The 72,089-nt window shown below is 43.9% G+C and overlaps 1 protein-coding gene across 1 annotated transcript; it reads right to left on the bottom strand.

Moving 5' to 3' along the window:
• Positions 1–19,434: 19,434 nt before the first annotated feature.
• On the bottom strand, positions 19,435–49,360 carry LOC135551674 (melanocortin receptor 5-like). Its single transcript, XM_064982852.1, has 2 exons — positions 49,115–49,360; positions 19,435–21,570 (listed from the first exon to the last, which is right to left on the bottom strand). Exon 2 carries the CDS (start codon positions 21,494–21,496, stop codon positions 20,471–20,473), a length of 1,026 nt encoding a protein of 341 aa, XP_064838924.1. The 5' UTR covers positions 21,497–21,570; positions 49,115–49,360; the 3' UTR covers positions 19,435–20,470.
• Between the last annotated feature and the right edge of the window lie 22,729 nt (positions 49,361–72,089).

Raw genomic sequence — 72,089 nt, 5'->3', positions numbered from 1 at the left:
ATAGTACCAACTCCCCATAGTAACACAGTACCACTACCGCTCCACATAGGAACACTGTACCTAAACCCCTCCACTTAGTAACACAGTACCACCACCCCTCCACTTAGTAACACACTACCACCACCCCTCCACATAGTAACACAGTACCACCACCCCTCTACATAGTAACACAGTACCACCACCCTTCCACATAGTGACACAGTACCACCACCCCTCCACTTAGTAACACAGTACCACCACCCCTCCACATAGTAACACAGTACCACCACCCCTCCACTTAGTAAAACAGTACCACCACCCCTCCACATAGTAACACAGTACCATCACCCCTCTACATTGTAACACAGTACCACCACCCCTCTACATAGTAACACAGTACCACCACCCCTCCACTTAGTAACACAGTACCACCTCCCCTCCACATAGTAACACAGTACCACCACCCCTCCACATGGTAACATAGTACCAACTCCCCATACTAACACAGTACCACTACCGCTGCACATAGGAACACTGTACCTAAACCCCTCCACTTAGTAACACATTACCATCACCCCTCCACATAGTAACACATTACCACTACCCCTCCATATAGTAACACAGTACCACTACTACCCCTCCACTTAGTAACACAGTACCACCAACCCTCCACATAGTAACACAGTACCATCACCCCTCTACATTGTAACACAGTACCACCACCCCTCCACTTAGTAACACAGTACCACCACCCCTCCACATAGTAACACAGTACCACCACCCCTCCACATGGTAACATAGTACCAACTCCCCATAGTAACACAGTACCACTACCGCTCCACATAGGAACACTGTACCTAAACCCCTCCACTTAGTAACACAGTACCATCACCCCTCCACATAGTAACACAGTACCACTACCCCTCCACATAGTTACACAGTACCACTACCCCTCCACTTAGTAACACAGTACCACTACCCCTCCACGTAGTAACACAGTACCACCACCCCTCCACTTAGTAACACAGTACCACCACCCCTCCACATAGTAACACAGTACCACCACCCCTCCACTTAGTAACACAGTACCAAGATCCTTCCACTTCCACTAAAGCTTCCTCGTGGAAATATTAGCTTGTCCTAACCTGGGAATCTTCAACCTACCCTAACCCTAATACTAACACTAACCATAGTCTCCCCACAGGATAATCTGGAGAAGAGAAAATGCTGATAATGTGTTACTCAAACTATGCATAATAGACTCAAATAGACCTACAAAGGACAATTGAACATGTCAAATAGAGTCTATTTCACCAGATTTGAAGAGTTACCTGTAAAACCTTCCCCTCTGGACCTCAAATTGAAGTTGCTGCTGGTAGAGGGGATCCAACGTTGTTTTAGCCAGTCTGGTTTTCTTTTTTGGCATTTCCCGTTGGCCATCAGATATACTTTCACATAGGGGGCTTGAGAAACAAACAGAGAGGGCAATAAGTGCAATTCAACCACAATTTTTGCAGAATGAAAGTGACAATGTGCTTTCTAGACCTAATTGCCCTTTCCTGGGAACGTTGTGCTATATTGATAATATGATAATAACATATCATATAATACTATTAATAAAGCATGCTCACCTGGCAGCTGCTTGTTGCCTTGTTTACCCACAAGTCCTCTGGCCCTGATGACCTCCACGTCCAGACGTTCTTTCCTGTACACCTACCCTATCTGGATGTCACCTGCTGTCACGCCCTGACCTGAGTATTCTTTGTTTTCTTTATATATTTTGTTTAGGTCAGGGTGTGACATGGGTGATGTATGTGTTTTTGTAATGTCTAAGGGTTTTTGTAGGTTTATGGGGTTGTTTACCATCTAGGTGTTTATATATGTCTATGGTTGCCTACAATGGTTCTCAATTAGAGGCAGCTGTTTATCGTTGTCTCTGATTGGGAGCCATATTTAGGCAGCCATCTTCTTTGGGTATTTCATGGGTTATTGTCTATGTGATGTTGCATGTTTGCACTCAGTATTTATAGCGGTCACGTTCGTTTTGATATTTTGTTTGTTTGTTTAGTGTACTTCGTGTTTGTTTTTCGTCTTTCATTAAAAGATGTATTCACATCACGCTGCGCTTTGGTCTCCTCAATACGAAGATTGTGACACCTGCAGAGGACATATTGTCGTGTCTTTGGCTATGCTATTGTATAAAATCCTTTCTCTGTAATTATTATTACCTGATTGAGCTAATCATGTAAATGTAATTAACTAGAAAGTCGAGGCACCACAAAATAATATTTATATAGCTGTTATATTCCGAATAAACTCTTAAAGACCTAGTAATATTTGACATCAATAGCAGTCAATATTAATCGTCACCTTATTTCAGTCTCATCTGAAAGTTGTAATTTTTTGGATATCTGCACGAACCCAGTCTTCACTATGAGTCCTCCATACATCAATTGTCTTAAATCATTTATTTACTAACTAAGTAATTCACAGAAATGCATAAACAAGTGGGAAAAACCGGCATCACGGCTTGGTGTACAAAAGGGAAGTGGGGGTCGACTGAGAAGACAACACACAGTTGATAATTATAACAATTTAAAAGCTAATCTTTGCACATGAACCCTCACTCATTCGGTAACAATTGCAATCAATATATATATTTACGCTCAGTGTGTCGTCGGGATCTCTATTGAAAAGTTTGTTTCTGTTGGAGAGTCTATCCGCCCTATCTCTCTCTGTCGTGGTTAGAATGGATAGTTCAGAGTGACATTCATTCATGTCGTTATAGAATAGATGTTTCGGCGGTTGTCGGTCTTCGCGTTCAATGATACCGAATTCCTAGCTGCAGACTAGTAATTCATATCAAAGACTTGTTCTTATTCTGTCGATATTGATAGTCTAAGAGTTTAACCACGTGGGATGGTTAATCGTCTCAAAACTTGGCCCTCTTGTTATCGAGGTAAGTTGGTCTGCATCTTTGTCCTCTTGTAATTGAGGGAAATAGAAATGGTGATAGAAAACCCAAGTGGGGGTTTTATTCGGAACATCAAAAAAGGCTGTCTCATGATGCCCGGTCCTGTCTGTGCTCCTGGGGGCATGCCAAGAACATTTTAGGGAATTGGAGTTTCCTTCATTAAACAGTCCAAAATCACATTACACAATTTCACAAACAGTTCCATCCTCACTCATTCATTTTATACAACAATTAAGATGTAGGGTTAGATTGTATAAACAGCGTTATGGTAATGTGGCTGTATTGTCTCTCATGAGTTTCACAAAATTGTACCAAACGGACCAGTTCATAGCTGGATTCTTTACCGATCTTTTATACCCTCTCCAGAACATAAATGTCGTTCAGTTCTCCAGTTCTGTGAGGTGGAAGAAATTCCTTTGTTCTCTCTATGAAACTAACACTCTCTATACTGTGGCCATGAGGAGATAATAATCTCCTCCAGGAATTTACGACCTGAGGTCGCAGCAGCCTGAGTATAGAAGACAGCGAGAGGGCGTTGGGGCTCGCTGTACCCAAAGAGGGCAACGTCATGAGAATACATATTAATATTCTAACAAGAACACTAACCTGGCCATGGACCCAAAATACAGATGTTTTGTTCCCCGAGCCACTTTGTTATCACTTTTGCCTTATGGCAAGGTGCTCCATCATGCGGAAGAAGGCATTGTTCATTACCAAACTGTTCCTGGATGGTTGGGAGAAGTTGCTCTCGGAGGATGTGTTGGTACCATTCTTTATTCATGGCTGTGTTCTTAGGCAAAATTCTGAGTGAGCCCTTGGCTCAGCCCTTAAGCCCTTGGCTCAGCCCTTGGCTGAGAAGCAAACCCACACATGAATGGTCTCAGGATGCTTTACAGTTGGCATGACACAGGATTGATGGTAGCGCTCACCTTGTCTTCAAGCTTTTTTTTCCGGATGCCCCAAACAATCGGAAAGGGGATTCATCAGAGAAAATGACTTTACCCCAGTACTCAGCAGTCTAATTTTGCAGAATATTAGTCTGTCCCTGATGTTTTTCCTGGAGAGCTTCTTTCCTGCCCTTTTTGACACCAGGCCATCCTCCAGAATTCTTTGCCTCACTGTGCGTGCAGATGCACTCACACCTGCATGCTACCATTCTTGAGCAAGCTCTATACTGGTGGTGCCCCGATCCCGCAGCTGAATCAACTTTAGTAGATTGTCTTGGCGCTTACTGGACTTTCTTGGGTGCCCTGAAGCCTTCTTCACAACAATTGAACCGCTCTCCTTGAAGTTCTTGATGATCCGATAAAAGGTTGATTTAGGTGCAATCTTACTGGCTTACTGGTTGAGATCGGGGGATTGTGGAGGCCAGGTCATCTGATGCAGCACTCCATCACTCTCCTTCTTGGTAAAATATCCCTTACACAACCTAGAGGTGTGTTGGGTCATTGTCCTGTTGCAGATTGCTGTGGTAGCCATGCTGGTTAGGTATGCCTTGAACTCTAAATAAATCACATACAGTGTCATCAGCAAAGCACCCCCACACCATAACACCTCCTCCTCCGTGCTTTACGGTGGGAAATACTCATGTGGAGATCAACCGTTCAGCCACACCGCGTCTTACAAAGACATGGTGGTTGGAACCTGAAATCTCAAATTTGAACTCCAAAACAGAGGAGAAATTTCCACTACACTTGCATTAACATCTGGTAATCATGTGTATGTGCCAAATACATTTGATTTGATTTGACATTGGAGTACTGTCAGAAATGTTTGAATATGTAAATGTAAGGTGAATCTAACTTTCACTTTTTGCAGTTATGTAGCCTCGTCAGCTAGTCCCATAGGTTCTTGACATGTACACTGCCAGGCTGGGCTTATCAGTGGAGGCTGGTGGGAGGAGCATTAGGAGGAGAGGCTCATTGTAAGTACTGGAATGGAATAAATATCTTTGATTCCGGTCCATTAATACCATTCCAACCATTACAATGAGCCCGTCATCCCATTGCTCCTCCCTTCAGCCTCCTCTGACATTGACCCATTTATTATTTCATGAACATGAAGATAACTAACTAAGCTTTCCAGGTGCCAATATCCTTCATAATTAATTACTTCCATTTCAATCATCACTTAATGTCCGTCTCTAAAACACTCCTATGTCTGTCTCTAAAACGCTCCTGTGTCTGAGTTAAATGTACATGTTTCCTTGCAGGATTTGTTGAAACAAGAGGAACAGACTTCCTCCTACTCCATCTGGCAGGATGCTATGTTCAGCCATTCTCGGGTTCCACTTACGGATTGGGAAACATTTGTTCATCGGTTGGTTAATGAATTTGAACATTTTGGATAATGACATTTTTAGAAAGAGTTTCAGTCAGTCCAGAAATACAAATAGTTGGGTTCATGGTAGACCTGCGAAGGTCGGAAAATATATAATTTTGACCACTTTGTTTGTTAATAGCTGTCACCCGCAGAAAGTACATTTACATTTACATTTAAGGCATTTGGCAGACACTCTTATCCAGAGCGACTTACAAATTGGTGAATTCACCTATGACATCCAGTGGAACAGCCACTTTACAATAGTGCATCTAAATCATTTAAGCTCTTCCATGCTCTTCCAGCTACAGAAGGCTGCTGAGGGGAGAACGGCTCATAATAATGGCTGAAATGGAGCCTAGAACCATGTGTTTGATGTATTTGATACCATTCCACTGATCCCGCTCCAGTCACTAATATGAGCCCTTTCTCCCCAAATAAAGTGTCAACAACCTCCTGTGCTTTCAGACCCAAATAAAATTTAGTATTACAACCATACACACGGTACTGGGGATCTCTGCTAAGTAATTACAGTTAGGTAGTCTTCTGTGACAAAGGTTAGTGTAGAAGTGTACAGAATTATATATTTCTTAATTCCATTCTTTTAGTTTTAACCCTTGTGTGTATTGTTGTGAATTGTTAGATACTAGTGCACTGTTGGAGTTAGGAACACAAGCATTTCACTACACCTGCAATAACATCTGCTAAAAATGTGTATGTGACCAATAACATCTACTAAAAATATGTATGTGACCAATACAATTTCATTTGAAGTGGAGCAAAGTATGGCGAGCAGGTCTCGCCAGGCTGATGTGAATGTGGTTTAAGGGCGAGTTAAGGTTGTGTTACCAAAAGCTGGGTCTCAATGAGTTGAGTCTTGGGGCCTCGCGTTAGGGTTAGTGTTAAGGTTTCATTTATGAAAAAAATACTTGGGTTTCTATTGTCATATGCTATTGATCTGATTTGTTAATTAATTTGTTGCAACATTGCAGATTTGAACAGGGACTACACTTGGGGCAAGTTGATATGAAAGAAGATGGCATTGCACGGAGCTCAAGGACTCGACAAGAATGACAAAAAGCCTGAGAAAGTTGAGAGGTGCATTGTGATTGTTACAGTTGTCGATCAACACTAAATTATGAGCAATTTTGAATCTGAAAAAGCTTCAGTTTTGTTTACCTACATTCACTCTGAGACTTTTTTTGCCATCTTTCAAACAGTATGTAAATGGGTGTTTTAATGATCAGGTTTTTGGAATATTTCATTCATTATTTACTTATAGGGGCTACCCAAGGTTTTCAACATTTAGCTTGCTTTGCCACCCATCCAGACCAGTGTTTCCCATAGGTATTTAGGTTACTTGTCTTGGTGACCGGCCGGGAAGGGCAGCATGGTGCGACTCGGGAGACTTGCGTCACTGCTGCTGCCCTAATTTATTATTCTTGTGAGCCAACACTGTTCAGGCAAATTAAGTAAAAACAGTTACAAATGTGTTTTGAATACTGCTTTTAGAGCTGCATCTAACAACAAATTTTATAATCAATCTGTCAGTTATTACTCAATTTGTTTGAATTTTAAGAAGCCTGTGTTGCTGACTGTATATAGGATGTGTTTTATCAAATATTAAAATGTTGACAGTGCATTACAGTGCAAATAGCAACAGCAGACAAACTCAAACTCAGTTATTTTGTGACTTCCATTAAAGTGTATTTCCACATGAGACAGATTAAGACGATTTGGGAATATAAGTGAGATTTAATTTCGGTACTCCTCCTAGAGATGTTGATGGTCATGCTTCCCTGGGACACCCAAGTCTTCTCACATCACTAACATTTGTCTTACCTCTAATTATTGAAGGTTTCCAACAAAACCCTGAGGAGGTTCGAAAGGTTCTCTGGATAGAGAAAGGAATAACATTAGTAGTTTTGATGTAGTAACAGTCATTGTCTGGGCTTCAAAATTAAGAGATAATTTGGTAATATTACTTATGTAATCAGTTGCCTTTTTAGAGAACAGTGGTTCTTCCTCTAAAAGTCATGTCATACTGCAGCACACCTTGCGGGCTGCCGCAGAATTCTATGGCACGTTATTTAATTGTCAGCAATTGTTACCATTTTCTAGTTAGTGCTAGTTTGACCACCAGAGGGCAAATTTGAGAAGCATTTGATAGCCTTAAATATTGGCTGTGCGAGATCATTTAAAACCTTTTTTTTGTAAGAACATAGTATATGGGATTGATTTTAAGAAATGTTGCTTAATTCATTTGATTAATATTATGGTGTTTCTATTCCCAAAAAAATGAAACCCTCAGGATTTCCGTTAGGGTGGAATGGAAAATATGGCGCTGTACAACATGACAGTCGGGAGTAGGCTACAGTACTAAGAGCATAACATTTCCACACCCTAATTGTAGTCTAACCAATACCCAAATGGAGATTCAGTGAAAATAAAAATCTCATTGAATCATCAAGACTAGTCCCCATGCTTGTCTCAGAGCAGTGCTGTCTTGACCTCTGACCTCTGCTGTCTTCCAGTTAGCAACCATTTGTTTACCTTCATTAGTTCCAATTTTTCTGTCATTCTGTGATATTTATTCCCATATTCCCATCATGGATCCATAAGGAAATAAACATTTGCATTTTGAAAGAGTATTTTCATCATTATTTTGTTAGCTAAAGCATAAAGATGCTGAAGAAGAATTACAGTACTGTACAGTGTATGCTTTATCCAACATTTTGTGGTTGCATGAGGTCGTCCACACGCACTTTAAACATTTGGATAATAAAGCATTTAATGCATTTTGAAGATAGAAGCCGCCTACATTTGTTTATTATGCTACTGTGCAGTCTGACAAGTATACATACAACACAGTACATACTGTAGTAAACATGATATAGTGCCTAATTGCTTACATAAGGGAGAGCAGGCCATGTCTAGATTTTCCCGGTGACCTCAAGTACTCATTAACTCTGTCTTTAATGCTTTTTCGGGTTGAATCAGTCATGGACAAAAACTTCTGAGACAGTATTAATGATGAACACCCGTAGGTTCACTGGTAAGCCACATTTGTCTCAGGATCCATCCCAGTTGGTGCCCACTCGTGGTATCTCTCTTCGGTTACAGAACCTTGGAATAGCAGAACAGCATAACGATCCGGACGCCCTTGCTGTGCCTGGTGAGCAGTTGGTCAAGTTCTGTTGTCAGAAGAGGAATGGAAATGTCAGGGTGAACTGACGACCTAACGAACCCGCCAGGTATGTTGACTCTGCCTGTCGGAGGTGGAGTTCCAGAGCTCACAGGTGTGCCTGGCATGGATTGTGACATCATCTCGTTCCTTGCCCTCTTCAATGAGTCATTCTCCGCCTGACTCTCCACCAATGCCATCTGACAGGGCATGTTCACTAACAAGCGGTAAATTGCTGCATGCCTTTTAGGCCGCCCATTGTGACTTGTTTGTGTAAGGGAATACCCCCCCTGAAATGGACAAAAATGAATGGGAAAACATTGGCATAGTACAAACCATGTACACGATGGACAATACCACCCAAATCGGCGTTGATTCATGCAAAATATTTTGCAAATGCCATATGGCAATTGCCAGTTGTAACACTTCAAAAATCCAACAGGTGGCGTGTGCACTCCACCGTGGTTTTTCATATAGGAAATGGAACCCAAGTCAACATCCAAAAGCCAAATTTTGAAAAAATGAATTTTTTGTCAAAAACATATCACCTTAAAACTTATCAAGAGGTTAAAAAAGTGCTTTCTGGACCGTTTTTCGAAATTCTTTCGCTTTTTTGTCAATTACACATGTGTAAGAACTGTATGAATATACTTTTGTCCAATTTTATTATCATAATTTTTTTTTTATTACTTGCGCATAAGGCACATGTTTTCTCCATTTGGAATATGATTTCATAGGAAGTCAAAAGTCAAAAATTGCAAAATTTCATAAAAAACTTCACACACCCCTAAAAAAGTGCTTTCTGGACCATTTTTCGAAATGATTTCGAATTTTGTGTCAATTACACACGTATATGAACTGTATCAACATACTTTAGTCATATTTTATTATCATATTTTTTTTTTTACTTGTGCATTAGGCATATGTTTTCTCCATTTGGAATATGATTTCATAGGAAGTCAAAAGTCAAAAATAGCTAAATTTTATAAAAAACTTCACACACCCTTAAAAAGTGCTTTCTGGACCGTTTATCGAAATTCTTTCGAATTTTATGTCAATTACACACATATAAGAACTGTATCAACATACTTTAGTCATATTTTATTATCATAATTATTTGTTATTTTTTTTACTTGTGCATAAGGCATATGTTTTGTGGGGGCCAAATGTCATGTCAATGCTCAAAAATCCTGCAGAAATGCAAAATTGACTGGCCTGGTGAACTCGGGATGGCCGGGCAGTGATTGTTGTTCCTTTCCATCACTCGTGGTGTTGATTTCATCATGTCCATTTGTTTATGTTTTCTCACTTTTGCAAAGTCACTGTGCATTTGCAATATGGTTCAATGGGCATTCACCATCACGAATTTGTCATGCTAAAAAAATCGTGCAGGAATGCAAAATTGACTGGACCGATGAACTCGGGATGGCTGGGCAGTGATTCTGGTACCTCTCCATTGCTCGTTAGGGTTGATTTCAAGTGCAAGTGTTTTCTCACTTTTGCAAAGTCACTGTGCATTTGCAATATGGTTCAATGGGCATTCACCATCACAAATTTGTCATGCTATAAAAATCATGCAGGAATGCAAAATTGACTGGCCCGATGAACTCGGGATGGCTGGGCAGTGATTCTGGTACCTCTCCATCGCTCTTTAGGGTTGATTTCAGAATGTCCATTTGTTTATGTTTTCTCACTCTTGCAAAGTCACTGTGCATTTGCAATATGGTTAACTGGGCATTCACCATCACGAATTTGTCATGCTATAAAAATCGTTCAGCAATGCCAAATTGACTGGCCCGATGAACTCGGGATGGCTGGGCAGTGATTCTGGTACCTCTCCATCGCTCGTTAGGGTTGATTTCAGAATGTCACTTTTGGTGATGGTACCTCACCGTTTAAACATATTGCAAATGGACAAGAGTCACCAGTACGTCACCGTCCATCAGTCAATTTGATATCATTCTGACACCAAACTGATACAAACTGACAAAAAAAACAATTTTTCCCAACTCTTTTAGGAGCCAAGTATCACATACTTCAGAGTTGGCCCAAAATTCACAAAGCCTTCGGTTCAAACCATAAAAAAAACATAAAACACGTAGTTACGTTCTAGCTGCGGGTCCATTTCTTGTGTTATGTGTAGGCCTAGCTGAGGCGACCCCGAATCCCAAGTTTCGGCTCGATAGGTCATTTGGTGTCCGAGTAAAACCCTAATTGGTGCTGAAAATCCACTTTTTTCAATTACTTGCTACGGGATCCTTGAATGAGCTATCGGACAGAAACGTTGGGTTCTGTCTCTATGGGCCGAGACGGTCACAATGCACCTAGTCTTGTGACTCTGGGACATTTCTAAATGTCGCCATTTTCGTAATGGTCAAAATGAATTGAAGTCATTGCAAATGTACGAGGCTGTTTCTCGGTCCGAGAACCTTCTAGAGCGACGTAACTCACCACGCACTATCGACCTGATGTCTAGAACAGGATTCTAAAGTTTCGGAACTCTAGGTCTGACGGTTCTTTAAAAGTTCCAACAAGGTCAACTAATGCAGGGAGTGTATGTCTCTACGCACCCCAATGTGTCCCTACTTCCAAGCTGTGTGTGTGTGTGATTTAGTTTTCCTTTAAAATTTTATGGGAAAAATGTCTGATTTACAGTTCATGGGGGTTGCCTAATCACATATATGAGGTTTTGGAAAGATCTGATTTTTTTAACCCCTCGAAACAGCCCATGAGACCCCAATTATGGCACTTCCGGTTGGCACAGGAAGCTGTAACTCAACACACATCCTCATTGGGGTATTCTATTACAGAATCCTGAGTTTTAAGTCTTTACCATAAAAACTGACTGATTTACACAGGGTTGAATGCACTATGTCTATCAAACTGCAGGCAGGGTATGGGTATACACTAACCACTTCCGGTTGGTCCAGGAAGCTTAGAATCGACACAGGTAGACCTTATAGTGGCCTGATGGACTGGTACCGAAGACAGCTTCATACATCATTCATAACCCATATAGACTCCAGGTTGAATTTATGGGAGCAGGCAATGTATTCCTATGGGGAGAGATATCATTGTATTCTATGAGATCAAAAAACCCTGTTTTACTGTTAAGGGTTAATGCCACACGGTCAAACTTAGGCTTGCACGGATCGGAAGGACCTTAGGAACATTCCTGTGGTTGAATTGTCTTTCTAAACCTAACGGTTCCGCCACTGTCACCCAAAATCAAATGACGTTGTGGTGCAGGCTTCATTTTGGGCCTACTTTTCTAATGCTCGCTGCTCTCAGACTGAGCGAGCTACGGTCAAGCGGGATATCTCGTTGAACTCGGCACGGCCTTGGGATTATGTTTATGCCATTGTCTGCTCTCTGTGTCTTTAAGCACCGCGCTTTGTCACTCCATCCTTGCTGTGTGTGAGTGTGAGAGCTTTTCTTTGACATCTGTTGGGAGAAATGACTGATTTTACAGTTCAGGAGGGTTGCCTAATCACACATATGAAGTTTTGAAAAGATCTGACCTTTTTAACCCTTGGAAACAGCCACTATTACACCATTTAAGTCACTTCCTGTTTGCACAGGAAGCTATAAATAAACTCATATCCTCATTGGGGTATGCCTTTACAGAATCCTGAGTTTTAAGTCTTTACGTTAAGAACTGAGTTATTTACGGAGGGTTTAGTGAGTGTGTGTTATTTCAGAAAATCATAGAAAATCACAGAAATCTCGCAGAGCTCCGCAGCACACTTTAAAAATATTCGTATGAACACCCTGCAACTGGATCTGTAACTGTTGAAAAAAATACCTATATTTGAACATCACCAATCTGTCATTGTACGATTTCTCTTAATTGACGATAGATAAATGGTTGTTTGTTTTTTTATTGACACCGGAGGCTCCTTGACTTTGACGTGAAGTGAAAAAATAATTTCTCTGTTTTCATTTTGGACCTCTAATCCCAGAAAAATGGCCATAACTCAAAAACCGTTGAGGCCTAGACGCCATCTTGTTCGGGGCCAACTGCCCATTATGCCAAACCTATGCTCACCAAATTTGGCTTTGAAATATTTTCAGTTTTTGAGATAAGGCCCCGTCGTGATTCGTGATGTTTTGTCAAATTGCAGTATGATTGCTTATGCCCTCTTGTGGGATTTTCCGGGATAGCAGAAAAATGAACAAAATTGGATTATTTTATAAAACGAAAACCGAATGTCCGAAAAAGTTCATTTGATGACTTCCCGGTAGGTCTGGCCCTGCCACTCGGCCCAACGCCTTCCCTGAATTATACAAATTTTTTCGGACGTCTAGTAAGGGACGGTACATTTGCAATATGGACTTTTTCACTAACCATACAGAAAATGTCGAAATGTTCCCTTAAGGTATGGGCGTGCTGGCAGCATATGGCAGCATATAGCAGCAAGTTTGATTGTGCGTGAAGAACTCAGCATAGCAAGTTTATATGAAGGTCTGGTTATTAAATGGTAAACAGTTAAATTGTAATATGCTCTAAAACGCTCTGGTGACAAACACACTTTGCTTCCCTGTTTCTAATTGTCCACATAGCTGGAGAACCTATTCAAGTAAGTAAAAACTATGAATTATTTGATAACTAGCTACAGTGCAGGCTAACTCATATGAGCTGCTAAATGAGCTAACTAGTTGACTAGCTAGCTATCTAGCGACCTTTACATTCTGTATAGATAGCTAGCTAAGTGATTAAATATCACCAGCTGGCTAACTTCATATTAGCTAGCTACCTGGATGTATTTATCACTGTAAAAAACAACTCCAAATGTATTTGTAGGTAGCTATGGTAGCTAACAACCATGGACGAGAGTGAAAGGATAGCAGCCCCAATTGTCAAAGTGAGAGACTAGGCTATTCTTGATAGGGCAGGTACTTGTGTATTTCCAGTCCCTAGAAGTGAAGACGGAGACTATAGTAACATAATATTCAATGCGATGTAATTTGAGTATAATGAAGTCTGTTTCTTGTGAGGTTTTCTGTCCTCAGATAAAGATAGCTATGAAAGCCTGTCTACAGATGAAGAGGTCCCAATGAAGAGCAGTGGTTCTCAGTCCTGGGGACTCAAAGGGGCACATTGTTGTTTTTGCCTTAGCACTGAACAGCTGATTCAAATGATCAACTCATCATCAAGCCTCAAGTGGTATTTATATATATTAATTGTTACGGATACAGTTATCCTGTGTGTGTGTGTGTGTATCCTGTGTGTTTTTTTTTCTCTCCTTCTCCCCTCACAGGTGAAAATCATCACTCCCCAATCAGTCAACAATCAACAGAAGACACACCTCCTATTTCCTGACCTATCACAGTTCCTTCCCCATGGTTTAAAAACCCCATTTGTTTGTTCTAGAGCTCAGCTCAGCTCAATCTCTCTGTAAATGCCATGTCTGTAGGTCTCTGTGTTTCACTCTCGCTTTGTGTCGTAACCTCTCTTTTGTTTAAGCACCTCATAGCACTTTGTCATCACCTGTGAGTATTGTTTTTGGTTATGGTGTTTGTGTTTGATTGCTGGTGGAAAAGGGGGAAACCAAGACAAGTCGCCCATGGGCATACACTACCCGTAGGTGAACTTTGTTAAATACACTAGTTAGAACTGGGCGGACCACCCACTGTATTTTTGGTTAGTTAGTTAGCTGTTATTAAAGTAGGCTAGTCTAGCTTAGGGGTGTTTTTGAATACTTATTGTTTCTTTCCTTGGGTCCAGCTCAGCCCCTTTTCCTGCTCCCCCCATTACCGTGTGTTTATAAATAAACCTAGAGTTTGACGGTAGATTTCAGTTGTCGTGCTTATTTCGTTCACACTTTTCCTTTGTCACAATAATAATTTGCATGAGTTATGTTACGAGTCTCATTACCATCCCCCCTAGACTGTCGGGCCAAAAGGGATTCGTAACATTAATTTATAAATTAATTATATATTAATTTGTGAAGCTATCCTTGATATGATCCTGTTACTGTCACATGATTTGATTTGTTATCAGGGATATTATACTTTAGTAATCCACAATAACCTGGTGATGTAAAAGTCTAATAATGACATTGTCTTCCATATTCCTGCAGTTTCCTTGTCACTGGAGATTCTTTCAAAACGATTGCCTAAAGTTACCGTGTAACACTGCAAGGTCCGGTGACCAGGGCCATCTGGGATTGCCTCCTGGAGGAATTCAGAAGTGTGAAGGCTACCTGTGTCCTGCAAAACTTCATGAGGATGGACATAAGGACCAGTGCCAGAGGAGAAGGGCGGTGCTCTGCAGGATGTTTCAAGGATGGGGTCCAACAACGCAGCAAGAGAGGCAATCTGTGTGCGGGAGATCTTCACCTCCTACTTTTTCAAAGAATGTGCTGTTCCCTGGTAACAGCGTAGACAACACTATGCACAACCGAAGGCTTTTTTAAGAGCCATTCACATTGCAATAAGAGCATCCTTCCAATAACTTAGCTATGTCAACTGCAGTTATTAAATTCTCAGTTTCTCTCCCTTTGTTTTCTACTTCTCAGGTGAGGGGGCTGTTATTCGAACATCACATATAAGATGCAGCGGTTTTTGGAGAATATTTGTTGTGCATTTTGTTGTAAAGAATTCCCGCCAGTACTAGCTAGCAACTTACTGTGTCTGGTGGGGGGGGTTCATATATTTTGTATAGTGCGTGAGTGCAGAGTTGGATGGTGAGCCGTGCATTGCATGACGTGCAATTTTGTGCCGTTCCTAACAGGTACATTGTTAAAGATATTATATTGTAATTGTATTATTTTGGTAACTGTCCCAGTGAACAAGCACCAAACCAGCGTGCGTGAGTGCAGAGTTGGATGGTGAGACGTGCATTGCATGACTTGCAATTTTGTGCCGTTCCTAACAGAATAAAGCTACATGACTGGTGCTACATATTGGAGTTCCGTGTAGATGACTGATTGTACACAACGCAAGAAGAGTACTGTTACACCTACACACTTATGTTTCAATCTGATTGATGGGATTGTGTTGTGCAGTAAGCAGGCTCAGGTGTATAGCTGTGGCTCCTTCCACCATCAAAGAATAGGTAAGAGGGCCAACCATGGAGAATAGTAAGACTCTTCATTATTTCTATAACTACGCTATATTGTTTGTCCTCGTGTGTCCGTTCATGTTTTTCAGCATGAAGTACTCTGCAGCCACTTAGTGTGGACACCAGGTTAGGCCAGACACACAGATTCCTGTTGAACACTCACTTTAACTACATGATTTTCTCAATAACAGTCTCTCTCCTTCACATTATCCCTCTCCCCTTCTCCCTAAATCCTCTAGGTTATATCAGCTTTGTCGGGGAAGCCCTCCCACATCTGAACTGGCTAGGTAGAGGGCACAGCATGGTGAGAGGTAACTGTGCCCTCCAGGTTCCCTCGGAGAGTTCATCAACGAGCTTGATGCCTTGATAAGCTCCTTTCCTGAGGACGGCTCACCTCTCACAGTCCTGGGCGACTTTAACCTCCCCACGTCTACCTTTGACTCATTCCTCTCTGCCTCCTTCTTTCCACTCCTCTCCTCTTTTGACCTCACCCTCTCACCTTACCCCCCTACTCACAAGGCAGGCAATACGCTCGACCTCATCTTTACTAGATGCTGTTCTTCCACTAACCTCATTGCAACTCCCCTCCAAGTCTCCGACCACTACCTTGTATCCTTTTCCCTCTCGCTCTCATCCAACACTTCCCACACTGCCCCTACTCGGATGGTATCGCGCCGTCCCAACCTTCGCTCTCTCTCCCCCGCTACTCTCTCCTCTTCCATCCTATCATCTCTTCCCTCTGCTCATACCTTCTCCAACCTATCTCCTGATTCTGCCTCCTCAACCCTCCTCTCTTCCCTTTCTGCATCCTTTGACTCTCTATGTCCCCTATCCTCCAGGCCGGCTCGGTCCTCCCTCCCGCTCCGTGGCTCGACGACTCATTGCGAGCTCACAGAACAGAGCTCCGGGCAGCCGAGCGGAAATGGAGGAAAACTCGCCTCCCTGCGGACCTGGCATCCTTTCACTCCCTCCTCTCTACATTTTCCTCCTCTGTCTCTGCTGCTAAAGCCACTTTCTACCACTCTAAATTCCAAGCATCTGCCTCTAACCCTAGGAACCTCTTTGCCACCTTCTCCTCCCTCCTGAATCCTCCTCCCCCCCTCCCCCCTCCTCCCTCTCTGCAGATGACTTCGTCAACCATTTTGAAAAGAAGGTCGACGACATCCGATCCTCGTTTGCTAAGTCAAACGACACCGCTGGTTCTGCTCACACTGCCCTACCCTGTGCTCTGACCTCTTTCTCCCCTCTCTCTCCAGATGAAATCTCGCTTCTTGTGACGGCCGGCCGCCCAACAACCTGCCCGCTTGACCCTATCCCCTCTCTTCTCCAGACCATTTCCGGAGACCTTCTCCCTTACCTCACCTCGCTCATCAACTCATCCCTGACCGCTGGCTACGTCCCTTCCGTCTTCAAGAGAGCGAGAGTTGCACCCCTTCTGAAAAAACCTACACTCGATCCCTCCGATGTCAACAACTACAGACCAGTATCCCTTTCTTTTCTCTCAAACTCTTGAACGTGCCGTCCTTGGCCAGCTCTCCCGCTATCTCTCTCAGAATGACCTTCTTGATCCAAATCAGTCAGGTTTCAAGACTAGTCATTCAACTGACTGCTCTTCTCTGTATCACGGAGGCGCTCTGCACTGCTAAAGCTAACTCTCTCTCCTCTGCTCTCATCCTTCTAGACCTATCGGCTGCCTTCGATACTGTGAACCATCAGATCCTCCTCTCCACCCTCTCCGAGTTGGGTATCTCCGGCGCGGCCCACGCTTGGATTGCGTCCTACCTGACAGGTCGCTCCTACCAGGTGGCGTGGCGAGAATCTGTCTCCTCGCCACGCGCTCTCACCACTGGTGTCCCCCAGGGCTCTGTTCTAGGCCCTCTCCTATTCTCGCTATACACCAAGTCACTTGGCTCTGTCATAACCTCACATGGTCTCTCCTATCATTGCTATGCAGACGACACACAATTAATCTTCTCCTTTCCCCCTTCTGATGACCAGGTGGCGAATCGCATCTCTGCATGTCTGGCAGACATATCAGTGTGGATGACGGATCACCACCTCAAGCTGAACCTCGGCAAGACGGAGCTGCTCTTCCTCCCGGTGAAGGACTGCCCGTTCCATGATCTCGCCATCACGGTTGACAACTCCATTGTGTCCTCCTCCCAGAGCGCTAAGAACCTTGGCGTGATCCTGGACAACACCCTGTCGTTCTCAACTAACATCAAGGCGGTGGCCCGTTCCTGTAGGTTCATGCTCTACAACATCCGCAGAGTACGACCCTGCCTCACACAGGAAGCGGCGCAGGTCCTAATCCAGGCACTTGTCATCTCCCGTCTGGATTACTGCAACTCGCTGTTGGCTGGGCTCCCTGCCTGTGCCATTAAACCCCTACAACTCATCCAGAACGCCGCAGCCCGTCTGGTGTTCAACCTTCCCAAGTTCTCTCACGTCACCCCGCTCCTCCGCTCTCTCCACTGGCTTCCAGTTGAAGCTCGCATCCGCTACAAGACCATGGTGCTTGCCTACGGAGCTGTGAGGGGAACGGCACCGCAGTACCTCCAGGCTCTGATCAGGCCCTACACCCAAACAAGGGCACTGCGTTCATCCACCTCTGGCCTGCTCGCCTCCCTACCACTGAGGAAGTACAGTTCCCGCTCAGCCCAGTCAAAACTGTTCGCTGCTCTGGCCCCCCAATGGTGGAACAAACTCCCTCACGACGCCAGGACAGCGGAGTCAATCACCACCTTCCGGAGACACCTGAAACCCCACCTCTTTAAGGAATACCTAGGATAGGATAAAGTAATCCTTCTCACCCCCTTAAATGATTTAGATGCACTATTGTAAAGTGGCTGTTCCACTGGATGTCATAAGGTGAATTCACCAATTTGTAGTCGCTCTGGATAAGAGCGTCTGCCAAATGACTTAAATGTAATGTTAAATATGTGAGGTCACTTGGTCAGGTCGATAGGAAGTATTAAAGAGATGCTTTACACTGAAATACAGGTAGAGATGCAGTAGTTCCAGAGTTAATGATCCAAGGTCAGTTTTGCATTTCACCTCCTGATGGTTGTGATGACTGACAGTGTTAGAATAAAACCAAAACAATGCTTAAACATGCTCTCTCTCTCTATCTGCCTCTCGTCTGCAGGTATGTTTTGATGTGAGAGAGGATGCCAACCCCAGTCCCGTCATCACCACCTCACCCGCTCTTAACATAACCTTCGGGCTGACTGGGAGCCCAAGGCTGGTTAGGAAACACAACTGGAGACACTATGTAACTGTGATGAACTGAGAGAATATTAGGATAGCACTGTGATTCATTAATCAAATGCTGCCTTCCCTGCTTCTCTGTTCTTACCACTTCCCCTTTGTCTTTTACAACTCTCTCCCCACCTCTTTCTTCCTCTATTTTTATAATGCACAACAGACGTGCATTGAAGTAAAGATTGAACTTTACAATTATAATATGTATAATGTATGTATTTATTTATAACACCTAATAATGATAATGAGCATCTTTCAATTAAGCGTTTCACATTCTCTACTGGTTGAAATTAAGTCTCTCATTTGATGAAATACTACACCTATCCTGTGTTTATCAAATCAATACAGATTAAGGCAATTAGACAAAGAGATGAACCGGTTTTAGAGTATTTACATGAAGCATAGGAAGTGTAGTGTACTGTTTTTTTAAATTCTATTTCTGTATACAGTTGAAGTCAGAAGTTTACATACGCTTATGTTGGAGTTATTAATGTACACTACTCTGTTATAAACACACGTATTACTATTTAGTTACATATTAGTGAATGGACACTACTCTGTTAAACACACATGTTACTTTTTAGTTACATGGTAATGAATGGACACTTAAGGTATTACCCTATTTTTATTTTATTTCAAAAAACAAGAGCATTTTCATAATTTTATTTAGTGGAGGAGATAAGACAATGTTTAAATAAATAGTGTTCAATCAATTTTATTAGTGGAGTGCCTTTGTTACAACTATGAAACAGAAAGCATATGTGTTGGAACATGGTAACAGCTTATTTTTTATAACTACCCCAAAATACCAAGATGCATGGTCAAGTGGTTAAAAGATAAAAACATCAGCAGCCTCAACATCATAAGTGCCACGTGGCCTTGATAAATAGTGAAACTCAGCACAAAAGCAATAAAGGCATTCTAATGAATATAAGTGTAGATATGACAGCAGATTAAAATAGTAAATGATTGTCAGCTCGTGCTTGTGTGTATCTTCACTCAATGGCATCAGTTGGATTTCATTTAGCTGTTATCCCTTGTCCTAACAGTTGACACAATTTTTGTAACTTTCACTTGCTTGACACACTTTGACATACCTTTGCTTGGTTATAGTGAGTAATAGACTTCTTTTTATTGTGTTCCTGTCATCTTGTCATTCTTCAGCACCTTTGTGGAGTATAATGGCTGTTCAGGTGCTTTATTTTGCACAGAGGGAGGAGGCACACGTCTAACTTTGTTCATTGTGCCGGCCACAAGGAACTTGTTCTCCAATGACAGTGAAGAAGATGTCCATGGTGACATTACTCCCCTTGCCTCATCCCCACATTCTTTAACACTCGCTCACCTGCTGCCTGATGTGTATTGAAAGCCGTTCAGCATGTACAATTACTCACGCTCTCACTGTGTAGCCTACTCCAAGTAGGCCAGAGTAGGCTGATGAGACTGCTTTGATTCGGTGGATGGGTATACACTGTAGGGTCAAAATGACTGCTTTAGCAGTTCTAGTGTTAAGGAGCAAAGGGTTCTACAAGTTGAGCTTAATCAGACTGCATTGGGACAAGGCAGTCTAAGACACATTTTAATAAGACAGTCTTCTACTCCAATGCACTCTGTTCATGCCCAAATCCTGCTGACTAAACCACACGTAGGACCCATGGCCAAAGAGTCTATAAGGGTAAGAGTTCTATGGCACTCCAGGTTTATAGCACACAGGGAGACACTCAAACACGTTCCTCAGGCTGTAGCAACCGATAATCTCCTTAAAGGTTTTCCTCATCTCCTGACTCCTGAAGGCGTAGATCAGAGGGTCGATCACAGAGTTACACATGATGAGGATGAGGTACATGTTGAAGTGAGACATGAAGCATACACAGTACAGGTTCCTGGGGCAGGAGATCATCAGGATAAGGTGGAGGAAGAAGGGTGCCCAGCAGACGATGAAGATGCCCAGGAGGATTGTGAGAGTGATGGCTCCCTTCATGCTGGCCCTCTGGTGGATGGAGTTGTACCCTGGCAGAGCCGCGATGCGCTTGACGTGGGAGCGAGCCAGCATGAACATGTGGCTGTACAGTGAGGCCATGAGCACTAGCATGGTGAAGAACATGGACACCAAGCAAATGATAACAGGGGTGGTGTCGGAGTACATGATAAAGACGATGCCGCAGCCCGTGCAGAAGGTCCAGATGGCTCCGATGATGAGAGCGGCCCGTCTATGGGTCATGATGCTGTGGTAACGCAGAGCGTAGAAGATGGTCACATACCGGTCCACAGCGATGGCCAGGAGAGAACACATAGACGCCACCACTGATATACAGATCATGGAGTCAAAGACGTTGTCCATCTGACGAATAAAATGGTCGTCCACAATGAGCTGCCGGTTGGTCAGCAGGTAGATGATGATGGTCTCCCAGGCGTTGGAAACGCTGACCAGCATGTCGGCCACAGCCAGGGAACACACAAAGAAGTACATGGGGGAGTGGAGGTTCTTGTTCTTGATGATGGCGCAGATGACCAGGATGTTCTCCAACAAACTGATAATACCCAGGATGAGGAAGACCTCTGTGGCGATGTTGAGCTGCTCACAGGCCTTGGGTTTGGTGAGGAAATTAGGGGCCACAGTGGTGTTGGGGTTGTAGTACAGCTCGCTGGAGTTGGCGAACAGAGCCCACATCGGCAGAGACATGGTCGTCATTTCCTCCGTAGGGTTCATCTTTATAACTTTGAGTTTACCTTCAGCTCTCTCTCTTTTCAACTCACTGGCACGTTGTCAGGAGCATCCTGTTCCTATGGGGAATTAAGAGGAAGAGGATTTAGTATGAGGGACAGGAATTAACTTTAATAGATACTATACAGTGAGCTCAAAGTTTTTGGACAGTGACACATTAGTTGTTGTTTTGGCTTTGAACCCCATATTGGATGAACCATTTAGAAATTACAGGACTTTTTGAACATAGTTCCCCCCCATTTTAGGGGCCAAAAGAATTGGGACAAATTAACTTATATGTGTATTAAAGTAGTAAAAAGTTAAAGATGCACTACGTAGAAATCGCTCCGCCATTTCCTGTTTGCTAAAATTCTAATAGTTCACCTAATTTCCGTTGATGTGAAGAAATAAACAAGTTTAGTGTAGAGAATCATTGTACCATCTAAACCGCTGTGAAATATGTTTTCCATGACCACAAATATTGTATTTTCTGCTGAAAGTAAAAGAAGCAAAAACCAAACTTAAAAACGGGAAGCATAGAAATAGTGCACATAGAAGGGATATACCCCTTCTTAGACTGGCTTTCAGTGACACACATACAATATGTAGGCACATCTCCACTAATGAATGTAACTGTGTTCTCACATAGCTCTTCTCTGTGCTTCTCTGTACACTAGTTGGTGTAAATGAAAATCCATGTATGTATTTGTGGTGATCAAACCTTCACAGTAGTCACATGTACAGGGTTGCAGTTGTGATTGTCCATGTGATACGGCAACTGCACCACCCGCAACCGCAGTGCTCTCCAGAGGGGGGTGTGGTCTTCCCAACGCATCACCGGGGGCACACTGCCTGCCCTCCAGGACAAATGCAGCACCCGATGTCACAGGAAGGCCAAAAAGATCAAGGACATAAACCACCCGAGCCACGGCCTGTTCACCACGCTATCATCCAGAAGGCAATGGTATCCTGGAGGGCAGGCAGTGAGCACCCAGTGGTGTGTTTGGTAGGGCGTACCACCCTCTTTAGCGCCATGTGGTCCATCGGCGGTGGAGTGGTTGTACCAGGCTGTGATGCTTCCTGACAGTATGCTCTAGAGATGGTGCTCCGGTAGAACACTGAGGGCCCTCAGGGACAGGCCAAATTTATTCAGCCTCCTGAGGTTACTGAGAGTTGCTGTTGTGCCTTCTTCACCACGGGGTCTGTGCGGTTTGACCGTTTCAGCTTCTCTGAGATGTGTACGCCGAGGAATGTGAAGTTATTGACCTTCTCCGTGACGGCCTCGTTAACGAGGATACAGGAGTGTCCAGCCATGTTCCTTCTGAAGTCCACAATCAGCTTCTTTGTTTTGCTAAGGTTGAGGGAGAGGTTGTTCAGGCAACTTTGTCAGGCTATTGATGGGACTTTTGACAGATCCTGAAAAGGCACTTGGAGTTTTCCAAATGGCACTGAAAGGATTCTCAGACCATGAGAAACAAGATTCTCTGGTCTGATGAAACCAAGATTGAACTCTTTGGCCTGAATGCCAAGCGTCACGTCTGGAGGAAACCTGGCACCATCCCTACGGTAAAGCATGGGAGTAGCAGCATCATAATGTGGAAAAGTTTTTCAGCGGCAGGGACTGGGAGACTAGTCAGGATCGAGGGAAAGATGAATGGATCAAAGTGCAGGGACATCCTTGATGAAAACCTGCTCCAGAGCGCTCAGGACCTCAGACTTGGGTGAAGGTTCACCTTCCAATAGCTCAACAACCCTAAGCACACAGCCAAGACAAAGCAATAGTGACTTTGTGACAAGTGTCTAAAAGTCCTTGAGTGTCCCAGCCAGAGCCAGGACTTGAACCCAATCGAACATCTCTGGAGAGACGTGAAAATATCTGCGCAGTGATGCTCTCTATCCAACCTGACAGAGCTTGAGGGAAACTCACCAAATACAGGTGTTTATTTTAAATGTTAAATGTTTTATTTGTCACATGAGCCAAATACAAGAGGTCTAGACCTTACTTGAAATGCTTACGTACAAGCCATTAACCAACAATGTTGTTCAAGAAATAGAGTTAAGAAAATATTTACATAATAAACTAAAGTTAAAAAAATATACTGTACATAATAGTAACAATGCTATATTTCAGGGGACACCGGTACTGAGTCAAAGTGCGGGGGTACACGTTAGTCAAGGTAATTTGTAAAGTGACTATGCATTTTCTTTGTATCTATTTCAAATATATGTTTTTATATATTTTTTATTTCAATTTCCATCTACAGACTGAACATACTCTCCTGCAACCAGCCTTACCAATGTGGTACGGATCTGCTATTTTTTACACTTTAGAACCGGAACCCCCATCAGCAGCTAGCCAGCTAACTAGCTGCTAGCTAGTAGTCAGTTAGCCACAGCTAAGGGTCATCACCGTTAACTCGGACATCAGCCAGCCTCAGCCCGGTCAATTCCTGCCAGCCTGCACAGCGCAATATCAACCCAGAGCTTATCGAACTGCTTTTCCTCTACCTCACCTCCGGATTCCTACCGCAAGCTCTGAACCTTTACACCGGATCATCGCAGCTAGCTAGTTGCTATCCGAGTGGCTACTCCTGGCTAATGTCTCTGTCCCAAAGAAAGCACCAGTTAGCCTGGAGCTAGGCTTCAAGCTTGGCCCATCTCCCGGCTAGCTGAAGAGGTCCATCAGCCAATTCTTGGGCTACAATATCTATTTTGCCAATTGACCTGGACCCTTTTACTGCCGACACGGAGCCCCACCGATCCATCACGATCTGCCGACGTAACCGTCCGAGGGGGTTTCAACAGGCTCTTCCGTTGCGACGTCCCCCAAAGGCCCATCTACTAGCCTGCTCTCCCTGGCCTGCTAGCCATCTGAATCACCATGTCACCAGCTCACCGGACCCTATGATCACTCGGCTACACATGCTTCTCCATAAAGTCAATATGCCTCGTCTATTGCTGTTTTGGGTAGTGACTATTGTCTTATTTCACTGTAGAGCCTCCAGCCCTGCTCAATGTGTCTTAGGGTTAGGGTTAGCCCTTTTGTTCCACCCCCCACACATGGGGTGAACTCACCTGTCTTAAATGATGCCTCTAGAGACAAAACATGTCATTGTCACTCAATGCCTATGTTTACCTCCACTGTATTCACATCCTACAATACCCTTGTCTGTACATTATGCCTTGAAACTATTCTTCCGTGCCCAGAAATCTGCTCCTTTTACTCTCTGTTCCGAACTCACTAGACAACCAGTTCTTATAGCCTTTAGCCACACCCTTATCCTACTCCTCCTCTGTTCCTCTAGTGATGTAGAGGTTAACCCAGGCCCTGCAGCCCCTAGCTCCACTCCCATTCCCCAGGAACTCTCATTTGTTGACTTCTGGAACCGTAAAAGCCTTGGTTTCATGCTTGTTAACATCAGAATCCTCCTCCCTAAGTTTGTTTTATTTACTTCTTTAACACACTCCACCATCTCGGATGTCCTAGCCGTGTCTGAATCCTGGCTTAGGAAGGCCACCAAAAATCATGAAATTTCCATCCCTAACTATAACATTTTCCGACAAGATAGAACTGCCAAAGGGGGAGGAGTTGCAATCTACTTCAGAGATAGCCAGCAGAGTTCTGTCATACTATCCAGGTCTGTGCCCAAACAATTTGAGCTTCTACTAAGTCTCTCATCATTGCCACTTGTTATAGACGCCTTCAGCCCCCAGCTGTGCCCAAGACACCACATGTGAATTAATTGCCCTACATTTATCTTCAGAGTTCGCACTATTAGGTGACCAAAACTGGGACAAGCTTAACACCCCAGCCGTCCTACAATCTAAACTTGATGCCCTCAATCTCATACAAATTATCAAGGAGCCTACCAGGTACAACCCTAAATCCATAATCATGGCCACCCTCTTAGATATCATCCTTACCAACATGTCCTCTAAATACACCTGTCTTCAACCAGGATCTCAGCGATCATTGCCTCATTGCCTGTGTGCGTAATGGGTCCGCGGTCAAACCATCCCTCATCACTGTCAAATGCTCCCTAAAACACTTCAGTGAGCAGGCCTTTCTATTCGACCTGGCCCAGGTATCCTGGAAGGATATTGACCTCATCCTGTCAGTAGAGGATGCCTGGTTGCTCTTTAAAAGTGCTTAACTCACCTTCTTAAATAAGCATGCCCCATTCACAAAATGTAGAACTAAGAACAGATATAGCCCTTACTTCAACCCAGACTCGATTGCCCTTGCAAGCAAAAAAGCATCCCGTGGCGTTCTGCATTAGCATCGAATAGCCCCCATGATATGCAACTTTTCAGGGAGGTCAGGAACCAATAGTCAGTTAAAAAAGCAAAGGCTAGATTTTCAAACAGAAGTTTGCATCCTGTAGCACTAATTCCAAAAGGTTTTGGGACACTGTAAAGTCCATGGAGAGTGAGAGAATCTCCTCCCAGCTGCCCACTGCACTGAGGATAGGAAACATTGTCACCACCGATAAATCTACAGTAATCGATCATTTCCATAAGAATTATTCTATGGCTGGCCATGCTTTACACCTGGCTACCCCTACCCCAGTCAACATGTCAGCAACCCCTGCAGCAACTTGCCCAAGCCCTCCCACTTCTCCTTCATCCAAATCCAGACAGCTGATGTTCTGAAAGAGCTGCAAAATCTGGATCCCTACAAATCAGCAGGACTAGACAATCTGGACGCTCTCTTTCTAAAATTATGAGATCCCCAAACATTGGAAAGCTGCCGCAGTCATCCCCCTCTTCAAAGGGAGAGACACTCTAGACTCAAACTTTTACAGACTTATATATGTAGCTATCCTACCCTGCCTTTCTAAGTCTTCGAAAGCCAAGTTAACAAACAGATCACCAACCATTTCAAATCCCACCATACCTTCTCCACTATGCAATCCGGTATCTGAGCTGATCATGGGTGCATTTCAGCCACACTCAAGGTCCTAAACGTCTGCATCAACCTGGCCAAGGCTTTCGACTCCGTCAATCACCGCATTCTTATTGGCAGACTCAATAGCCTTAGCTTCACAAATGACTACCTCGCCTGGTTCACCAACTACTTGTGTCAAATTGAAGGGTCTATTGTCCAGACCTCTGGCAGTCTCTATGGTGGTGCCACAGGGTCCAATTTTCAGGCCGACTCTCTTCTCTGTATATATCAATGATGTCGCTCTTGCTGCTGGTGATTCTCTGATCCACCTCTACACAGATGACACCATTCTGTATACATCTGGCCATTCTTTGGACACTGTGATAACAAACCTCCAAATGAGATTTTATGTCATACAACACTCCTTTCGAGGCGATGCCACAGGGTTCAATTCTCGGGCCAACTCTTTTCTCTGTATATATCAATGTTGTTGCTCTTGCTGCTAGTGATTCACTGATCCACTTCTACGCAGACGACACCATTCTGTAAACATCTGGCCATTCTTTGGACACTGTGATAACAAACCTTCAAACGAGATTTTATGCCATACAACACTCCTTTTGAGGCCTGCAACTGCTTTTCAATGCAAGTAAAACTAAGTGCATGCTCTTCAACCGATTGCTGCCCCCACCCTCCCGCCTGACTAGCATCACTACTCTGGACGGTTCTGACTTAGAATATGTGGACAACTATAAATACCTACAGTGGGGAGAACAAGTATTGGATACACTGGTGGTTTTGCAGGTTTTCCTACTTACAAAGCATGTAGAGGTCTGTAATTTTTATCATAGGTACATTTCAACTGTGAAAACAAAAATCCAGAAAATCACATTGTATGATTTTTAAGTAATTAATTTTCATTTTAATGCATGCCATTGGTATTTGATCACCTACCAACCAGTAAGAATTCCAGCTCTCACTGACCTGTTAGTTTTTCTTTAAGTGACAGGTGAAATATTGAATTTTATAAGCGAGACAAACTATAAAATGCTGTGCAGAGAGAGAGTTGTAATTTCTGTCCCAAGAATGTCTATCAATCTATCGATAAGACAAAACACTCTGGTGCTGGTGCTGGATGAATCAGACCACATAATTAAGCCAATTGGTGGAAATGACTAGAGGGAAATAGCAGCAAATTGTCTGAGGTAGAAACAGACTTCCTACAGAAAAATCCTTTCTAGTGAGTTTTTCCTAGCCACCGTGCTTCTACACCTGCATTGCTTGCTGTTTGGGGTTTTAGGCTGGGTTTCTGTACAGCACTTTGAGATATCAGCTGATGTACGAAGGGCTATATAAATACATTTGATTTGATTTGATTCAATTTGATTCACCTTTAGGTTCGTGGTTGGCTTTAAAATTCACCTCACATGGCATTTGATGGAGAGAAAAAAAACGACACCACACCGGACAGATTCATTGGTAATGTCCCTGCATCCGCCTCAGAGTAAGATAACAGTTTAAGGCATGATTTTAGGACTGGTAGGGAGAGAGAGACTACGTGGATGAACAAACCAGGAGAGAGAGAGAATGCATGGATGAACAAATAAGGAGGGGGAGAGAGAGAGAGAGAGAGAGAGAGAATACATTGATGAACAAACCAGGAAGAGAGAGGTGTTTGCAGGGTTTACTAGAGAAAGGAATAAACCGGCATGTTCCTCTTGGACACCTGGAGATAAATACAACATGCTGGGACAGGGACTGGACATGTGCTCGTTTTCCCCCAACCAGCAAAGCCAGGACATCACATGAGAGCTAGAAGCTTCATTAATCGTCAAAGGATGTCTTCTTTTAAAGAGATCCCTGCTGCTCAGCCCTACCCAGTCCTCTCTTGGTCCATAATCAGTAATATTTATGAGTATGATTTAGGTTCATTTTAGCTGTTTAGTTATAAGATAAGACTAGTGTACATGACCCTAGATCAGCACTCCTATTCTGAGATCATTTCTAAATACTGTGTGGCGTACAGCAGGTCAGCCACCAGGGGGAGACCCGTTGAGGCCTGGTGACAGACGGAGTATACATTACAAAGGGATGGCTCCATCTGCTGGACGTGCCAGGTCTTGACGGGCTCTCCTGGCCAGGACTAATTGGGGCTGATTGGGGATTAGTGAGTAATCAAGGGCTGATTGCTCACCAGCTGTACAACTCCCATCATGCTGCCAGTAGGGCAGCACATAAGGGAGAGACTGAGGGAGGAAAGGACTCCCATATAGTTGGGGACGGTACCAGAGGTAATAGGAGAGAGTTCAGGTTTTGATCCCCACAGGATACAGTAAGACATGGAGCCCAGTAGACGGTATCTCGGAGAGGGTCTCCTGGGTGTGACGACCCTCCCACTCCGTCTGCTGTATTCTGTTTGTTCTTGTTTCATTATTAGGATGCCGGTGGGCGGAGTTGGGGAGGGTCGTCAGCTACATGGGAAACACCTGGGCCAGGTGTGTCCCAGGATAAATAGACCTCTTCCACATTCATGGAGGAGACTCTCTCCATGCAGACACCATTGTAGATTCTAGGTTCTTGGTGGCCTTTTGTTTGTTTGCATTGGCACCTTTCAATACCCTGCATTATCACATTCATGCATGCAAAACACTCACTTACACTACTGATTACTGATTACACACACCATTGTATATTTTCCTTAGCTGCTTTAGTTAATAAATATATATTTTGTTACTCCTTATCTCCACGTTGTCTCCCTTTGTTACGGGCTTTGAGCCGGTTCGTGACAAGTGGGGGCTCGTCCGGGATCTTTTGAACTATTGGTTTGGGAGGCCGTGGAGGTACGTGTTTGGTTTGCATATTTTGTTTGCGTGTGATAGGCCCAGTATTGGTTGCCTTTGTTGTTTTGTTTGTGTGCTGTGTTGGAGAGAGTATAATGGTTAGTTTCCAGGCCCTGCCTAGCCTGAACTCTTGTTCTACTTTCTGTTGGGACGTCAGTCTGAGGTGAGTAATCGGCTGTGTACCTCAGTGGGAGATTTGGGTAGGGTAGTGGAACTTGCTACCCGGAGCTATAGCCTTTTTCCCCTGATAGGTTTAGCGACGTGTTTCATTTTTTGGAATATGTTGGGCATGGTTAATATTTGTTATTTTTGTGTGGTGTCTGTGGACTGAGCAGTTGTCTCAGGGGCACATCCGTGGCTTGGTGGAATTTGCCAGCATGCTGGGGAGTTTTTCCTTGCCAGCGGGCTACAGTACGTAAATTCCCACCGCAAATCTGCACGAAGACTAGGGTTGAGTTATTGTAGGTTTTGGGGAAGCTCCATATCTCATCTCTCTTCTGTGGTGCTCAGGGTGATTGTCAATTCTCGGGTTGTGGTCTGGTGTGCTCAGCAGAAGGGAAGAGCGTCATGGCGTCTTATGTAGATGAGTTCATTCGCTCTCCATCGGAGGGATTGTTAGATTTAGGTACTAAAGAACAGCTGTTGAAGGTCGCGGAACACTACAAGGTTGAGATTATTGATAAACGTCTAAAAAATTCTATTAGGTTGATATTGAAGGCCAATCTGATGGAGAGTGGTATTCTTGAAGTTACCACTGGGCCAGCCTCTGCTGAGGATTTGTCGTCTCCCAGTAATGTTACAATGGCCATTCCATCGGTTAGTCCTAGTAGCCTTCTTTTTGAACAGCAGAAAGAACTGCTTCTGTTACAGCTGGAGCATGGTCGCGAGAAGAGAGAGCATGATCGGCAGCATGATCGTGAGAAGCTAGAGCATGATCGTATAAAATATGAAAAGGAATTGGCATTTAAACAAGATATGGAGCGTGCAAAAATCAAGTTGCAACAAGAACGTATAGAGTTGGTTAGGGAAGGAAAGATCTCAGGGGAGAGTTTGTTTTGGGAAGGTGACCCAGATTTACCTAGGGGTAGTTCCGTTCTTGGTCGTGCCCCAGAGACATTTGATATTGTTGGGAACTTACGGTTATTGCCTCTGTCTCTGGGTCCCTTTCATTAAACTTTCTTTTCGTTGTTTGAGCGGGTTGCTGACGCTAGGAGTTGGCCTGATTCTGACCGCACTTTAATGTTGCAGTGTGTGCTGACTGGTAAAGCGCAGGAAGCATATTCAGCTCTTAGTGTACATGACAGTGCCAGTTATGATAAAGTTAAAACGGCTGTGTTACAGATTTATGAATTGGTCCCTGAGGCTTACCGCCAACGATTTAGGACTTTAAAAAGGGATGATAAGCAGACTCATGTTGAGTTTGTGCGACTATTATCTTTACAGTTTAAATCGCTGGTGTTCGGCCTCTGCAGTTGTGACTTTCCAAGGGTTGTGTGATCTGATTATGTTAGAGCAATTTAAGGACACAATTCCTGATCGTATTGCCACGTATATTAACGAACAGAAAGTTAAGAATGTTGCTGAAGCTGCGGTTTTGGCGGACGAGTATGTGTTGACTCACAAAAGTGTCTTTGCAGAGCCCCGTATTCGGAAAGAGTGGGGGCGTTCGGATAGATTTGGGCTTCGCTCACCGAGATACTTTGGTTCACGGGCAGAGTTCTATTCAACTCGGGTTGAGCCTGACTCCCATGGTAAAGCTGACTTTGGGCAGGAGTGTCACTACTGTCAAGGTTCAGGTCATTGGAAAAACAAATGTCCACTTCTCAGGTCAAAGGGTGCTTATGCTAAATCTAAGCCTACCGCATTAGCTGCACCTGTTCCACATCAGTTCACCCATGACTCATTTCCTCAGGCCCAGGAGAATGTGAAAGTCCATATTGATCCAGACTATTTACCTTTCATTACGGAAGGTTTTGTGTCTGTTAGGAAGTAAAGACCTAGTGTCAGTGAAGATCCTGAGAGACACAGGAGCCTCTGAATCATTTGTGTTGGAGTCTGTGTTACCCTTTTCTGCTGAGACTGATTCAGGGAATAGTGTTCTAATTAGGGGAATAGGTTTGAACACTGTCAGTTCCATTGCATAAACTGATATTGGATTGTGGGCTGGTGAAGGGTGAAGTTGTTATGGGGGTGCGTCCTTCGTTGCCTATTGAGGGTATCGACGTTATCCTTGGGAATAACTTGGCTGGTGAGCGTGTATGGCCTGTCGTGTTTCCATCTCTAGTGGTTTCCACTAAGCCGTCATTTGTTGGGATTCCTGATGCGAGTGTACAGAGTTTCCCAGAGGTGTTCTCTGCGTGTGCAGTGACACGTTCTATGGGTCGTGGCGAACTGGTCACTGCTCCGACTAATGATAATACAAAGTATGTCACTGTTTTCCCTGTTATCCCGTTATCTGTAACCCGCTCAGATCTAATCAATGCACAACGGAATGACCCCACATTAGAAGAGTTGCATGACCAAATTGTGCCTGTGGAACAGTTGGGAGATGTCGCCCATGGCTATTTTCTCCAAGAGGATGTCCTGATGCGAAAGTGGGTGTCTCATGATAGTTGTTTTCTAGGGGAGGCAATTAGTCAGGTTGTTGTACCAGTTAAGCTTTGTGAGTTGGTGTTGGAAACTTCCCACAGCGACGTTGCTGGACATATGGGGGTGAGGAAAACCTACAATTGCATATTAATTAAGACATTTCTTTTGGCCTAGATTAAAGAGGGATGTTTCTGATTTTATCAAAACTTGTCACACCTGTCAATTAACTGGTAAGCCTAATCAAGCTATTAAACCAGTTCCATTGTTTCCTATTCCTGTACTTAGCCAACCTTTTGAGTATCTGATTATTGACTGTGTGGGTCCTCTGCCTCGTTCTAAAAAGGGTAGCAGTTACCTGTTCACTGTGATGTGTCAGACCACTAGGTTTCCTGCTGCCTATCCTCTTCGATCTATCACGACTAAATCTGTGTTAAAAGCTTTAACTCAGTTTCTCTCATTGTTTGGAATCCCTAAGGTCATTCAGAGTGATCAAGGCTCTAATTTCACCTCTAATCTGTTTAGTCAGGTTCTTCAACAGCTCCATATTAAACACAATTTGTCTAGCGCCTATCACGCGCAAAGTCAAGGAGCACTGGAACGTTTCCATCAAACACTTAAGTCTTTGTTGAGAGCTTATTGTACTGAGATGGATAAGGATTGGGAGGAGGGGTTGCCTTGGTTACTGTTAGCTGCTAGGGAAGTTTCACAGGAGAGCACAGGTTTCAGTCCAAATGACCTTGTGTTTGGACATAGGGTGCATGGACTTTTATCTGTTCTCCAGGATGACTGGAAGTCTCCTGAGCCTCCTCAGTCCCTATTATCGTATGTGTGTGATATCCGGCGACGGCTGTACGCCGCTGGTGAAATGGCTAAAGAGAAGTTATCATCTTCACAGGAGAGGATGAAGGGCATATTTGATCGCCGAACTGAGCCTCGTCACTTTAGTCCAGGTGACCAGGTTCTTGCTCTGCTGCCAATTGTTGGTTCTCCTTTGCAAGCCAAGTTTCAAGGTCCATATACAGTGGTGCGCCAGTACACTGAGCAAAATTATCTAGTTGCCACTCCAGAACGGAGGAAAGCACACCAGCTGTGCCATGTAAATCTGTTAAAACCCTATTATGCACGTTCCTCTGAGACTGAACAGTGGGATTCTACAGAGGACGGTAAACCTGTTCTTTTGGCTGATACCGTTGTTTCCTTGGGTTCTTGTCGTGCTAGATCTGGGCATGAGGAGGAAGATGTTCCTGGTCCTGACGATTGTATATTGCAGGGTAGATTAAAAAATTCAGAAACACTGGATATTTTAGACAGTCTTCTCACTCACCTACCTGATGATGGGCGTGAAGAGATGGTTGGTCTGATTCAGAGATTTCCAGGTTTTATTTTCTGATACACCTACACGTACAAACTTAATAGAACATGATATTGACATTGGAGGTGCTGACCCCATTCGTCAGCGGTTCTATAGAGTTTCTTCAGAGAAACTACGTTGTCTGGATGCTGAGGTCAAGTACATGCTGGAGAGTAAGATAGCAGAGCCTTCTTTCTCCAGTTGGGCTTCTCCCTGTATCTTGGTCAGTAAACCGGATGGAACAAACCGATTTTGTACGGACTACCGTAAGGTAAATAGTGTCACAAAGCCAGATTCATTTCCTCTTCCTCGAATGGAGGACTCTGTTGATCAAGTCGGTGCAGCTAAGTTTGTGAGCAAATTTGACCTGTTAAAAGGCTATTGGCAGGTGCCACTGACGAGTAGGGCACGTGAAATCTCTGCCTTTATTACACCCTTTGGTCTGTACTCGTATTCGGTTATGAGTTTCAGTTTGCGCAATGCACCTGCCACTTTTCAGCGACATATGAACAGGGTTGTCGCCGGTCTGACCGGGTGCGCTGTGTATTTGGATGATGTAGTGATATATGCAGATACTTGGGAAGAACATCTGTCCCGTATTCAAGCCTTGTTCGAACGTCTGGCTGCGGGTCGCCTCACAATCAATCTGGCTAAATGTGAGTTTGCTCAGGCGACCGTTACATACCTTGGAAAAGTGGTTGGGCAGGGTGAAGTGCGTCCTGTTCGGGCTAAAGTGGTGGCTATTGATGCTTTTCCACCAACAACTACTAAAAAGGAACTAATGCGTTTCTTGGTCATGATTGGTTATTACCGTAGTTTTTGTAGTAACTTCTCCACTGTGGTCGCTCCCTTGACAGATCTGCTGAAAGCTAAGGATGTTTATGTGTGGTCTACTCGTTGTCAACACGCTTTTGAAGATGTAAAGAGGTTGCTTACCTCAACTCCGGTGCTGGCTGCTCCTCGCATGGATTTGTCATTTACCTTGCAGGTGGATGCTAGTCATGTGGGGGCAGGTGCAGTTTTGCTGCAAGCAGATGTGTCTGGGATTGAGAGGCCTGTTAGTTTCTTTTCTAAAAAGTTTAACGATTATCAGTTGAACTATTCGGTTATTGAAAAGGAAGCGCTAGCACTCATTTGGGCGCTACAACACTTCGAAGTGTGTCGGGTCGGGGGTAGTACCTATTGTGGTCTACACCGACCATAACCCCCTCACTTTTTTGAGGTCCATGATGTGTCCAAACCAGAGGATAATGCGATGGTGTTTATTTTTACAATCATTCCATCTCGATGTGCACCACATCCGGAGAACTCAAAACGTGATTGCTGATGCTCTCTCTCGTGCGCCCTGTTCCTGAATGTTTACGTGACTGACAATTGTTACGTATTGTCATGTTCTCTCTGTCCTGTCTGCTCCCGCCTGTCTTGTTTTCTTCTTTCCTCTTAAATGTTGCTTCCTGTGTGAAGGTTGCTGAGGTCTGTGGAGGAGGTTGGCTAGGGCAAATTGTAAGGGTGAACACATAGACCCTCATCAATTTGTGGCGCAGAAGCTGTGAAATTTGGAACTTAGAGGCTGGTATTTTCTTCCGGGGTCCTTGTTGGTCCCCGGTTTTATGGGGGGGAATGTGACGACCCTCCCACTCCGTCTGCTGTATTCTGTTTGTTCTTGTTTCCTTATTAGGATCCCGGTGGGCGGAGTTGGGGAGGGTCATCAGCTACATGGGAAACACCTGGGCCAGGTGTGTCCCAGGATAAATAGACCTCTTCCACATTCATGGAGGAGACACTCTCCATGCAGACACCATTGTAGATTGTGTTGTGGTTCTTGGTGGCCTTTTTGTTTGTTTGCGTTGGCACCTTTCAATACCCTGCATTATCACATTCATGCATGCAAAACACTCACTTACACTACTGATTACTGATTACACACACCATTGTATATTTTCCTTAGTTGCTTTAGTTAATAAATATATATTTTGTTACTCCTTATCTCCACGTTGTCTCCCTTTGTTACGGGCTTTGAGCCGGTTCATGACATGGGGGAGACCTATTCTTTTATTTTGGACTATTATTTCAATAAACACTTTTAAAACTGAGCTAATCCTACTCTGTCCATGTCTGATCTGTGTAAACGTTTTGACCCAACCCCCTGGTATGCCACAAGTGGTGGAGAATGTGAGCACTCTTATAACGTGGTCAGATCAGGGTTGATATTTACGCAGCATCAGCATGGACAAGTCGATAGCTCAGTTCATCCGGGCCCAACAAGTCCAACAGGCGGTTCAGGAACGAATGTTGGAGGAACAGCGGCTACAAAACATTCTCCTTATTGAGGAAATCAGGAAGCTACAAGGAGGAGTGTCTACTAAATCACATCCAAATCAGCTTTTAATCGGGCTAACAAGAGATGACGACATCAAAACCTACCTCTGTATGTTTGAAAGGACAGCACTACGGGAAGGATGGCCAAGGCAGAAGTGGGCCAGTCTGCAGGCCTCGTTCCACTCTGGGAATGCTCAAAAGGCAATTGGGACCTGAACGACGAACAGGCGGCTAACTCCGATCACCAGGGGATGGCTCCTCACCGACGTATCCACCCCCTCTATCCTAGACAAAGTGGTCCTGGATCGCTTCCTACGGGCACTACCCCAAGACATGCGCACCCCAGACCTTGGAGGGCCTCCTGAAAGCAGTGGAGACGCATCAGAACACTCAGGCTCTGCTGAGCGGGAGCCGGGCCGAGCCGGCGACCTGTTCGAGGAGCCGGAAGGACAGCCCCACTGCTGTGTACCCCAAAACGACATTCGGCAGGGCCTAAGGACCGCAAACTCGTGGAGAGATGCCTGGGGTAGGGCCGACCCACCAGCGACAACCCCAGGTAGATGGAGAACAAAGGAGGTGTTTTGAGTGTGGCGCCCAGGGGCGCCCAGGGGCACATTGCCTGGAATTGCACGGCTAGAGAGGAGTCGATGCCATCAGCAAGCTCGGGAGTCTAGGTGGGTCACGCAGTGAACTACGTCACCTCCTGTTGGGCACACCATGAATCAACTGCACCCATGGTCCCGGTGAAGGTTGACGGACACAACACGAAAGCTCTATTAGACTCCGGAAGTATGGTTACCCTCATAACCACGAGTCTGCTGAATCAGGATACCGAACGTAGTAGGGAGATGTCCATTTCCTGTGTTCAAGGGGACACAAAGCAGTATCCAACCGTATAGGCCAACATCGTGATGCCACAAGGGAACTGCCAGATTATGGTGGGTGCAGTACTAGAGTTGCCGGTACCTCTCCTAGTGGGACGAGATTGTCCGCTGTTCACAGCCTTGTGGGGGCATGAGCTGAGGAAGAAGGTACGAGCCAGCCGAAGATGAGAGCGAGGACGACCCATCGCCTGTGCGGCCCGGAAGCAAACGGTTGATCAGCCTGTATCTATGGGTCTGGAGTCGGAGGGGGTGCGGGAACACGACCACCCCTGGGGAACCACGGGAGGAAGAGCCCAGCCTCCCCCTCCTTGATTTCGAGGGGCCAACTGAGGGGACAATTCGGGACTGCTCAGTGGGAGGATCCTAACTTGAATGCCGCCGCAGCCCAAGTGATAGCGGTGGATGGACAGCTACTTCCGGGGGTGAGTGACTGGCGATTCCCCCATTTCCAAATCAAGAATAACCTTTTGTATCAGGTGTCGCACCAACAGGGGGAATTTCGAGAGGTATTGTTGCTGCCCCGACGGTACGTGGGAACCGTTCTTCAGCTGGCCCACACCCACCTGTTGGGGGCGCACCTGGGAATGGAGAACACCCGGGAACAGATCGCCGCCCGGTTCCACTGGCCCGGGATGAGGAGGGCCATGGAAGAATACTGTTGCAGCTGCCCGGAGTGTCAAATGACTGCCCCAAACGCACAATTTGGTCCCCCTACGATCATCGGGGTGCCCTTTGAACACATCGCCATGGTACACCGGTACATCCGGGTAATAGCGGACTATGCCACCCAGTATCCCGAGGCCATTCCTCTTCGGGCGGCGGTATCCAAGGAAATCGCCCGGAAGCTGTTCCACCTCTGTTCCACCTCTTTAGCCGGGTGAGCATCCTGAACGAGATCCTGACAGACCTGACAGACCAAGGTACTGAGTTTATGTCCCGCCTAATGAAAGATTTGTGTGCTCTCCTGCAGATCAAGCAGATCCCGAACTCCGTCTTCCATCCGCAGACGGCTGGGCTCGTTGAGGGGTTCAATAAAATGCTCAAACAAATGCTGCGAAAGGTCATCAAGCAGGATGGGAAGAACTGGGACCAGCTACTACCCCACCCTATCAATCCGAGAAGTAGCCCAGTCCTCCACTGGGTTTTCCCCTTTCGAACTCCTCTACAGGAGGAGGCCACGAGGCCTACTGGACCTCGCCAAGGAGGTGTGGGAAGCCCAACCGACCCCCTTACGCAGCACGGTAGAACACATGGAGACGATGAGGGTGAAGATTACAGCCATTTGGCCAGTCATGAGGGAACATATGGAGAAGGCCCAACGCGCCCAAGCCCTGGTCTACAATCGGGGAGCCCAGCCCCGAGAATTCCAGGTGGGAGACAGGGTTTTGGTTCTTAATCCCCACGGCCAAAAGTAAGTTCCTGGTAACATGGCACGGGCCATACGAGGTGATCGAGAAGCTGGAACCTGTCAATTACCGCGTACGGCAGCCGGGGAGACAGAAACCCCAACCGATTTACCACGTGAACCTGGTCGGGACCAAGGACGCCAACGGTACCAGTGGTGGTCCCGAGCAATGAAGACCTCGACCCAGCCCAGAAGCAAGAGCTCTGGGAGCTTGTTGATCGTAACACGGCGGTGTTCTCTGAGAAGCCGGGCCGCACGACCATCCTTGAACACCACATCTGCACCCGGCCCATGGATACGGTACAAAAGAGGCCATATCGGATTCCTGAGGCCGGAAGGAAGGCCGTGAAACAGGAAGCGGAGGCTATGCTGAGGATGGGTGTCGTTGAAGAGTCTCACAGTGTATGGTGCAGCCCCGTCATGTTGGTGTCCAAACCGGACGGTAGCCTGCTTTTCTGTAATGATTTCTGGAGTGTGAACGACATAAGCTTGTTCGACACCTAACCCATGCCGAGGGTGGACGAGCTCATCGACCGATTGGGAAATGCCCGGTACATCAGCACCCTTGACCTGACCAAAGGATATTGGCAGGTACTGTTGGGAGCCTCCTCCCAGGAGAAGATGGCGTTTTCGACACCAGATGGATTGTATCAGTACCTTGTGCTCCCGTTCGGTCTCCACGGAGCCCCGCCCACATTCCAGCTACTGATGAACAAAGTACTTCGACCCCACCAGCAGTATGCAGCAGCCTATTTGGATGATATCATCATCCACAGCCAAGGTTGGGGAGAGCACCTGATGCACCTCCAGGCGGTGCCGGATGCGCTCAGACAAGCTGGGTTGACCGCGAACCACAAGAAATGCAAACTAGTGTTCGAGGAGGTGGAGTACCTGGGGTATTTGATCGGATGAGGGAACGTCAAGCCCCAAGAGAGGAAGTTTCACGCGGTACCTGACTTGCCAATTCCACGCAGCAAGACACAGTTCAAGTCCTTCCTGGGACTGGCAGGATACTATAGTCGGTTTATCCCCAACTTTGCGGCTATAGCTTCCTTCCTCACCGATCTAACCAGGGCCTGAAAATAGTGAAATAAATGGACGAGACCGAAGCGGCTTTCAGCCGTCTGAAGGAAGCACTGGGCTCCCATCCAATTCTCGTAACGCCTGATTTCCAGGTGCCGATATTGGTCCAGACGGATGCATGTAATACGGGACTAGGGGCCATTCTGTCGCAGATACACGATGGGGAGGAGCACCCCATCATGTACATCAGCCGAAAGCTGATACCAAGAGAAAAAAAATAACTATATTGTAGAGAAAGAGTGTGTAGCGGTGGGTGAAGTGGGCGCTAGACACTCTCAAGTATTACCTGTTAGGTACCCACTTCACCCTGGTCACGGATCATGCTCCCCTGGTCAAATCAAATCAAATTGTATTTGTCACATACACATGGTTAGCAGATGTTAATGCGAGTGTAGCGAAATGCTTGTGCTTCTAGTTCCAAGCATGCAGTCATATCTAACAAGTAATCTAACAATTTCACAACAACTACCTTATACACACAAGTGTAAAGGAATTAATAAGAATATGTTCCAAAAAATATATGGATGAGCGATGGCCAAATGGCATAGGCAAGATGAGGTAGACGGTATAGAGTACAGAAAATATACATATGAGATGAGTATTGTAGGGTATGAAAACGTTATATACAGTGGCACTGGCTAGTGATACATTTATTACATCCAATGGTTAATTATTAAAGTGGCTAGAGATTTGAGTCAGTATATTGGCAGCAGCCAATCAATGTTAGTGGTGGCTGTTTAACAGTCTGATGGCCTTGAGATTGAAGCTGTTTTTCAGCCTCTCGATCCCAGCTTTGATGAACCTGTACTGACCTCGCCTTCTGGATGATAGCGGGGTGAGCAGGCAGTAGCTTGGGTGGTTGTTGTCCTTGATTATCTTTTTGGCCTTCCTGTGACATCGGGTGGTGTAGGTGTCCTGGAGGGCAGGTAGTTTGCCCCTGGTGATGCGTTGTACAGACCGCACTACCTCTGGAGAGCCTTACGGTTGGTTGAGAACTAGTTGCCGTACCAGGTGGTGATACAGCCGACAAGATGCGCTCGATTACGCAGCTGTAAAGGTTTGTGGGTGTTTTTTTGGGGACAAGCCAAATTTCTTCAGCCTCCTGAGGTTGAAGAGGCGCTGTTGCGCCTACTTCACCACGCTGTCTGTGAGGGTGGCCATTTCAGTTTGTCCGTGATGTGTATGCCAAGGAACTTAAAACTTTCCACCTTCTCCACTACTGTCCCGTCGATGTGGATAGGGGGCTGCTCTCCCTGCTGTTTCCTGAAGTCCACGATCATCTCCTTTGTTTTGTTGACATTGAGTGTGAGGTTATTTTCCTGACACCACACTCTGAGGGCCCTCACCTCATCCCTGTAGGCTGTCTCGTCGTTGTCGATATTCAAGCCTACCACTGTAGTGTCGTCTGTAAACTTGATGATTGAGCTGGAGGCGTGCCACGCAGTCAAGGGTGAACAGGGAGTACAGGAGAGGGCTGAGAACGCACCATTGTGGGTCCCCAGTGTTGAGGATCAGCGGGGTGGAGATTTTATTCCTTACCCTCACCACCTGGGGCGGCCCATCAGGAAGTCCAGGACCCAGTTGCACAGGGTGGGGTCGAGTCCCAGGGTCTCGAGCTTAACCTCTAGTAACTCCCCATCCCGGGTCCGGGAGCGTAATCATCGACTGACACTAATTAGCATAACGCAACGGACATAAATATTCCTAGAAAATATTCCTATTCATGAAAATCACAAGTGAAATATATTGAGACACAGCTTAGCCTTTTGTTATTCACCCTGTCATCTCAGATTTTCACAATATGCTTTACAGCCAAAGCTAGACAAGCATTTGTGTAAGTTTATCGATAGCCTAGCATAGCATTTTGTCCAGCTAGCAGCAGGTAACTTGGTCACGGAAATCAGAAAAGCAATCTAATTAAATCGTTTACCTTTGAGCTTCGGAATTTTTCACTCACGAAACTCCCAGTTAGATAGCCAATGTTCCTTTTTTCCAAAAAGATTATTTCTGCAGGCGAAATAGCTCCGTTTGTTCTTCACGTTTGGCTGAGAAAACACCAAAAAATATTCCAAATTAGCTCCATAATATCGACAGAAACATGGCAAACGTTTTTTATAATCAATCCTCAAGGTGTTTTTCAAATATCTATTCGAAAAGGTTAATGATGAGTTTGGAGGGTACTATGGTGTTGAATGCTGAGCTGTAGTCGATGAACAGCATTCTTACATAGGTATTCCTCTTGTCCAGATGGGTTAGGGCAGTGTGCAGTGTGATTGCGTCGTCTGTGGACCTATTGGGGTGGATAGCAAATTGGAGTGGGTCTAGGGTGTTAGATAGGGTGGAGGTGATATGGTCCTTGACTAGTCTCTCAAAGCACTTCATGATGACGGAAGTGAGTGCTACTGGGCGATAGTCATTTAGCTCAGTTACCTTAACTTTCTTGGGAACAGGAACAATGGTGGCCCACTTGAAACATGTGGGAACAGCAGACTGGGATAAGGATTGATTGAATATGTCCGTAAACACACCAACCAGCTGGTCTGTGCATGCTCTGAGGACGCAGCTAGGGCCGGCAGCCGCCAGCCTTGCGAGGGTTAACGTGTTTAAATGTTTTACTCACGCTGGCTGCGGTAAAGGAGAGCCCTCAGGTTTTGGTTGCGGGCCGTCTCAGTGGCACTTTATTGTCCTCAAAATATATGCCCTTACTTCCCTATATCTCTCTAATATCTCCCTGTCAGCCATCCATCTCTCTAATATCTACCTGTCAGCCCTAAATATCTTTCTTTCAGCCCAAAATCTCTCCAATATCTCCAATTATCAGCCCTAAATTACTCTCTCATGTCAGCCCTAAACCTCTCCTATATCTCACTGTCAGCCTGACATCTCTCTATCTCCAATATTCAGACCCAAATCTCTCTATCTCCGTCAGTCCTAAATATTACTAATATCTCTGCTTTCAGCCCTACATCTCTTTAATATCTCCCTGTCAGCCCTAAATCTCTCAAATCTCCAATATCAGCCCTTAATCTCTCTAATTTATCCGTTTCATCCCTACATCTAACATCTCCCTCTCAGCCCTGCATCTTTCTAATATCCCCCTTTCAGCCCTACATCTCTCTAACATCTCACTGTCAACCCCTTAATCATTCTAAAATCTGCCTGTCAGCTCTAAATCTGTATTTCAAGAGACCTTGCTATCTGTAGTTGATCTACACTACCCAGGACTGCACTAAGAGACCTGGCTGTAGTTATTCCACACTACCCCGGCCCGCACTAGGAGACATGGCTGTCTGTAGTTCATCTGCACTACCCCGGACTGCACTAAGAGACCTTGCACAGCCGTCTGTGTATTTTTCTGTCTGGTTTCTGTCTTCCACACGTCATTCTCTCCCTTTAACACACCCTCGTTCACTCCCTCTCTCTCTCTCTCTCTCTCTCTCACACACCCTCACTCTCTCACACACCCTCACTCTCTCACACACCCTCACTCTCTCACACACCCTCACAGTCTCTCTCTCTCACACTCTCTCTCTCTCTCACACTCTCTCTCTCTCTCTCATACCCTCACACTCTCTCTCTCATACCCTCACTCTCTCACACTCTCTCTCACACTCACACACCCACACACTCTCTCACACCCACACTCTCACACCCTCACACTCTCTCTCTCTCTCACACACACCCTCACTCTCTCTCTCTGTCTCACTCTCACACCATCTCTCTCCCTTCCTTAGGTCACTCATCCATCGCTCCTCAATCCTCCTCTAATATTCCATATAAATAGGAGCTTCCATCTCGATCCCTTCCTCAGGTCTCTCATCCATCTCTCCTCAATCCTCTACTATTCTATTTAAACGGGAGCTCACATATCTCTCCTCCCAATTTGTCCCAACAGGCTTTGAGCATTGACTCGCTGTTGAGTCTCTGTCTGGACCCACGCAACCCCGACTTCCTTACACCCACGCACTGTATCGCTGACTCAAGCTCGCAGGCACACAGAACCACAAAGAGCAGATAGAGAGCTACAGAAACATGTTAATTTATAAAACAGTCTGGCTGAATGGCAGACAAGCAAGATACTGAAACTGTAACTGTCTGGGTAACTCTAGTGATAGTGTAGGTGTCCAGGATGGTAACTCTACTGACAGTGTAGGTGTCTAGGATGGTAACTCTACTGAGAGTGTAGGTGTCTAGAATGGTAACTCTACTGACAGTGTAGGTGTCTAGGATGGTAACTCTAGTGATAGAGCAGATGTCTAAAATGGTAACACTAGTGATAGTGTAGGTGTCTATGATGGTAACTCTACTGATAGTGTAGGTGTCTAGGATGGTAACTAGTGATAGAGCAGGTGTCTAGAATGGTAACACTAGTGATAGTGTAGGTGTCTAGGATGATAACTATACTGACAGTGTAGGTGTCTAGGATGATAACTCTAGTGATAGAGTAGGTGTCTAGGATGATAACTATACTGACAGTGTAGGTGTCTAGGATGGTAACTCTACTGACTGTGTAGGTGCCTAGGCAAAACCACTGATGGTGTAGGTGTCTATGATGGTAACTCTAGTGTAGGTGTCTAGGATGATAACTATACTGACAGTGTAGGTGTCTAGGATGATAACTATACTGATAGTGTAGGTGTCTAGGATGGTAACTCTACTGACTGTGTAGGTGCCTAGGATGGTAACTCTACTGACTGTGTAGGTGCCTAGGATGGTAACTCTACTGACAGTGTAGGTGCCTAGGATGATAACTATACTGACAGTGTAGATGTCTAGGATGGTACTCTACTGATAGTGTAGGCGTCTAGGATGGTAACTCTACTGACTGTGTAGGTGTCTAGGATGGTAACTCTACTGACAGTGTAGGTGTCTAGGATGGTAACTCTACTGACTGTGTAGGTGCCTAGGATTTTAACTCTACTGATGGTGTAGGTGTCTAGGATGATAACTATACTGACAGTGTAGGTGTCTAGGATGATAACTTTAGTGATAGAGTAGGTGTCTAGGATGATAACTATACTGACAGTGTAGGTGTCTAGGATGGTAACTCTACTGACTGTGTAGGTGCCTAGGCAAAACCACTGATGGTGTAGGTGTCTATGATGGTAACTCTAGTGTAGGTGTCTAAGATGGTAACTCTAGTGACAGTGTAGGTGTCTAGGATCACCCACAAAACCCAACACCAAACAGGCTACCTAAATATGGTTCCCAATCAGAGACAGGTGATCAGGCGACCGGGAGCATGCAACCAGGTAGGGTTGGGCAGGCTCGGTGCTCAAGAGCTCCAGTGCGCCTGCACGGTCCGGTCTATCCGTCACCACCTCCACGCACCAGCCCTCCGGTGGCAGCCGGAGGTGTTTTAGCTGTTCACTTACAAGGATTTCAAGTATTTTCACCAGGGGTGACAGCTGTGAGATTGACTGATAATTATTTAAAAGAGTTGGATCTCCCCTTTTTAAAAGTGGTAGGGCAAATGCTGATTTCCAGATCTTTGGAATTTCATTACATTCCAGGGTTAGATTGAACAGAGATGTAAGTGGTTCAGCTATGAAATCAGCTGCCAGATTGAAAAAGCAGGGATCCAAACGATCAGGACCTGCAGGCTTTCTCTGATCTAAGGATTTGAGGGCTTTATGTACCACCTGCACTGAGAATGGCAAAAAGCTAAACGTTTGACCAGCTCTCACTGGTTCATCTACACAGGGTTGTACAGAGACAGAGGACACTGAATTAAACAGCCTACCAGATGATACAAAGTGCTCATTGAAACAATTCAGCATTTCAGTTTTGTCATATACAGAGTCCTTCAAAACACATGACGGTAATTCATTAACATTACTGTTACCAGACATATACTTAATAGCCTTACTGTGGATATAGATACTTTTGTAACTGTTTCCTCCAGCATCTTCACAAGGTCCTTTGCTGTTGTTCTGGAATTGATTTGCACTTTTCGCACCAAAGTACGTTCGTCTCTAGGAAACAGAACGAGTCTATGACGGCTGCGTGGTCCCATGGTGCTTATACTTGCATACTATTGTTTGTAGAGATGAACGTGGTACCTTCAGGCATTCTGAAATTACTCCCAAGGATGAACCAGACTTGTGGAAGTCTACAAATCTATTTCTGAGGTCTTGGCTGATTTCTTTTCCCCCATGATGTCAAGCAAATAGGCACTGAGTTTGAAGGTATGCCTTGAAATACATACACAGGTACACCTCCAATTGAATCAAATGATGTCAATTAGCCTATCAGAAGCTTCTCAAGCCATGACATAATTTTCTGGAATTTTAAACAAGCTGTTTAAAGGCACAGTCAACTTAGTGTATGTAAACTTCTGACCCACTGGAATTGTGGAACAGTGAATTTTAAGTGAACTAGTCTGTAAACAATTGTTGGAAAAATGACTTGTGTCATGCACAAAATAGATGTGCTAACCGACTTCCAAAAACTATAGTTTGTTTAACAAGAAATTTGTGGAGTGGTTGAAAAACGAGTTTTAATGACTCCAACCTAAGTGTATGTAAAATTGTAAAATGTATGAGAACTTCCGACTTCAACTGTAGGTCAGGTGTGGTTTCTTGACAAAGACCATAAGAGTAGCTACTAACCAATTTGACATCTCCGACGTAGTTACACCTCTGACATCGCCAAAACAGAAGGCAATGATAAGCTATTTTTTTGTTCGTCTATCAGCGGTTACCGCTGATCTGAGTGAATCCTGGCCTTAATAAGTCCTCTGTTAGTGATGGTTGTACAGTTATTATTGCATAGCAGAGATAATAGCATGTTAGGAAATAACTGTTCATGACTGATCATTATTTACTTACATTTGATATGAGTCATTTAGCAGACTCTTATTTGTGCATTAATCTTCAGATAGCTAGTTGAACAGCAACATATCACAATCATAGAAAGTACATTTTCACTCAACAAAGTCTTTATCAGTCAGTGCTTGTAGGAAGAGAGAAGTACCTTTCTTTACTCTGTGGTAGTTATTTAACATACATTTCAAAGAGGTTTCAGACATTTTCAGAAGATTGGCAGGCAGGAACTCCGCTATTCTTTAGACTTTATTGGGAAGCTTGTTACACCATTGGGGTGCCAGGACAAAGAAGAGCTTGGACTGGGTTGAGCGGGAGGTGCCCTTCCGTAGGGTTGGGAGGGCCAAGAGACCATAGGTGTCAGGATAGATTATTTGGGTTAGGGTGTAGGGTTTCCCTTGTTGCACCAGGGTCCTGAAGACTGGAAGCTAATGGAGTCTGCAGAGGAGCGGTGTGAGACGGGAGAACTTTGGAAGGTTGAACACAAGGCAGGCTTCTGAGGTTTGGATAAGTTGCAGAGGTTTGATGGAACAAACAGGGAGACCAGCCAACAGAGAGTTGCAGTAGTCTAGAAGGTAGAGGACAAGAGGGGAGCCCAGCCAACCGAGAGTTGCAGTAGTCTAGAAGGTAGAGGACAATAGGGGAGCCCAGCCAACAGAGTGTTGTAGTAGTCTCAAAGGTAGAGGACAAGAGGGGAGCACAGCCAACAGAGTCGCAGTAGTCTAGAAGGTAGACGACCTGCAACGCTTACTGTGAGGAAAGGTTGTGCTCTACGAATGTTGTAGAGAATGAACCTGCAGGAGCGAGTCACTGCTTTGATGTTTGCAGAGAATGACAAGTTGTGGTCCAGGGTCACGATTCTTTGCAATCTGAGAGGAGGATACTGTGGAGTTGTTAATCACTAAGGAGAGGTCTTAGAGTGAGCAGGCCTTCCCTGGGAGGAAGAACAGCTCCATTTTGTAAAGGTTGAGCTTGAGGGCAACATCCAAGTTGCGTCACCACATGACTAAAGGTATGTGGACATCTACTCGTTGAACATCTCATTCCAAAATCATGAGCATTAATATGGAGTTGGTCCCCCATTTGCTGCTACATCCTCCACTCTTTCTAACCTTTATTTAATGAGGCAAGCCAATTTAGAGCAAATTCTTATTTTTAATGATGGCCTTGGAACAGTGGGTTAACTGCCTTGTTCAGGGGCAGAACAACAGATTTTTACCTTGTCAGCTCAGGGATTTGAACTTGCAACCTTTTGGTTACTAGTCCAACACTCTAACCACTAGTCTACCTGCCACCCCCATGCTGTCTTCTGGGAAGGCTTTTCCAATAAATGTTGGAACATTGCTGCGGGGACTTGCTTTCATTCAGCGACAAGAGCATTAGTGAGGTCAGGCACCGATGTTGGGCGATTAGGCCTGGCTCGCAGTCGACGTTCCAATTCATCCCAAAGGTGTTTGATGGGGTTGAGGTCAGGTCTCAGTGCAGGCCAGTCAAGTTCTTCCACACCAATCTCGACAAACCATTTCTGGATAGACCCTGTTTTGTGAGCAGGGGCATTGTCATGCTGAAACTCTTAGGGAAAAGGCCTTCCCCAAATTTGGAAGCACAGAATCGTCTAGAATGTAAGTGTATGCTGTAGCATTAAGATTTCCCTTCAATGGAACTAAGGTGCCTAGCCTGAACCATGAAAAACAGCCCCAGAACAGCGTGATTCATCCCTCCAGAGAACACGTTTCCACTGCTCCATTGTCCAATGGTGGCGAGCTTTATACCACTCCAGCAGACGCTTGGCATTGCGCCTGGTGATATTAGGTTTGTGTGCGGCTGCATTTCATGAAGCTCTCACTGAACAGTTCTTGTCCTGATGTTGCTTTCAGAGGCAGTTTGGTATTCAGTAGTGAGTGTTGCAACTGAGGACAGACTATTTTTACGCTCTACACGCTTCAGCACTCGGTGATCATGTTCTGTAAGCTTGTGTGGCCTACCACTTCGCGGCTGAGTGGTGGTTGCTCCTAGACGTTTGCACTTCACAATCATAGCACTTCCAGTTGACCAGGTCAGCTCTAGCAGGACAGAAATTGGAAACATCCCATGACAGTGCCACATTGAAAGTCCCTGAGCTCTCCAGTAAGGCCATTCATTCTACTGCCATTTTTTTGTATTTGTATTTATTATGGCTCCCCATTAGTTTCCTGCCAAAGCTGAAGCTACTCCTCCTGGGGTCCAGCAAAATTAAGGCAGTTTATACCATTTTAAAAACATTACAATACATTCACAGATTTCACAACACACTGTGTGCCCTCAGGCCCCAACTGCACCACTACCACATATCTACAGTACTAAATTCATGTGAATGTATAGTGCGTATGTTATCGTGTGTGTGCGTGTGCGTGTGCATGCGTTGCGTGTGTGTCTGTGCCAATGTTTGTGTTGCTTCAGTCCCCAATGTTCCATAAGGTGTTTTTTCAACTGTTTTTTAAAATCTAATTCTACTGCTGCATCAGTTACTTGATGTGGAATAGAGTTCCATATACTCATGGCTCTATGTACTACTGTGTGCCTCCCATAGTCTGTTCTGGACTTGGGGACTGTGAAGAGACCTCTTGTGGCATGTCTTGTGGGGTACGCATGGGTGTCAGAGCTGTGTGCCAATAGTTTAAAAAGACAGCTCGGTGCATTCAACGTCAATACCTCTCATAAATATAAGTAGTGATGAAGTCAACCTCTCCACTACTGAAATAGCTTACTGAAAAAGCCGAATCCACTAATTTGAAGGGGTGTTGACATACTTTTGTGTCTATGGTATAGTCATAATAATGATACTATTAAAACAATGTCATATTTTGTATTATCAGCAAACTAATCTATGATATTGATGACCATGTTCTGAGACGTGTGACAGAGCAAAACATTACAAACAGTACATTATTCTCGATAGATCCCTCTATAATAGATCAACTCTCCACTACGTTATTCTCTATAGATCTCTGTATAATAGATCAACTCTCCAGTACGTTATTCCCTATAGATCTCAATATAATAGATCAACTCTCCAGTACGTTATTCTATATAGATCTCTATAATACATCAGCTCCCCAGTACATTATTCTCTATAGATCTCTCTATAATAGATCAATTATCCCGTAGGAGTTGCTGCCTAGCCTATAGTTGGTGTATTTTTATAGTGGATATAACATTGAAGATCTGACATTGTTTCAAAGGTACAAATGTAACTTATTTTAAGGTTTGTCCATATTTGTTACAATGATGACATTATCCTGCTGTTGAAATTTCACCATTTAAATATTTTTTTCAAATCAATTTATTTTCCATGAAGATTCCAAGTCACAATATATTGACAAAATCTTTGAAACTACATTGCTTCAACCAGTTTGTGTCCAGTGGGCAGTATCCATAAAATGTAATTTGTGGAGCGCTCACCTTGGGGCTGCATGATGCTTGCTGAAGCTGGATTGAATCCGTTATAGCCGGTAGCCAGTATAGCAGCTTGCCAGTGCTTGATTTAGCAATGATTCTAGCGCGAGGAGAGACTGCCAGCAGGTCCGATGAATGGAACAGGGAATGACAGCATTCCTGGATGTATCAATAGATGACGAGGGATCCTCCTCTCTCTCTGCATTGCTCTGTTTCAACGATATGATACATGCTCCTCCGGCTCATCGACCCTCCTCTATATTGCTCTGTTTCAAAAATATGATACGTCCTCCTCCAGCTCATCGACGTAGCTCAACACGTATACTCACTTCCTGTAGGGAGCAGAGAGATCCTGGTTTGGTAGCTCAACACATAGACTAACTTCCTGTAGGGAGCAGAGGGATCCTGGTTTGGTAGCTCAACACGTAGACTAACTTGCTGCAGGGAGCAGAGAGATCCTGGTTTGTTCATGTTCTACACACAGACAAGACCCCTCATGAAGCAATTCATTCAAGTCATGGAATTATTTTAGTATTATTTGGTACTTTGGTGTACAAAGGAAACAAATAATTATTTCAGAACAATCCAAATGCAGCATCATGTTTTAGGATGAGGAAGATTGGGGTTTGCAAAATTATGTCTCAAATGTATTTACCATAAAGTCAATCTAGTCAGTGACTATCATATATATTCTCTCCCCTTGGATTATTTCAAATTTGTATTTTTAAACAGCCCTGCTTTTTATTTTTATTTTTAAACAGCCCTGCTGTGAAGTAGTAACGAGCATCAAAGGCCCAGCTTGAAAGTAAAGTAATTCAGTCGAGCAGTGAATTCATAGTCATTTAGACAGGTTAGCTGGGCGTTCTTGGACACAAGGACGATGGTTGTCTACTTGAAACATGTAGGTATTACAGACTGGGTCAGGGAGAGGTTGAAAATGTCAGTCAAGACACTAGCCAGCTTGTTAGCGCATGCTCTGAGTACACATCCTGGTAATCTGTCTGGTCCGGTGGCCTTGTGAATGTTAACCTGTTTAATGTTCCCACTCACATCAGCTACGGAGAGCATGATCACACAGTTGTCCGGAACCGTTGGTGCTCTCATGCATGGTTCAGTGTTACTAGCTTCAAAACGAGTATAGAAGGCATTTAGCTCATCTGGTAGGCTCGCGTCACTGTGCAGCTCGCATATGGGTTTACCTTTGTAGTCGGTGATCATTTGCAAGCCCTGACACATCCAACGAGCGTCAGAGCCTGTGTCTTAGGATTCGTTCTTAGTCCTGTCTTGATGCTTTGCCTGTTTGATGGTTCGTTCGAGGGCACAGTGAGATTTCTTATAAGCGATTAGAGTCTCGCACCAAGAAGACAGTGAATGTTCGAGTAGTCTATTTACAGTGTGGATTTGAATCTGATTGAAAATCTAAAGCAAGACTTGGAAATTACTGTCGAGCAATGATCAAAAACAAATTTGACAGAGCTTGAAGTATTCAGAAAATAATGCACATGTCAGCCAGGATCCGCCATTAAGCCAGGATCCGCCATTAAGCCAGGATCCGCCAGTCAGCCAGGATCTGCCAGAGCCGCCAGTCAGCCAGGATCTGCCATGCCAGAGCCGCCAGTCAGCCAGGATCTGCCAGAGCCGCCAGTCTGCCAGAGCCGCCAGTCAGCCAGGATCTGCCAGAACCACCAGTCAGCCAGCATCTGCCAGAGCCATCAACCTGCCTGTGCTTCCTCTCAGTCCTGTGGTTCCTCTCAGTCCTGTGCTTCCTCTCAGTCCTGAGCAACCCCTCAGTCTTGAGCTACCCCTCAGTCTTGAGCTACCCCTCAGTCTTGAGCTACCCCTCAGTCACGAGCTACGCCTCAGTCCCGAGCTACCTTCAGTCCCGAGCTACCTTCAGTCCCGAGCTGTCCCTCAGTCCGGAGCTGCCCCTCAGCCCAGTGGGGCCCTCTGTTAGGGTACTTAGGCCAAGGTCGGTGGCGAGGGTCGCCAAACTAAGGACGCTAAGGAGGTGGACAAAGACTATGATGGAGTGGGATCCACGTCCAGCGCCAGAGTCGCCACCGTGGACAGACGCCCACCCAGACCCTCCCCTATGGGTTTAGGTATGCGGCCAGGAGTCCGCACCTTTGGGGGAAGGCGGGTACTGTCACGCGCTGGTCTTAATATTCTGTGTTCTCTTTATTATTTTTGGTTAGGCCAGGGTGTGACATGGGTGATTGTGTTTGTCTTGTCTAGGGGTTTTGTAGATTGATGGGGTTGTGTTTAGTATAGTATTCTAGGTAAGTCTATGGTTGCCTAGAGTGGTTCTCAATCAGAGGCAGGTGTCTATCGTTGTCTCTGATTGGAAACCATATTTAGGCAGCCATGTTCTTTGAGTATTTCGTGGGTGATTGTTCCTGTCTCTGTGTTTGTTGCACCAGATAGGGCTGTTTCGGTTTTCACGTTTCTTGTTTTGTATATTGTTTGTATTTTTCATCTTCAATTAAAGATGTATAAAGATAACCACGCTGCACTTTGGTCCTCCTCTCTTTCACCAGAAGAAAACCGTAACAGCACAGCTGTAATCACTTCCAAATGTGTTTCTAACATACAGTATATATTTTATTTTTCATTCATTAAAATTTACATTTTCTTCCACTTTGGAATTACAGAGTACTTTGTGTAGACTGTTGACAAAAAAATGACAAATTAACCTATTTTAATCTGACTTTGCAACAAGAAATCCAATAGGATGGCGATTTATGATAGGCAGAGTAAACCAATTAGCTCCACAAGACTGCTCAACAGTATTTCCTTAATGATAGCTTGAATGGAGCCTGCAGGACTTCAAGTTAGTTACTTGAATAAAACTACATATATAGTCCTGTGTTGCTCACTTGGAAGAGCATGGCACTTGTAATGTCAGGGCTGTGGGTACAATTCCCACGGGGGGACCAGTACCAAAATCTATGCACTCACTACTGTAAGTAGCTCTGAATAAGAGGAACTGTAAACTCTATCATATACGTAAATCAAAGCACCGAATACAACACAATGCTTACAGGCTCTAACCAACAGTGCAAATTTTAAGTTAAAAAAAAAGGTATGAGGTGAACAATAGATAAGTAAAAAAATAAATACAACAGTAAAAAATACAGTGAAAAACAGTAACGAGGCTATAACAGTATTGATGCTATATACAGTAGAGAGGCTACATACAGTAGAGGCTACATACAGTGGAGGCGACATACAGTAGAGGCGATATACAGTAGAGGCTACATACAGTAGAGAGGCTACATACAGTAGAGGCTACATACAGTATAAGAGGCTATATACAGTAGAGGCTACATACAGTAGAGGCTACATACAGTAGAGGCTACATACAGTAGAGAGGATATATACAGGAGTGAGGTTTTAACAGTATTGATGCTATATACAGTAGAGAGGCAATATAGAGTAGAGAGGTTATATAAGGTAGCAAGGCATTAACAGTATTGATGCTATATGCAGTAGAGAGGCTGCATACAGTAGAGAGGCTATATACAGTAGAGAAGCTATATACAGTAGAGAGGTTATAGAGTAGCGAGGCTTTAACAGTATTGATGATATATACAGTAGAGAGGCTACATACAGTAGACAGGCTATATACAGTAGAGAGGATATATACAGGAGTGAGGCTTTAACAGTATTGATGCTATATACAGTAGAGAGGCAATATAGAGTAGAGAGGTTATATACAGTAGCGAGGCTTTAACAGTATTGATGCTATATACAGTAGAGGGACTACATACAGTAGAGAGACTACATACAGTAGTGAGGTTATACAGTAGCGAGGCTTTAACAGTATTGATGCTATATACAGTAGAGAGGATATACAGTGCCTTTGCGACCTTTTGCCACATTTCAGGCTTCAAACATAAAGATATAAAACTGTATTTTTTTGTGAAGAATCAACAACAAGTGGGACACAATCATGAAGTGGAACGACATTCATTGGATATTTCAAACTTTTTTAACAAATCAAAAACTGAAAAATTGGGCGTGCAAAATTATTCAGCATCCTTAAGTTAATACTTTGAAGCGCCACCTTTTGCTGCGATGACAGCTGTAAGTTACTTGGGGTTTGTCTCTATCAGTTTTGCACATCGAGAGTCTGAACTTTTTTTTATATTCAGTAGAGACGCTATATACAGTAGAGAGGCTATATACAATATTGATGCTATATATAGTAGAGGCTATATACAGTAGAGGCTATGTACAGTAGAGAGGCTATATACAGTAGAGGCTATATACAGTGGAGGCTACATACAGTAGAGAGGCTACATACAGTAGAGAGGCAACATACAGTAGAGAGGCTACATACGTTAGAGGCTAAATACAGTAGAGGCTATATACAGTAGAGTCTACATACAGTAGAGAGGCTATATACAGTAGAGAGACTATATACAGTAGAGAGGCTACATACAGTAGAGGCTATATACAGTAGAGAGGCTATATACAGTAGAGGCTACATACAGTAGAGAGGCTACATACAGTAGAGAGGCTATATACAGTAGAGAGGCTACATACAGTAGAGGCTATATACAGTAGAGGCTACATACAGTAGAGAGGCTATATACAGTAGAGAGGCTATATACAGTAGAGGCTATATACAGTAGAGAGGCTATATACAGTAGAGAGGCTATATATAGTAGAGGCTATATACAGTAGAGAGGCTACATACAGTAGAGGCTACATACAGTAGAGGCTACATACAGTAGAGAGGCTACATACAGTAGAGAGGCTATATACATTTACATTTACATTTAAGTCATTTAGCAGACGCTCTTATCCAGAGCGACTTACAAATTGGTGAATTCACCTTCTGACATCAGTGGAACAGCCACTTTACAATAGTGCATCTAAATCATTTAAGGGGGGTGAGAAGGATTACTTTATCCTATCCTAGGTATTCCTTGAAGAGGTGGGGTTTCAGGTGTCTCCGGAAGGTGGTGATTGACTCCGCTGTCCTGGCGTCGTGAGGGAGTTTGTTCCACCATTGGGGGGCCAGAGCAGCGAACAGTTTTGACTGGGCTGAGCGGGAACTGTACTTCCTCAGTGGTAGGGAGGCGAGCAGGCCAGAGGTGGATGAACGCAGTGCCCTTGTTTGGGTGTAGGGCCTGATCAGAGCCTGGAGGTACTGCGGTGCCGTTCCCCTCACAGCTCCGTAAGCAAGCACCATGGTCTTGTAGCGGATGCGAGCTTCAACTGGAAGCCAGTGGAGAGAGCGGAGGAGCGGGGTGACGTGAGAGAACTTGGGAAGGTTGAACACCAGATGGGGTGCGGCGTTCTGGATGAGTTGTAGGGGTTTAATGGCACAGGCAGGGAGCCCAGCCAACAGCGAGTTGCAGTAATCCAGACGGGAGATGACAAGTGCCTGGATTAGGACCTGCGCCGCTTCCTGTGTGAGGCAGGGTCGTACTCTGTGGATGTTGTAGAGCATGAACCTACAGGAACGGGCCACCGCCTTGATGTTAGTTGAGAACGACAGGGTGTTGTCCAGGATCACGCCAAGGTTCTTAGCGCTCTGGGAGGAGGACACAATGGAGTTGTCAACCGTGATGGCGAGATCATGGAACGGGCAGTCCTTCCCCGGGAGGAAGAGCAGCTCCGTCTTGCCGAGGTTCAGCTTGAGGTGGTGATCCGTCATCCACACTGATATGTCTGCCAGACATGCAGAGATGCGATTCGCCACCTGGTCATCAGAAGGGGAAAGGAGAAGATTAATTGTGTGTCGTCTGCATAGCAATGATAGGAGAGACCATGTGAGGTTATGACAGAGCCAAGTGACTTGGTGTATAGCGAGAATAGGAGAGGGCCTAGAACAGAGCCCTGGGGGACACCAGTGGTGAGGGCGCGTGGCGAGGAGACAGATTCTCGCCACGCCACCTGGTAGGAGCGACCTGTCAGGTAGGACGCAATCCAAGCGTGGGCCGCGCCGGAGATGCCCAACTCGGAGAGGGTGGAGAGGAGGATCTGATGGTTCACAGTATCGAAGGCAGCCGATAGGTCTAGAAGGATGAGAGCAGAGGAGAGAGAGTTAGCTTTAGCAGTGCAGAGCGCCTCCGTGATACAGAGAAGAGCAGTCTCAGTTGAATGACTAGTCTTGAAAACTGACTGATTTGGATCAAGAAGGTCATTCTGAGAGAGATAGCGGGAGAGCTGGCCAAGGACGGCACGTTCAAGAGTTTTGGAGAGAAAAGAAAGAAGGGATACTGGTCTGTAGTTGTTGACATCGGAGGGATCGAGTGTAGGTTTTTTCAGAAGGGGTGCAACTCTCGCTCTCTTGAAGACGGAAGGGACGTAGCCAGCGGTCAGGGATGAGTTGATGAGCGAGGTGAGGTGAGGGAGAAGGTCTCCGGAAATGGTCTGGAGAAGAGAGGAGGGGATAGGGTCAAGCGGGCAGGTTGTTGGGCGGCCGGCCGTCACAAGAAGCGAGATTTCATCTGTAGAGAGAGGGGAGAAAGAGGTCAGAGCACAGGGTAGGGCAGTGTGAACAGAACCAGCGGTGTCGTTTGACTTAGCAAACGAGGATCGGATGTCGTCGACCTTCTTTTCAAAATGGTTGACGAAGTCATCTGCAGAGAGGGAGGAGGGGGGAGGGGGAGGAGGATTCAGGAGGGAGGAGAAGGTGGCAAAGAGCTTCCTAGGGTTAGAGGCAGATGCTTAGAATTTAGAGTGGAAGAAAGTGGCTTTAGCAGCAGAGACAGAGGAGGAAAATGTAGAGAGGAGGGAGTGAAAGGATGCCAGGTCCGCAGGGAGGCGAGTTTTCCTCCATTTCCGCTCGGCTGCCCGGAGCACTGTTCTGTGAGCTCGCAATGAGTCGTCGAGCCACGGAGCGGGAGGGGAGGACCGAGCCGGCCTGGAGGATAGGGGACATAGAGAGTCAAAGGATGCAGAAAGGGAAGAGAGGAGGGTTGAGGAGGCAGAATCAGGAGATAGGTTGGAGAAGGTATGAGCAGAGGGAAGAGATGATAGGATGGAAGAGGAGAGAGTAGCGGGGGAGAGAAAGCGAAGGTTGGGACGGCGCGATACCATCCGAGTAGGGGCAGTGTGGGAAGTGTTGGATGAGAGCGAGAGGGAAAAGGATACAAGGTAGTGGTCGGAGACTTGGAGGGGAGTTGCAATGAGGTTAGTGGAAGAACAGCATCTAGTAAAGATGAGGTCGAGCGTATTGCCTGCCTTGTGAGTAGGGGGAAGGTGAGAGGGTGAGGTCAAAGAGGAGAGGAGTGGAAAGAAGGAGGCAGAGAGGAATGAGTCAAAGGTAGACGTGGGGAGGTTAAAGTCGCCCAGGACTGTGAGAGGTGAGCCGTCCTCAGGAAAGGAGCTTATCAAGGCATCAAGCTCATTGATGAACTCTCCGAGGGAACCTGGAGGGCGATAAATGATAAGGATGTTAAGCTTGAAAGGGCTGGTAACTGTGACAGCATGGAATTCAAAGGAGGCGATAGACAGATGGGTAAGGGGAGAAAGAGAGAATGACCACTTGGGAGAGATGAGGATCCCGGTGCCACCACCCCGCTGACCAGAAGCTCTCGGGGTGTGCGAGAACACGTGGGCGGACGAAGAGAGAGCAGTAGGAGTAGCAGTGTTGTCTGTGGTGATCCATGTTTCCGTCAGTGCCAAGAAGTCGATGGACTGGAGGGAGGCATAGGCTGAGATTAACTCTGTCTTGTTGGCCGCAGATCGGCAGTTCCAGAGGCTACCGGAGACCTGGAACTCCACGTGGGTCGTGCGCGCTGGGACCACCAGATTAGGGTGGCCGCGGCCACGCGGTGTGGAGCGTTTGTATGGTCTGTTTAGAGAGGAGAGAACAGGGATAGATAGACACATGGTTGACAGGCTACAGAAGAGGCTACGCTAATGCAAAGGAGATTGGAATGACAAGTGGACTACACTTATCGAATGTTCAGAAAGTTAAGTTAATCAAGTCGTTCCGTCGAGTGTAATAGTTTCTACAGTGCTGCTATTCGGGGGCTAGCTGGCTAGCTAGCAGTGTTGATTACGTAACGTTACGTTAAAAGAACGACAATAGCTGGCTAGCTAACCTAGAAAATCGCTCCAGACTACACAATTGTCTTAGATACAAAGATGGCTATGTAGCTAGCTAGCTACGATCAAACAAATCAAACCGTTGTACTGTAATGAAGTGAAATGAAAATGTGATACTACCTGTGGAGCGAGGCGGAATGTTGACCGGGTTGTTGAAGTTCAATTCGGAAGACGTTGGCTAGCTGTTGGCTAGCTAGCTAGCAGTATCTCCTACGTTAAGGACGACAAATTGATGCTATATATAGTAGAGGCTATATACAGTAGAGAGGCTATGTACAGAAGAAAGCCTATATTCAGTAGAGAGGCTATATACAGTAGAGGCTACATACAGTAGAGTCTACATACAGTAGAGAGGCTACATACATTAGAGAGGCTACATACAGTAGAGAGGCTACATATTGTAGTGGCCACATACAATAGTGGCTATATACAGTAGAGGCTACATACAGTAGAGAGGCTACATACAGTAGAGGCTATATACAGTAGAGAGGCTATATACAGTAGAGAGGCAATATAAAGTAGAGAAGTGATATACAGTAGAGGCTATATACAGTAGAGAGGATATATACAGTAGAGAGGAAATATACAGTAGAGGCTATATACAGTAGAGAGGCTATATGCAGTAGAGAGGCTTTATACAGTAGAGAGGCTATATACAGTAGAGGCTATAGACAGTAGAGAGGCTATATACAGTAGAGAGGCTACATACAGTAGAGTCTATATACATTACAGAGGCTATATACAGTAGAGGCTATATACAGTAGAGGCTATATACAGTAGAGAGGATATATACAGTAGTGAGGCTTTAACCGTATTGATACTATATACAGTAGAGAGGCTACATACAGTAGATGCTATATACAGTAGAGGCTATATACAGTAGAGAGGCTACATACAGTAGACAGGCTATATACAGTAGAGAGGCTACATACAGTAGACAGGCTATATACAGTAGTGAGGCTTTAACAGTATTGATGCTATATACAGTAGAGAGGATATATACAGTAGAGAGGAAATATACAGTAGAGGCTATATACAGAAGAGAGGCTATATACAGTAGAGAGGCTATATACAGTAGCAAGGCATTAACAGTATTGATGCTATATACAGTAGAGAGGCTATATACAGTAGAGAGGCTATATACGATATTGATGCTATATACAGTAGAGAAGCTATGTACAGTAGAGAGGTTATGTACAGTAGAGGCTATATACAGTAGAGAGGCTATATACGATATTGATGCTATATACAGTAGAGAGGTTATGTACAGTAGAGAGGTTATGTTCAGTAGAGGCTATATACAGTAGAGAGGCTATATACAGTAGAGAGGCTATATACAGTAGAGATGATTTAACAGTATTAATGCTATATACAGTAGAGAGGCTATATACAGTAGCAAGGCATTAACAGTATTGATGCTATATACAGTAGAGAGGCTGCATACAGTAGAGGCTATATACAGTACAGAGGCTATATAAAATATTGATGCTATATATAGTAGAGGCTATATACAGTAGAGAGGCTATGTACAGAAGAAAGCCTATATTCAGTAGAGAGGCTATATACAGTAGAGACTACATACAGTAGAGTCTACAAACAGTAGAGAGGCTACATACATTCGAGAGGCTACATACAGTAGAGAGGCTACATATTGTAGAGGCCACATACAATAGTGGCTATATACAGTAGAGGCTACATACAGTAGAGAGGATACATACAGTAGAGGCTATATACAGTAGAGAGGCTATATACAGTAGAGAGGCAATATAAAGTAGAGAAGTCATATACAGTAGAGGCTATATACAGTAGAGAGGATATATACAGTAGAGAGGCTATATACAGTAGAGAGGCTATATACAGTAGAGAGGCTATATAGAGTAGAGAGCCTATATAGAGTAGAGAGGCTATATACAGTAGAGGCTATATACAGTAGAGAGGCTATATACAGTAGAGGCTATATACAGTAGAGGCTATATACAGTAGAGAGGCTATATACAGTAGAGAGGCTACATACAGTAGAGTCTATATACATTAGAGGCTATATACAGTAGAGAGGCTATATACAGTAGAGGCTATATACAGTAGAGAGGATATATACAGTAGTGAGGCTTTAACCGTATTGATGCTATATACAGTAGAGAGGCTACATACAGTAGAGGCTATATACAGTAGAGGCTATATACAGTAGAGAGGCTACATACAGTAGACAGGCTACATACAGTAGACAGGCTATATACAGTAGTGGGTCTTTAACAGTATTGATGCTATATACAGTAGAGAGGATATATACAGTAGAGAGGAAATATACAGTAGAGAGGCTATATACAGTAGCAAGGCATTAACAGTATTGATGCTATATACAGTAGTGAGGCTATATACAGTAGAGAGGCTATATACGATATTGATGCTATATACAGTAGAGAGGCTATGTACAGTAGAGAGGCTATATACAGTAGAGAGGCTCTATACAGTAGAGAGGTTATGTACAGTAGAGAGGTTATGTACAGTAGAGGCTATATACAGTAGAGAGGCTACATACAGTAGAGTCTATATACATTACAGAGGCTATATACAGTAGAGGCTATATACAGTAGAGGCTATATACAGTAGAGAGGATATATACAGTAGTGAGGCTTTAACCGTATTGATACTATATACAGTAGAGAGGCTACATACAGTAGATGCTATATACGGTAGAGGCTATATACAGTAGAGAGGCTACATACAGTAGACAGGCTATATACAGTAGAGAGGCTACATACAGTAGACAGGCTATATACAGTAGTGAGGCTTTAACAGTATTGATGCTATATACAGTAGAGAGGATATATACAGTAGAGGAAATATACAGTAGAGGCTATATACAGAAGAGAGGCTATATACAGTAGAGAGGCTATATACAGTAGCAAGGCATTAACAGTATTGATGCTATATACAGTAGAGAGGCTATATACAGTAGAGAGGCTATATACGATATTGATGCTATATACAGTAGAGAGGCTATGTACAGTAGAGAGGTTATGTACAGTAGAGGCTATATACAGTAGAGAGGCTATATACGATATTGATGCTATATACAGTAGAGAGGTTATGTACAGTAGAGAGGTTATGTACAGTAGAGGCTATATACAGTAGAGAGGCTATATACAGTAGAGAGGCTATATACAGTAGAGATGATTTAACAGTATTAATGCTATATAGAGTAGAGAGGCTATATACAGTAGCAAGGCATTAACAGTATTGATGCTATATACAGTAGAGAGGCTGCATACAGTAGAGGCTATATACAGTAGAGAGGCTATATAAAATATTGATGCTATATATAGTAGAGGCTATATACAGTAGAGAGGCTATGTACAGAAGAAAGCCTATATTCAGTAGAGAGGCTATATACAGTAGAGACTACATACAGTAGAGTCTACAAACAGTAGAGAGGCTACATACATTCGAGAGGCTACATACAGTAGAGAGGCTACATATTGTAGAGGCCACATACAATAGTGGCTATATACAGTAGAGGCTACATACAGTAGAGAGGATACATACAGTAGAGGCTATATACAGTAGAGAGGCTATATACAGTAGAGAGGCAATATAAAGTAGAGAAGTCATATACAGTAGAGGCTATATACAGTAGAGAGGATATATACAGTAGAGAGGAAATATACAGTAGAGGCTATATACAGTAGAGAGGCTATATACAGTAGAGAGGCTATATACAGTAGAGAGGCTATATAGAGTAGAGAGCCTATATACAGTAGAGGCTATATACAGTAGAGGCTATATACAGTAGAGAGTCCTGGGTCCTGTGTGGCTCAGTCGGTAGAGCATGGCGCTTGCAACGCCAAGCGTCGTGGGTTCGATTCCCGCTGGGACCACCCATATGTAAAAGTAGTGGCCCCAGCCGACTTGTAAGTCGCTTTGGACAAAAGCGTCTGCTAAATGGGATATATTATTATTATATTATTATTTATATTAGAGAGGCTATATACAGTAGAGGCTATATACAGTAGAGGCTATATACAGTAGAGAGGCTATATACAGTAGAGAGGCTACATACAGTAGAGTCTATATACATTACAGAGGCTATATACAGTAGAGAGGCTATATACAGTAGAGGCTATATACAGTAGAGAGGATATATACAGTAGTGAGGCTTTAACCGTATTGATGCTATATACAGTAGAGAGGCTACATACAGTAGAGGCTATATCAGTAGAGGCTATATACAGTAGAGAGGATACATACAGTAGACAGGCTATATACAGTAGACAGGCTATATACTGTAGACAGGCTATATACAGTAGTGAGGCTTTAACAGTATTGATGCTATATACAGTAGAGAGGATATATACAGTAGAGAGGAAATATACAGTAGAGGCTATATACAGAAGAGAGGCTATATACAGTAGAGAGGCTATATACAGTAGCAAGGCATTAACAGTATTGATGCTATATACAGTAGTGAGGCTATATACAGTAGAGAGGCTATATACGATATTGATGCTATATACAGTAGAGAGGCTATGTACAGTAGAGAGGCTATATACAGTAGAGAGGCTCTATACAGTAGAGAGGTTATGTACAGTAGAGAGGTTATGTACAGTAGAGGCTATATACAGTAGAGAGGATATATACAGTAGTGAGGCTTTAACCGTATTGATACTATATACAGTAGAGAGGCTACATACAGTAGATGCTATATACGGTAGAGGCTATATACAGTAGAGAGGCTACATACAGTAGACAGGCTATATACAGTAGAGAGGCTACATACAGTAGACAGGCTATATACAGTAGTGAGGCTTTAACAGTATTGATGCTATATACAGTAGAGAGGATATATACAGTAGAGAGGAAATATACAGTAGAGGCTATATACAGAAGAGAGGCTATATACAGTAGAGAGGCTATATACAGTAGCAAGGCATTAACAGTATTGATGCTATATACAGTAGAGAGGCTATATACAGTAGAGAGGCTATATACGATATTGATGCTATATACAGTAGAGAGGCTATGTACAGTAGAGAGGTTATGTACAGTAGAGGCTATATACAGTAGAGAGGCTATATACGATATTGATGCTATATACAGTAGAGAGGTTATGTACAGTAGAGAGGTTATGTACAGTAGAGGCTATATACAGTAGAGAGGCTATATACAGTAGAGAGGCTATATACAGTAGAGATGATTTAACAGTATTAATGCTATATAGAGTAGAGAGGCTATATACAGTAGCAAGGCATTAACAGTATTGATGCTATATACAGTAGAGAGGCTGCATACAGTAGAGGCTATATACAGTAGAGAGGCTATATAAAATATTGATGCTATATATAGTAGAGGCTATATACAGTAGAGAGGCTATGTACAGAAGAAAGCCTATATTCAGTAGAGAGGCTATATACAGTAGAGACTACATACAGTAGAGTCTACAAACAGTAGAGAGGCTACATACATTCGAGAGGCTACATACAGTAGAGAGGCTACATATTGTAGAGGCAACATACAATAGTGGCTATATACAGTAGAGGCTACATACAGTAGAGAGGATACATACAGTAGAGGCTATATACAGTAGAGAGGCTATATACAGTAGAGAGGCAATATAAAGTAGAGAAGTCATATACAGTAGAGGCTATATACAGTAGAGAGGATATATACAGTAGAGAGGAAATATACAGTAGAGGCTATATACAGTAGAGAGGCTATATACAGTAGAGAGGCTATATACAGTAGAGAGGCTATATAGAGTAGAGAGCCTATATACAGTAGAGGCTATATACAGTAGAGGCTATATACAGTAGAGAGGCTATATACAGTAGAGGCTATATACAGTAGAGGCTATATACAGTAGAGAGGCTATATACAGTAGAGAGGCTACATACAGTAGAGTCTATATACATTACAGAGGCTATATACAGTAGAGAGGCTATATACAGTAGAGGCTATATACAGTAGAGAGGATATATACAGTAGTGAGGCTTTAACCGTATTGATGCTATATACAGTAGAGAGGCTACATACAGTAGAGGCTATATACAGTAGAGGCTATATACAGTAGAGAGGATACATACAGTAGACAGGCTATATACAGTAGACAGGCTATATACTGTAGACAGGCTATATACAGTAGTGAGGCTTTAACAGTATTGATGCTATATACAGTAGAGAGGATATATACAGTAGAGAGGAAATATACAGTAGAGGCTATATACAGAAGAGAGGCTATATACAGTAGAGAGGCTATATACAGTAGCAAGGCATTAACAGTATTGATGCTATATACAGTAGTGAGGCTATATACAGTAGAGAGGCTATATACGATATTGATGCTATATACAGTAGAGAGGCAATATAAAGTAGAGAAGTCATATACAGTAGAGGCTATATACAGTAGAGAGGATATATACAGTAGAGAGGAAATATACAGTAGAGGCTATATACAGTAGAGAGGCTATATACAGTAGAGAGGCTATATACAGTAGAGAGGCTATATAGAGTAGAGAGCCTATATACAGTAGAGGCTATATACAGTAGAGGCTATATACAGTAGAGAGGCTATATACAGTAGAGGCTATATACAGTAGAGGCTATATACAGTAGAGAGGCTATATACAGTAGAGAGGCTACATACAGTAGAGTCTATATACATTACAGAGGCTATATACAGTAGAGAGGCTATATACAGTAGAGGCTATATACAGTAGAGAGGATATATACAGTAGTGAGGCTTTAACCGTATTGATGCTATATACAGTAGAGAGGCTACATACAGTAGAGGCTATATACAGTAGAGGCTATATACAGTAGAGAGGATACATACAGTAGACAGGCTATATACAGTAGACAGGCTATATACTGTAGACAGGCTATATACAGTAGTGAGGCTTTAACAGTATTGATGCTATATACAGTAGAGAGGATATATACAGTAGAGAGGAAATATACAGTAGAGGCTATATACAGAAGAGAGGCTATATACAGTAGAGAGGCTATATACAGTAGCAAGGCATTAACAGTATTGATGCTATATACAGTAGTGAGGCTATATACAGTAGAGAGGCTATATACGATATTGATGCTATATACAGTAGAGAGGCTATGTACAGTAGAGAGGCTATATACAGTAGAGAGGCTCTATACAGTAGAGAGGTTATGTACAGTAGAGAGGTTATGTACAGTAGAGGCTATATACAGTAGAGAGGCTATATACAGTAGAGAGGCTATATACAGTAGAGATGCTTTAACAGTATTAATGCTATATACAGTAGAGAGGCTATATACAGTAGCAAGGCATTAACAGTATTGATGCTATATACAGTAGAGAGGCTACATACAGTAGAGAGGCTATATACAGTAGATCGGCTTTAACAGTATTGATGCTATATACAGTAGAGAGGCTATATACAGTAGAGAGGTTATAAACAGTAGAGAGGTTATATACATTAGCAAGGCATTAACAGTATTGATGCTATATACAGTAGAGAGGCAGTATACAGTAGAGAGGTTATATACAGTAGCGAGGCTATATACAGTAGAGAGGCTATATACAGTAGAGAGGTTATATACAGTAGCGAGGCTATATACAGTAGAGAGGCTATATACAGTAGAGAGGTTATATACAGTAGAGAGGCTACATACAGGCACCGGTTAGTCGGGCTGATTGAGGTAGTATGTACTTGTAGATATGGTTAAAGTGACTATGCATATATGATGAACAGAGAGTAGCAGTAACGTAAAAGAGGGGTTGGGGGGGCACACCATGCAAATAGTGCGGGTAGCCATTTGATTACCTGTTCAGGAGTCTTATGGCTTGGGTAAAAACTATTGAGAAGCCTTTTGGTCATAGACTTGGCGATCCGGTACCGCTTGCCATGCGGTAGTAGAGAGAAAAGGCTGTGACTTGGGTGGCTGGGGTCTTTAACAATTTTTAGGGCCTTCCTCTGACAACGCCTGGTGCACAGGCCATGGATGGCAGGCAGCTTAGCCCCAGTGATGTACTGGGCCGTACGCAATACCCTCTGTAGTGCCTTGCGGTCGGAGGCCGAGCATTTGCCGTACCAGGCAGTGATGCAACCAGTGCTCTCGATGTTGCAGCTGTATAATTGAGGATCTGAGGACCCATGCCAAATACTTTTAGTTTACTTAGGGGGAATAGGCTATGTCGTGCCCTCGTCATGATCGTCTTGGTGTGGTTGAACCATTCTCGTTTGTTGTTGATGTGGACGCTCTCAACCTGCTCCACTACAACCCCGTTGATGATAATGGAGGCATGCTCGCTCCTCCTTTTCCTGTAGTCCACAATCACCTCCTAAGTCTTGGTTACATTGAGGGATAGGTTATTATTCTGGCACTACAGGCCACATCTCTGACCTACTCCCTATAGGCTATCTCGTCGTTGTCGTTGATCAGGCCAACTATTGTTGTGTCATCTGCAAACGTAATGATGGTGTTGGAGTCATGCCTGGCCATGCAGTCATGGGTGAACAGGGAGTATAGGAGGGGACCGAGCACGTACCCCTGAGTGTTGAGGATCAGCATGGCAGATGTGTTGTTACCTAACCTCACCACCTGGGGGTAGCCCATCAGGAAGTCCAGGATCCAGTTGCAGAGGGAGGTGTTTAGACCCAGGATCAGCTTAGTGATGAGCTTTGAGGGCACTATTGTGTTGTACACTGAGCTGTAGTCAATGAATAGCATTCTCACATAGGTGTTCCTTTTGTCCAGGTGAGAAGGGCAGTGTGGAGTGCAATAGAGATTGCATCATCTGTGGATCTGTTTGGGCGGTATGCAAATTGGAGTGGGTCTAGGGTTTCTGGAATAATGGTGTTGGTGTGAGCCATTACCAGCCTTTCAAAGCACTTCATGTAGTCATTTAGGCAGGTTGTCTTTGTGTTCTTGGGCCTAGGGACTATGGTGGTCTGCTTGAAACATGTTGGTATTACAGACTCAATCAGGGACATGCTGAAAATGTCAGTGAAGACACTTGCCAGTTGGTCAGCACATGCCAGGAGCACAAGTCTTGGTAATCCGTCTGGCCCCACAGCTTTGTGTATGTTGACCTGTTTAAAGGTCTTACTCACGTCGGCTATGGAGAGCTTGATCACACAGTCGTCCGGAACAGCTGATGCTCTCATGCATGCCTCAGTGTTGCTTGCCTCAAAGCGAGCACAGAAGTGATTTAGCTCGTCTGGTAGGCTCGTGTCACTAGGCAGCTCGCGCTGTGCTTCCCTTTGTAGTCTATAACAGTTTGCAAGCCCTGCCACATAAGACAAGCATCGGAGCCGGTGTAGTACGATTCAATCTTAGCCCTGTATTGCCTGTTTGATTGTTCGTTAGAGGGCATAGCAGGATTTCTTATAAGCTTCCGGGTTAGTGACCTTGAAAGCGGCAGCTCTATCCTCTAGCTCAGTGCGAATGTTGCCTGTAATCCATGGCTTCTGGTTGAGGTATGTACGTACAGTCACTGTGGGGAGGACGTCCTCGATGCACTTATTGATAAAGCCAGTTACTGATGTGGTGTACTCCTCAAAGCCACCGGAAGAATCCTGGAACATGTTCCAATCTGTGATAGCAAAATAATCCTGCAGTTTACGATCTGCTTCATCTTGCCAGTTTTGTATAGACCGAGTCACTGGTGGTTCCTGCTTTATTTTTTGCTTGTAAGCAGGAATCAGGAGGATAGAATTGTGGTCAGATTTACCAAATGTAGGGCGAGGGAGACCTTTGTAGGTGTCTCTGTGTTTGGAGTACAGGTGATCTTGAATTTTTTCCGTCTGGTTGCACATTTAACATGTTGATAGAAATGAGGTAGAACTGATTTAAGTTTCCCTGCATTAAAGTCTCCGGCCACTAGGAGCACCGCCTCTGGGTGAGAGGTTTCCTGTTTGCGTATTTCCTTATACAGCTGACTGAGTGCGGTCTTAGTGCCAGCATCTGTCTGTGGTTGTAAATAAACAGCCACGAAAGGTATAGATAAAACCTCTTGGCAAATAGTGTGGTCTGCAGTTTTTCATAAGATACTCTACTTCATGCGAGCAAAATCTAGAGACTTCCTTAGATTTCGTGCACCAGCTGATGTTTACAAATATAAACAGACCGCCCCCCTCGTCTTACCGGAGTGTGCTGTTCTATCTAGCTGGTGCAGCGTTATATGTGGTTAAGCCCCATAGTGTACCCGTAGTGTACTGTATGTAACAAACAATGACAGGCTTTTTGGACCTCTAATGATGGGTAACAACATGTGACACATGATGCATGGCCTGGCTGGGCAACAACACCCGAGGCCACAGCGCATAGAAGCCTATTCATTGGGTAATATAATTATGAATACCCGATACTAATTCAATTATAATGAAGTGAATTGTTTCAGAAAAGTGAATATCCACAACCAGACTTTAGTGTTTATAAGCATCATTGATGTTCATATACCTGTCAAGAGTATAAATACTAAATTGGGTGATCCTTGATATCCATCATCTGCACCTATGGACTGCCCTCTTCAATCAAACCATAAGTTTTCAAACATTTTTTTTTTGAAAAGGCTCAGTGCCATTATCCTCTCAAGGTAAGGTATTGAAAACAGGGTCAAAATTTTGACCTTTTTGAGAGATAAAAATGGTTACTTGTTGGTTACAGAGTGTAGTATAGTATAACTCTCACCCTTCAGTGTGTGGTTTAATACACCTCTAACCCTTCAGTGTGTAGTATAGTATAACTCTAACCCTTCAGTGTAGTATAGTATAACTCTAACCCTTCCTTCAGAATGTAGTATAGTATAACTCTCACCCTTCAGTGTGTAGTTTAATACACCTCTAACCCTTCAGAGGGTAGTATAGTATAACTCTCACCCTTCAGAGTGTAGTATAGTATAACGCCAATCCTTCAGAGTGTAGTATAGTAAAACTAACCATCCAGAGTGTAGTATAGTATACCTCTAACCCTTCAGAGTGTAGTATAGTATAACTTTAACCCTTCAGAGTGTATTATAGTATAACTCTAACCCTTCAGAGTGTAGTATAGTATAACTCTAAGCCTTCAGTGTGTAGTATAGTATAACTCTAACCCTTCAGTGTGTAGTTTAATATACTGCATACTGTATACTGTAGTGTATCGTCAAGGTATCCAACTCTGTGTTCGGTGACCCCTGTGTCGGAACCTATAAGTACTTGGATGTGTCTTACACCTGTGATTAAATGATATCTTCCTAACCCATCAGTGTGTAGTGAATAAGTTTTTCAATATTTGTATCATTTTCATACATATTTAACCCCTTAAAGGGCTGACTTTCTATGTGTCCCCAACTGATTGTGTTTTTTTGTTTGTTTATTTATTTGCTTTGTCTGTAACTTGTTTTTTTACTTATTTTGTACATAATGTTGCCGCTACTGTCTCTTATGACCGAAAATAACTTCTGAACATCAGGACTGCGATTACTCGGATTGGCAGAATTCTTTTTTCCTTTAACAAAACCAATAATATGCTATGCCATTGTGGGTTACAGCAGTTTAATAATGAGCTGATTGAATACTGGCTTTAATCTCAGAACCTCTACCCCCAAGCCATAAGACTGCTAAATAGTTAATTAAATAGTTAACCAAATAGCTACCTGGACTATATGTGTTGACTACTATTTCCACACACTTTTTTGACTCACAAATGCTCCTGATACTGTGTATTATCTATCCTGTTGCTCAGTCACTTTGGGTCAGATTCCAACTTGTCACCTTTCTAGCTTGAATTCCAGGTCGGAATACGCATAGAGCAAAAAGTGCATAAAAGGGAATGACATTCCATTTATGCCCGCTTAACTGTGTCTGAATCTGGGCCTACATTCCTAGCTATATGTCCATATCTTCAAAAAATGACCTAGCATGTCATAGATCCCTCCAGAACTGTCATTACTCATACCTGGCACCTATTCCATTTCATTAGTAATTGTAAAGTGTGCCCTTTGTTCACCATTGTCCTGTCGATTATTGTTCCAATGTCTGTTGGTCGTGTGAGTACCTGTGCTGTGTTTTGGCATTCATGCCATGTATATTGTGCAGATGATTACGGGTCTCGTCCCGTGTGTTAATCATTGTGTACTTGTGTTATATATTCTAGATACTCCTCTCTCTTTTGTTTGGGTTTCTACCCTGTGTTTTGTATATGTGTTTGTTTGGTCTTTGTCCCTGTGCCTATACACTTCACGCTGTAGTTTGGGAAATAAAATCCCCTACTACCCCATTCCTGTGCCTGTCTCCTGATCCTTTTAACCGGGACATGGTACCCCTGAATATCAACTAGGTACTGGTACCCGTGTATATAGCCAAGTTATCATTACATATTGTCTATCTATAATTACATTCATTATTAAGTGATATTACTTTTCTATTTTCTTTCTATCTGCATTGTTGGTAAATGCCCATAATTAAGCATTTCATTGTTAGTTTACACATGTTGTTTACAAAGCATGTGACGAATAAAAATTGTATTTGATTGATTTGATTTGACTTAAATAGAACTGGAAAATCTTCTTGTTAACAATAAACCTTGTAAATAGTTTTTAAAAATCACAAGGTTGTTATTCAATATTTCAGTGTAACATAACACGTCATCATAGTTATACAATTTACAACTCAGATATTTTTCATCTTAGCTCCAGTACTGTTTGGCTCCACAATGTGTTCATTCAACCAGATAATTCATTAGTGAGAAACCGAGTAATGAGAAATGAAACCTGATATAACTATTCTCAATAAGCAGAGCATGTGACAGGGACTGTGTTTAAAAAGTGTGTGTTTTCTTTTAAATAGTTGAAGAGACTTGATTATACTTTAAGAGGTTTTGATTAAGTCTGTATAGAGTGGATAAATGGGCAACGTTTCTACTTTGAAAGGAAACCAATACTATTTGAACCCAGGAACGTCATATTGATGAGTCAGTGTTACAGAAGATGGTTCAATGTGGGCCAGAGGCCAGAGGAGAGGACATTTCTAACATGGCGAAGGAGGAAATCATTGTAGCCTGTTTGGGTGCATGAACCGCTAGCAGGACACCTACGACAACATCTGGTGAAATTGCAGAGCGCTCAGTTCAAAATACAAAAATCAGCATTTTAAACATTCATGAAAATACAAGTGTCATACATAATTTAAAAGCTTAACCTCTTGTTAAACCAACCACATTGTCAGATTTCAAAAAGGCTTTACAGCAAAAGCATGCCATGCAATTATCTGAGGACAGCGCCCCACATCAAAATACTTTTTGAAACCAGCACAGGCGTCGCAAAATCACAAATAGTGATTAAATAAATCACTTACCTTTGAAGATCTTCCTCTGTTTGCAATCCCATGGGGCCCAGCTACACAATGAATGGTCGTTTTGTTCGATAAAGTCCTTTATATCCCAAAAATGTCCGTTTAGTTGGCGCACTTGATTCAGTAATCCACTCGTTCAACATGCATACAAACAAATCCAAAAGGTTACCTGTATAGTTCGTCCAAACAAGTCAAACGATGTTTCTAATTAATCCTCAGGTATTCTAATATCTAAATTAACAATAATATTTAATACAGAGAATAGTATGTTCAATAGGGAAGACACGCGCAACAAGACAACTTTTCTAATGGAGGACACCTTGGAAAAACTACTTGCTCATTTTTCCAAAAACAATGAGCCTGAAACCCTTTCTAAAGACTGTTGACATCTAGTGGAAGCAATAGGAACTGGAATCTGGGAGGACTTATTTTGAATTCCCCATAGACTAGCATTGGAATGGCCTGTGACCTCAAAAAAAACATTTCTGGATGGATTCTCCTTGGGTTTTTGCCTGCCATATCAGTTATGTTATACTCAGACATTATTTTAACCGTTTTAGAAACATCAAAGTGTTCTATCCAATGCTACCAATTATATGCATATCCTAGCTTCTGGGCCTGAGTAACAGGCAGTTTACTTTGGGAACGTCAGTCATCCGAAATTCCGAACAATAACCAGTCTCCCAAAGAAGATTGTAACATGGCTTAATTTGGGCCAAGGGTCAGAGGAGAGGACCATTCTAACCATTCTAACATGGTGGAAGGAGTGGGTGGGAAAAGAAGCATATTCTAACATGGCAAAGGAGTAGACCATTCTAACATTGCGGAGAAGAAGACCATTCTAACAAGGCGGAGGGAAAGACTCCTCTAACATGGCCAGAAGAGAAGTCCATTCCAACATGACGGAGGAGAGGACCATTCTACCATAGTTAGAAGACAAGCCCATACTAACATGGTGGGAGGAGAAGCATATTCTAAACTTGGAGCAGGAAAATACCATTCTATCATGGCCAGAGAAGACCATTCAAACAAGGTGGGAGGAGAGGACCATTCTAACATGGCAGGTGGAGAAGACCATTCTAACATGGCAGGTGGAGAAGACCATTCTAAAATGGCAGAGAAGAAGAACATTCTAACAAGGAGAAAGAGAAGAACATTCTATCATGGCCAGAGGAGAAGACCATTCTAACAGGGTGGAAGGAGAGGACCATTCTAACATGGTGGAAGGAGAGGACCATTCGTACATGGTGGAAGGAGATGACCATTCTAACATGGTGGGAGGAGAGGACCATTCTACCATGGTGGGAGGAGATGACAATTCTAACATAGTGGGAGGAGATGACCATTCTAACATGGGGCGGAGGAGAGGAATTTTCTAATATGGACAGAGTAGAATACAATTCCAACATGGCAGAGGAGAAGACCATTCTAACATTGTAGTAGGAGAGGACCAATCTAACATGGCAAGAGGAGAAGACCATTCTAAAATGGCGAAGAAGAAGAACCATTCTAACATGTTGGGAGGAGAGGACCATTCTAACATGGCAGATGAGAAGAACATTCTAACATGGCAGATGAGAAGAACATTCTAACATGGCAGA

The sequence above is a fragment of the Oncorhynchus masou genome, chromosome 13 (assembly GCF_036934945.1).
Source record: "Oncorhynchus masou masou isolate Uvic2021 chromosome 13, UVic_Omas_1.1, whole genome shotgun sequence".
NCBI lineage: Eukaryota > Metazoa > Chordata > Actinopteri > Salmoniformes > Salmonidae > Oncorhynchus > Oncorhynchus masou.
This window is presented reverse-complemented; position numbering and strand designations above follow the sequence as displayed.

Excerpts from the sequence above, each read along its gene's own strand:
- LOC135551674 (XM_064982852.1), bottom strand. The coding sequence starts at position 21,496 with ATGAACCCTACGGAGGAAATGACGACCATGTCTCTGCCGATGTGGGCT.